At 36.9% G+C, this 72089-nt stretch overlaps 1 protein-coding gene and 1 long non-coding RNA gene across 3 annotated transcripts; one reads left to right on the forward strand and one right to left on the reverse strand.

The window, feature by feature from the left end:
* Nucleotides 1-2671: 2671 nt before the first annotated feature.
* On the reverse strand, nucleotides 2672-52340 carry MINPP1 (multiple inositol-polyphosphate phosphatase 1). 2 transcript variants are annotated; one of them, XM_008518433.2, is made up of 5 exons: nucleotides 51237-52340; nucleotides 47897-48094; nucleotides 43590-43687; nucleotides 36027-36160; nucleotides 2672-4064 (listed from the first exon to the last, which is right to left on the reverse strand). In XM_008518433.2, the coding sequence occupies exons 1-5, from the start codon at nucleotides 51874-51876 to the stop codon at nucleotides 3668-3670; spliced, it is 1467 nt and encodes a 488-aa protein (XP_008516655.2). In that variant the 5' UTR covers nucleotides 51877-52340; the 3' UTR covers nucleotides 2672-3667. The 2 variants fall into 2 exon arrangements, with proteins under 2 accessions (XP_008516655.2, XP_008516656.2); XM_008518434.2 differs by lacking the exons at nucleotides 36027-36160; nucleotides 43590-43687 and having other exon boundaries at nucleotides 51237-51940.
* LOC139082019 (uncharacterized) lies at nucleotides 51950-58233 on the forward strand. Its single transcript, XR_011537663.1, has 4 exons — nucleotides 51950-55013; nucleotides 55469-55593; nucleotides 55694-55911; nucleotides 58055-58233. It is a non-coding gene; the product is annotated as an uncharacterized lncRNA (long non-coding RNA).
* Nucleotides 58234-72089: the final 13856 nt, after the last annotated feature.

The following is a 72089-nucleotide window of genomic DNA, read 5'->3' on the forward strand; positions in this document are numbered from 1 at the left end:
GAAAAGCACTAACTCATCTCACCAAGACTAGTCTCCTCACTCTCTCAGGAAGGCACGGAAAGAGAAAAAAACTGTAAGGAAAAGAAACTAACGGTCTCTCAAAGGAAGAGCAACTATGGCTAGAGCAAAATTAGTGTTCTTCTTATCTCCAGTTAAGAACACTTCTTATCAATTAAATGGAATTTTCTCATCTGTAGGTATCCAAAGATATACTTCACCAGTATATATTTATATAATTTACATTAAAACTGGATTTTTTTTCCAGAATGACAATATTTGTTGAAAACCTTTCCGAAAGCACCCAAATTGTTAAAGTTCTGTCAAAAAGTAATCAGAACCAAGGTTGGTAGGATGGACTCTAATGAAAAAAGCAGACAGAATCTACAGATTTTCATCCCAACTTAATTTTGCATATTAGCTATTTCAGAAATAATGTAAAATAAATATTCTAATGAAACTTTCTCATTATACTAGGAGGATTACTCAGTTTGGAGAGCTATCATTAAAAGAACAAATATTTGTTCTTCCAGTACAACAAACAAAAGTGTGAACATGAACCGCTTGGGTCTAAATAATGGTTTAAAATCTAGGAATAGTACATGGAAGACGTTGAATTATTTCTGAAGTTGCAGAAATAATAAAATTAAGAAATCTTCTATCTTAAAATGTATTACTTCAGTAATGATAACGTAGTTAAAGTTTTAAAAGTTAACCTCCCAAGTTGCCAGGTATAAAGCTCAAACTACGTATCTTTTTACTGGAAGAACACAACATCTTTCCTCTTGCTGTAGAATTTTCTCAAAAATACTACTACACACACACGTCACTAAAAAAATAGCTCAATAGATGGGTGTGAAGGTGCTCAAGAGTGGATTGAGCTGCAGGTGAGTGGAAGCAAATGCCTGAGAGCAAAAGAATGGTTAGGATAGAACTGAGTGATCTGTGAAATGAGTTCAGGAGAAGAGCTAGATACAGGCAAAGTATATGGTAATGCAAATATTTATTTTCAGCTTACATTTGGTAGAAGACAGTCCGAATTCCAAGGATCATTAATGAACTACACGGAATAGCATCTTGGAGAATATTCCAAAAATTTACACTTATCTATTCTGGTTTGGTTGTGTGTAACTCAAATACTTAAGCATGCATCAGTTCTGCAGTTTACAAAAGGAAAGCACTCAAGTAAAGATATCATAAAAGTTGACTATGCCTAGAAAAAATGAAGCTCCTTTTTCTTTACAGGTTGAGTTTTGCTTTCAGTGTTAAAATTAAGATAAAAATTATACACAAAAACAGTATCAAATGAATGATTAAGTGTTTGAGAGCAGAAACTTCAAAATGATAACATGACTATAAAAAACAGTACAATGCACTGCACACATCAAGTTGCAGATTAGACAGAAAAATGGCTAATGTTCATAGGCTATTTATTAATCAACCAAAATGTTAGAAGCAATAGTGATTAAATTTTGGCTTAACTGAGTAATCTGGTCACCTACTATGAATGAACTCTTGTTAGCCAAAGATTATTTTTTGATGTTCAACTTTTTATATATTCTATTCCTATAAAGACCTTTAGTTTTTCATCATGAGATTCTTCAATTTTTGGCATTTCCTAAATAAGAATAATAGCACCAAAATAATATCACAACCTCTGTAACATTAACAAAAATGGACCACACTTGTCTTCCAGCCTGAAATATTTTACATACCAAAGACTACAAAGATGACTATATCGTTCTATTTAACAATGAAATTAAAGAATTCCTATAAAACTTTCATAGTCTATTAAAAGCTTATGAATCAAAAATTATTTAATGTGTCATACACCAAGTAAATTTGTTTCAAGGTCTTTTAAGATAACTTCTTGAAAGAAATAGGTTCATTCAAATTTATATGCTCATAGACTGAGTCTAGTGTTTGTACATAAAAAGTACTCAATAGGTATTAATGAATTCACGGTAGTAATTTGAGACAAATGATCAGGACCAGAAAAAGTCTTGAAAAACAAATGCAGCCGTTAAAATAAATCATTCAAAAATGATATGCACAGTATAAGTCTTTTTATAGAAAATTTTAAAATTCCCACAACACTACTACAAGTTTCCAGAGTCAAGCATGCAATGGAATGGAGAATACTGAATTTTATGCTGGTGGTTACCTCTAGGCAGGGAGTGAGGGCAATAGCATCAGGGAGGCATACGAAAGTCCCCAACTGTTCTTATTTGGATCCAAACTCAATGTTACAATGTTAATTTTGATAAAACAGAATGATGGGCATGAATGCTCATTATATTATTCTCTTCTTGTCTGCTTATTTACAAATTAAAAAAAGATAATACCAGACCTTGGCAGGAACAATCAGCAGTGTATTGATGCATCAGCAGTATTTACCAGCTCATCATCTATTTTATAAACATCATTCATTTGAAGATCAATGATCTATGCATCTTCTTTTATAATTTCACTATATAAATTATGATCCTTCTTATTTAGATTTTTAATAAAACAGATTTCCATTTTTCTTTACGAAGAGAAAATTTATTTGAGGAAATGTCTATTAGAAGAAAATTGCCTTATATTGACTGATTTAGTCAAAGCTGCTTGAAATTCAAACTTTTTACCGTCAATTAATGATTGCCTATTAACACAGAAAGCAGAAAAGACCTGGTAAAGTCACAAGAATTCTGTTTATTATTATAGCAAATACTTTCACGGCATTTGACAGAACTCAGAACTATTTCTTCGAAATGGGTTCATATCTGTGAAACTAAGCCAGCCAGGATGAAGACTTTATTTTTTTTTTTTTTAAAAAAAGAGAAAAGAAATTAAACAACCAAAAGATACATTTCACAAAAGCAAAATATAAAAATAAAAGCAAAGTGAGACAATGGAAAAAATTGCTCAGCAATGGATTTAAGAAACTTTAATTCTATCCATCTGACTTGTTGCTAATGGTCCTCTGTCTTCCATAAAACAGGTATGATAATAACTAAAGAATGGCCTTGCAAGACTCACTAGGAGGTTAAAAGGAATTATTGAAAAAGTGTTCAAATACTTTATAAATACTATTAACAAAAATATTTATTTTATTAGACTTTTTGTCTTCCTTCAGTGAAGGTGTCCTTTTAAATCAGACTGTTTCTTAACATTGTTTCCAATTCTCAACTAGAGAGATGTTAGCTTTCTTCCAAAGTGATACTCCTAGTCCATCACAACATTTCTGATTAAAAAAGACAAAACTAGAACCGTGCTACCTGAGGAGAACAGAACTGCCGCACACCTGGTCTTCCTAGACTCAGTTCCGTCAGGTATGGATCGGCCAACTCACATGCTATTTTGTTACTCTAGCATTTTCAAGTATCATTTTGAAATCATATTCTATCTCAGTGTGAGATTTCTTAGATAAATAGGGGGAATACAATTTCTGTAAACATTTGCAGTGCCAGCTATTTCTTTGAAAAGATTTTTTTCCCCTCAAGCGAGCTGCTCCAGTGAAGAATCTTTTTTTATACATCCATGTCCAGACTCAAAAAGAAAGAACATTTTTCTGTGAAAAGACAGAAATACCCAAATAATGTGATAACGAGGGACTGCCCACCTATTCCAAGCATAGGAATAATCACTCCCTATAGATTCTAGATGAATTAAAAATGTTCTCCAGTTATTACAGCTCATCAGATGTGTTGTTCACCTTTGGTAATTCACATTCTTTACTGGTATGACAATTCTGAAGGATGTCCTTATAGTGGTTCTTCAGATCCTCATACAAAGAAACAGTTTCTTGTGAGTGAGCCAATGGTAACACCTTTTCATTCAATAACATCTGCACTTGGAATTCTTCTTTAGGATTCTTAGCATTTTTACAATGGTAAAGCACAAATATTAGGTTCGAGGCATAGGGTACAATGTGACCGCTTCGGAACTTCCGATGCATTTGTTCCTTATAATTGTAAGCTGTTAGGGGCTCCTTGTCTTTGAAGTAGCCCATGAGAGAAAGCAGTGGAAGAAGTGTCTCTGCATGACCAAACTGAAGGATGACTGGGGAGGAAACTGGCTGAGACCTTAAAAGAGAAATGGAGAAAAGATATGTATATATACTCATATCATAGCACACAATATCCACACTTAGAAGTAGAATACAACTTTCTAATCTTTTTTTAACTTTACATACATAACTCAACAACACGGTTGAAATTCTGTGTGGCAGAGAACTGAACTTTTTATACTAAAAGTTAAGTTCCAAACATCAAGATCACTGTAGAATTGCAAATCCTTCTAAAACAATGTCCATACACATTATTCTTTAAGTTTAAAAAGAGAGTAGAGTCTTTACTTGCAGATTAAGGAACTTGAAGCAGATATGTATTTCAAAACTGTACTGCTTTTCTATGAATGAAACTGAGCAAACTGGCTCCTAGTAAATATTGATTACTCCATGGAGCTCTTCTGATTGAACTTCCAATGTTATTTTACCTATATCTAGGGAATAAGGACAAGCGATATTCAGTAAATTTCTTGGTTAAAACCAAGTCTGAACAATGAATGCTAATTCATGTAATCCTTCAATGTTTTAGAAGACCTGATTTGGGCACCAAATTCGGAATAGAACCACAAAAGGGGAGAGATGCAAACTGTTCTGGCTGATACACTGTGTCTGTGGTTGGGAGTGGAGTTTATACACTGCCAGAAACACAACAGCTTTCAACACCAAGAGCTAAGTCTCCTCCTCCTTTTTTTTTTTTCTTTCAAGTTTTCTATGATTGTTTTTCCGGTAAAGACTTTTTTTTTAATATAAGCAGCAGCAAATGAATGCTTGGCCTTTTCCCAACTTTTATAGAAGGAATATGCCTATTGTTCTTAAATATAATTTGTAAACCTATTCAAACACAATTAACCATCTGACTTCTTGCTGCCACCCACACATTAGGTTACAAAGTTGGAGCATCTGGATTTTCTGGGAGGACAGGAGCATTTGCAGGAGTTTTTGAACCTTCCTTATTCCCCACGTAAAAGCAGATGAAGAAAACAGACGGCAGATCCAAAACTCAAGTGAAAAATTTACAACATAACTATGTGGAAAAGCATTCTTCATGAATCACCAATAGCCTCAAGACCTGCATATTATCAGTATCAGTATGGAAGAAAACATAAGGAAGCCACAAAGCACGTGAGAAATTTGGAAAAAGGAGAATCCCAAGCAGCCATCAGGTATTCACTGGAAAGTGCTGTGGGCCAATTTGAGATAGCAGCTGAAAGTGGAAAAGGCTTAGCCCATTCTAATATTTGGTGAGTGCCATGAAGGACTTCTACTAGGCTTCTCCTGGGGCTGGAGAAATCTAGCCCCTGTGAACTCTCCAAACAGCCTCTCCAAGGCTCCATTCCTCGACAAATGCCACACTAGGAAGAAACTGCTGGGAGTGGTGTCAAGATTGAGCAGGAAAGGGACAGCAGAGACAAAGGAAAGAGTAGGTCCAGATAAAAGCAGGGGGAAGGGACCTGAGCTAGAAAATCTCAGAAAGCAACCCACCATATCTCTGAACAGTACACACACACACACACACACACACACACACACAAACCAGAAAAGGGAGTTTTATGAGGTTAGAAAAGCAATCTGACATGAGCTTTCTCCTAAATCTTCAGGGAAAATAAATTCACATTAAAATGAGCAACAGAAAAGTAAATAAGAGAATAAAGAGCAGAAAAAATCACTATAGAAAACAAAAGTATACTAGAAATACATATTCAAAAAATACACAGAAACTGTAACATACCATTTCACAATTATCCACTATATTCTCTAAAAGGTGTGAAATTTTAAAACTATTCATCCAGAGGTGATTGTAAGCCTCTCTTCTTAACAGGTATACTTTAAGAATGTCATCTAAAGTACCTTAAGTCAAAGTTACAAAGCAGTACCATTCAGACCAAAGCTAAAGTTGATTTGACCTGCATAAATATTTTTAAATTTTGCATTATTTGTCAGTATTTAAAAATTGGGAGGTTTCAGATCCTTAAAAATCCAGATTTTTGGCTCCTCTTAAAAACCTAAAAGATCTGGCAACATATATTCCCATAAAGCAATAATCAACTGAACAGGAATAAGGGTTACCTTACCATCCAGAGAGAACATACACCTGTTGCACAGGACATATATCACTCCATATTGTCTAACATAGGATGGATTCATTCATTTGTTAGTTGCCTGGCCCCTTTATGCATCTGAGTATATGCAAGTCAAAGCTAATCCCACTGCCATAATGTAAATATAACAGAATTTAAAAGTGATACAAGTTAAAAAAAAGCAAGTAATGCAAAAATACTGGTTTACATTTTAAGCCCTCTAGCCAGTAACTTCAAAGCCAGGAACAACCCAAGACTCAATGCTCCCGAAGTGAGAAAGGATAGCAGCAATACCCTCATTGTCTCAAGGAAAGACTTTACCTGTCAGTAACTTCTCCTCCCCACTGAAGAACTCCAATAAACTGGGCACAAGATATAATACAAAATATTCTAGTTGCAACATGCAATTAACATAAACATTATTAATGAACAATTTTACATTCTTTTCTTCTACCAAGTCTTCAAAATGCGGTGTGTACTGTACATTTATAGCACGTGTCAATTCAGACAAGCCTCATTTTCAAGTGCTGAATAACCAACCACATGCGGCTGGTGGCTATTGTGTCAGACAGCATAGGATAGACAGTAGTGTGGACAGCCTTACATACTTGGATTCAAAAAGTGAATCAAATAAAGAGAAAATACAAGAAAAGATACAAGACAAATAACAAACACACATATGAAAAAAATGTGTGCTGGAGGAAGGAAAGAGATCAACAGGGCTATGTACAAATGATAAGAGTTCAAAGTCCTATTGATTAGAACCAAGCTACAGAAGAGATTAAATCTAGCTTGTGATTCAAATTTAAGTTTTAAACATAAAGGTTCCTTAGGTTTATATAAAAAGCAATAAACTCCATTTTCTCTTTTGACTGCCTTACTGTCAGCCACATGTTAAAATCAGCTTTTTTTGAAAAGAAAGTTGAGGAAAATTGTGCTTTAAAAAAGCTTTTGGGAGTTTTATTGAAAATCAAATAAGTTTATACATTAGATTCACAAAGGAAGCCATATCAACAAAAATAAATGACTGTCTTCCGCCATTTGATGTATCTAAATTAAAAGTAAATTATTTTAGAATCCCAGGCAATTCTCAATAGGAAAGAAAAATGCAATTTTTAAATAAATGCCTTGAGGATTATCTTTTTATAGAGACCAATCTCTATTACAGAAGCTCACAACACACAAAAAACAATATTTTTAAAGGTCTGATTAAATGCACCAATATAATAATAATAACTTAAGACAAGGATAACTACAGATCATAGGGTCAAAACTAAGTAGCTTGCAACTTCAGAAGCAGCAGCTAGCTGATACTGCTTGTACTCATACAAAACAGACCCTAGACAAAATGGCTGAGCCCAATTTTCCAAAACGTAATAAAGAAGAGACTTTCCAAAGATCCGTTTGTTTATTTTGTTCAGATGTAAGATCCTAGCATGCCTGCCAAGTGCCAAGTACCACATTAGTTTCTTTTCTAAGAAGGGGAGGAAAGACGAGAAAGAGGGAGAAGAAAGGCAGTAAGATTAAAGAACAAAAATACAAATAAAACATGTGTCTAGCTCTTGTAGATGAGCATTTGCCTAAGAGTTAGGGGAACCTGGAGAAGGAGAGCAAATCCTTTTGGCTAGGAAAGAACTGGATGTGCTTTGCCGAGGAGGTGGTGTTTGAGCTGCCTCATGGATACCTTCTTAGTAAGTCTTATAATAGAAATGCTGCCTGGTGTGGCCTTAGTAAAGTGTAGCAGCTGGTTTACCCTATGACGTAGATAGTATCATCTTACGATCTCTTTTTTACAGATGAAGAAACTGAGGTTAACTTACTTGCCTAAGCTATCTTTGAAACACCAATTAAAATGCCATCCATTAAATTCATGGAAGTAGTTTAAAGTAAAAGATTAACCTAAATCCTTTCAAAAAAATATTAACCACCCTCACCCTGATTTATAAGTTTGATTTTTCAAAATTGTTTTCTTAAAGCAGGGCACACCTGAAATTATTCAAAAATAACTTTATAGCTTGAACTTAAATTCAGGCCTAACATAAATCAAGTTTCATGAATACAATCTACACACAAAAAAATACACTTGGAAAAATCTTAATACTTTCTTGCATAGGAAAACATTCGTATATTTGGACTGGAGCAAATAATTTAAGTCACCTAAGTTTTAATTTAGTCACCTAAGTTTACTTTCAAACCACTGCTGATTTAAAATCATTTCAAATCAAATTAGTTTTTATTTGGGGGAAGAAACATGGCATTTCAACATCCTAGCTGAGGAAAACTACATGGTTAGTGTGTGGTAACAAGGCTCCTGGCATACTAATTTGAATTGACCAATGTAAAAATACTCTTTAGCAACGTGCACTTTCATGAAAGCACATGTTAAATCCTACACGGTAAGAAAATGGATGGTCTCTTAAACAAGGCATCAATTCTCCAAGAATGTATAAAAGGCAAAGACCACATTTCCCAGGTTTTTAATTTGAAATAAATATGCAATAGAGGATGAACAAAGACAGAGAGACAAGAAATCTTGCTTTAGGGACATACTCCATGACTGCTTCCTAAAATTAGAGACACCATGTCTCTATGTAATTATGGAGACCATGTTTTCCCAGTAACTCTAAGGGACTAGTTGCATTATACTTTCCACATTGAATTCAGTTTGTGAGTCATACAGAGTGTATGCACTTACATTTTATTGTAGCATGGAAGAAAGGGAAGTCAACAAATGACAATTTTTAGTTTCACAGAATAGTATCTAGGCCAAAAGGGTTTCAACTCCAATCAGTAAGTAGTAGCTATCTGGAACACTTTATTGAAAAGGATTCTGAGGTTGTATCCAGACATAATGTCATCTACTTCATACTTCCTACCGCTTTCTTCTCCATACATGAACATCTTCTCTTTGCCAAGCAATCTCCCCATCTTTTTTTATGATTTTTTTTGTGTGTGTCTGAGGAAGATGGGCCCTGAGCTAACATCTGTTGCCAATCTTCTTCTTTTTGCTTAAGGCAGATTGTTGCTGAGCTAACATCTGTGCCAATCTACCTCTATTTTATGTGGGATGCTGCCAGAGCATGGCCTGAAGAGTGGTGCTAGGTCCGGGCCCAGGATCTGAATCTGTGAACCCCAGGCTGCTAAAGCAGAGCGTGCAAACTTAACCACTACGCCACCAGGCCAGCCTCCCCAACCAATCTCCCCATCTTTATCTCTCATTTCCCAGATTGAACTAAAATCACATTGCCCATTTCTGAGGCATCTGATTAAAAAACACAGGAATAGAAGATGCTTCAAGTTTGTATTATGATGGTGCATGATTTTTTGCTTTCTGACAGTGATATCACTACTGGTCAAGTGTATTATAAAACAACACAAATATATACATAACATATAATCACCTGAAACAAATGATCACTTTAAGGACCATGGGTAAATCATTCCTAAATGTATGTGCACAAATCATTACTGGGCATAGAAGAAGATACTTAATTGCTTTGGTTTCTGTCTTTTAAAAAACGTCAAGAAAGCAGACTATTAAGAATTTGGCTTAGGGAAATTTTATCTCACAGGGTAAGAGCTTATAAAATAGAAAAGAATGTCTCATAAAATTTTATAAAATATGCTATCAACATGAACCTAAAATTAAACCCTTTTAAAGTGGCCTAAAAATTCTTTTTAAGCCACTTCCACGTTTTATACGACATTTAAAACCTTTCTTTTTGTTTTTGCATTTCAAAAGAAAGATTAGAGCTCACTAAATGTTTAGGTTGGGTTTTAAGGGTAAGAAGCAGAATTTAGCACACTCAAATAAGTTACAAGATCTAAGAAAGTGTTAAGTATTTTTTGCATTAACTCAAAAGTATTTCATTAAACAATAGCTCAGAAAACAATCACTTGTCTCAAACATAACTGTTTTTCTTCACTATTAGGAATTCAACTTAGTAATCATTAATGGTTCACGTCTTAAAACTAGAATAAATATAATACAGCAATGTCCTTCAAGTCTTCCTAAGAAAGTAGAAGTAAAAAATCTGACTCATAATTGAGGCATAAAATTCAAAAGAACTTAGTCAATAATTTTTCAGCCATTTCAAACTATATAGTTCAAATCAGGTGTCCGCTTACAGCTAAGAATGTCAGAATGCTTTTCTTATAAACAATGACTAAGCAATATGTAAACTGATTTCTACTTTACTGTTTGAAATTCAACTGCCAAATGTCCAACTCTGAGTGTAGAAGAACAACTAGAACTTCTAGCTTCCAGTCTGTAAGGAGCTTAGAGGTCACCACCCTAGCAACAAAGAGCTGAAGGAACTGAAAACTCAACAACTCTTCTTAGATGCGTCAGAGGAGTGAGGTCACAGGGCAAACTGCTGCCCCCCAAACTGCAGAGACAGAAAGGTGGACACAAAGAACCACAATTTATAGAAGCAGAAACCTCCATGAGAACCAGTATCAGGGAAGGATAACCTAAACTGTAATCGACAAATTGACAGAGGCTCAGTGTGGACAAGTTTGAGAGTTAAAAACTTCAGGGGGACCCAGTTGCAAGGAGGCACCCACACTGTGAGTTTTACCTCCAGAAACCATTTGGAAACACAGCAGAGCTTTCCTGTTCTTCTTAACAAGGACTACCCTCAGGAGAAATTATTTTACCAGAGCCTAACTTGCTGGGGTTTTATCACAGCCTAACCTACCTGGGAGAAGGGAAATACCCAACTCTAGCCCCTCTAACCATCCTGTGCCAGGTAAGGAGGGGAAAAAACCTAAGAGGCAAAGCTGAAGTTCACAGCCTGGGACACTGTCTCATCAAAAGGCTGAGACCTAACACAGCACTATAGAATGCTTCCCCTCCCCCACACCTTACCACTACATTACTAAAGGCCTATTTACCATAGTTCCTTTTACCCAGGACATTATATCTACCTTCAACAAAAAAATTACAAGGCATACTATAAGGCAAAAAAAAACACTGTTTAAGGAGACTGAATAAGCATCAGAACCAGAGTCAGATATGGCAAATCTCTTGGAATTATCAGGCCAGAAATTTTTTAAAACTATGATTAACATGCTAAGGGCTTTAATGGAAAAAAAAGCAGGTAACATGCAAGATAGATGGATAATGTAAGTAAAGAGAGAAATTTTAAGAAAAAATCAAAAAGAAATACTAGAAATCAAAAACATGGTACAGAAATAAGTAATGTCTTTGTAAAACTAGCCATGGCTGAGGAACGAATCTCTGAGCTTGGTCGTATAATAGAAACTTCTAAAACTGAAAAGCACAGATAAAAAAGACTGAAAAAAGTATAAAAGAATATCCAAGAACTGTGGGACAATGACAAAAGATTTACATTAACATATCTGCAATGAGAATACCATAGGAGAAGAAAAACAGGAACAGATGCAATATTTAAAGCAATAACAACTGAGAATTTCCCCAAATTAATGTTAGGTCCCAAACCAGAGACCCAAGAAGCTCAGAGAATGCTGAGCAGCATAAATTTCAAAAATATCATGTTCAAACTTCAAAAAATGAAAGACAAAAAAAAAAATTCTTGAAAGAAGCCAGAGGAAAAAAGCACCTTACCTATAGAGGTACAAAGATAAGAATGAAATCTGACTTCTCCTCAGAAGCTATGCAAGCAAGAAGATAGTGGAGTGAAATATTTATGTGTTGAGAGAAAAAATCCACCCACCTATAATTTTGTACCCTCCAAAATTATTCTTCAGAAGTGACAGAGAAATAAAGTCTTTCTCACACAAAAACTGAAAGAGCTTGTTGCCAGTGGACGTGCCTTGCAAGAAATGTCAAAAGTTCTTCAGAGAGAAGGAAAATGATACGGGTCAAAAACTCAGATCTACATAAAGAAAGGAAGAACACCAGAAATAAACAAGTGAAGGTAAAATAAAAACATTTATATTTTTTCATTCTTAATTGATCTAATAGATAAGAGTTCATTAAAAATAATAAGAGCAATAATGTATTTGATTAGTATGCTTAGATATATATTTTATATATATACACACACACTTATGTGTGCTTACGTATAAGTAAAATGAACGACAGCAATGATACAAAGGATAGGAAGGAGGAATTAAGAATATTTTGTTATTATAAGGTATTTGCACTACCCATGAAGTGGATAGTGTTATTTGAAAGTGGACTTGGACTTGCAAACTCTGGGGCAACCACTAAAAGAAAAAAAGAAAAGAAAAGAAGCACAACTGATATGCTAAGAAAGGAGAGGAAATGGAATCATATAAAATGCTCAATTAAAACCTCAAAAGGTGTAGAAAGTATCAAAGATAAAAACAGAAACAAAGAACAAGGGCAACAAATAGATCAGAATGACGAATATGGTACATATTAACCCAGCTATATGAATAATCACTCTCAATGTCAATGGTCAAAATATACCAATTAAAAGAGAGACTGTCAGAGTGGATCAAAAAACAAGACCCTACTACATGTTGTCTACAAGAAATCCACTTTAAATATAGACATATACAGATTAAAAGTAAAGTAACGGAGAAAGATACAACATGCTAATTAACACTAAGCAAAAGAAAGTGGGAGTAGCTGTATAAACGTCAGACAGAGCCAAGTCCAGAGCAAGGAAAGTTATCAGGGATAAAGACATACTGATAAAAAGGTCAATATTCCAAGAAGATATAACATTCCTTAATGTGCATGTGCCTAACAACAGAGTGCAAAATGCATGAGGCAAAAACTGACAGAACTACAAGGAGAAACAGATAAACCTATTATTATAGTTGAAGACTTTAATACTCCTCTACCAGAAATGGAAAGATCCAGGAGGCAGAAAATCTTTAAGGACACAGTTAAACTCAACAATGCCATCAATCAACTGGATATAAGTGACATCTATAAACTACATCTAACAACACCAGATTACACATTCTTCTCAAGCTCACAAGGAATACTCACCAATACCACATTCTGTGAAATAAACACATCTTAAAAAATTTAAAAGAATAGAAATCATACTATGTCTGCTCAAGAGAACTAAACTAGGCCATAATGGAATTAGACTAGAAATCAATAACAAAAAGAACTGGAAAATCCCAAAATATGTAGAGAATAAACAACACATATCTAAATAATACACTGGTCAAAAAAGAAATCTCAAGAGAAATTTTAAAATATTTTGAACTGAATGAAAATGAAAACACAATTTATCAAAAATTTGTGGGATGCAGAGAAAGCAAAGCTTATAGGAAAACTTATAACATTTAATGTATATATTAGATAAGGAGAAAGATCCGTAATCAATCATCTAAGCTTCCATTTTAGGAAAGCAGAAAAAAAGAAGAGCATATCAAATCCAAAGTAAGCAGAAGAAAATGATAAAAATTAGAGCAGAAATCAATGAAATTTAAAACAGGAAAACAATAGAGAAAATCAACAAAATCAAAAGCTGGTTCTCCGAAAAGATTGATAAAATCAATAACCCTCTAGCCAGGCTAACTAAGAAAAAAAGAGAGAAGGCACAAATTACTAACATCAGAAATGAAACAAGAGACGTAACTACAGAGCCCATGGGCATTAAAACTCTACACCCACAAATTTGATAACCTAGATGAAATGGACTAACTCCTTGAAAGACACAATCTGTCAAAACTCATACAAGAAGAAATAAATGATATGAATAGGCCTTTATCTATTAAAGAAGTTGAGTCAAATATTTAATAACCTTCCAAAATAGAAACCACCAGGCCCAGTTGGGTTCACTGGTGAATTCTACCACACATTTAAGGAAAAAGTTCTACCAATTTCTACAAACTCTTTGAGAAAATAGAAGCAAAGGGACTCCTCCTAATTCTATGAGACCAGCTTTACAATGACAACACCAAATACCGACAACAAGAATTTTCATTCATTGCTGGTGAGAATGCAAAATGATACAGCCACTGTGGAAGTCAGTTTGGCAGTTTCTTACAAAACTAAACATACTCTTACATATGATCGAGCAATTGCGCTCCTTGGTATTTACTCAAATGAATTAAAAACTTATGTCCACACAAAAACCTGAATGCAAATGTTTGTAATGGTTTTATTCATAATTGTCAAAACTTGGAAGCAATCAAGATATCCTCTAGTAGGTGAATGGGTTAATAAACTATGGTATATCCAGATGACAGAATATTATTCAGTGCTAAAAAGAAATGAGCTATCAAGCCATGAAAAGACAGGGAGGAAATTTAAACGCCTATTACAAAGTAAAAGAAGCTAATCTGAAAAGGCTACATATCGTATGATTCCAACTATATGACATTCTGGAAAAGGCAAAACAATGGAGACAGTAAAAAGATCAGTGGTTGCCAAGGGTTAGAGGGGAGCAGGGATGAACAAGCAAAGCACAGAGGATTTTTAGGGCAGTGAAACTGTTCTGAATGATACTACAATAGTGGATACACATCATTATACATTTGCCCAAACCCCGAGGATGTACAATACCAAGAGTGAATGCTAATGTACACTATGGACATTGGTGATAATGATGTGTCAATGTAGGGTCATCAATTATAACAAATGTACCACCATGGTGTGGGATGTCAACAGTAAGGGAGGTTGTGGGGGTAGGGGAGTGCCAGGGAATTTATGGGAACTCTCCGTACTTTTTGCTCAATTTTGCTGTGAACCTAAAACTGCTCTAAAAAATTAAGTTTATTAACTTAAAACAACACAACAAACTACTGCCTTGGGAATATCTGTGACCAAAAGGAGCATATTTTCCTTCAAAGAGTTAACATAATCCCTCTTAAACAGCTGCTCATGCTTATAATTGTTTGCCTTTTTATAAGATTTACTCACATTTCAATTTTCTTTCACAAAGGTAAGTGACATAAGTGTCAAATGGAAAAACATATTACGTTTCTACTCTAAATTATATCCAAACACCAAAAACGGGGACTTTGATACCTTGAATTAGTGAAGGCTAAAAAGTGGTGGAGTTCCTGTGTGTGCACACATACAATAGGGTGTTTTGGTTTGTTTTTATAACTCTAAAGACATCAAAGCAAACACACAAGACTATTTATTTACGGTCCAATTTTCATTAGAAGCCATTAAAGGCATGTGCCAGGTTTCTGAAAGTAAATCAGTCATTTCTGTGAAGTGAGTTGGTTCTATTTCAGGACATGCTACTCTTTGCTCTGTCTCATAATAGAGAGTACATCTTAGAAGTGTTCTAAACCATCTGCTAGGAAGTGATTTAGTACAGGCCCTTTCAAAGCTATTTGAAAGAATCAAATCCCCACTTCTCCTTAAATACACAGCCAAGTCCCAAGGCTGGCATGAGAACTTTTCTGGGTTTCATTCCCAAGCTTCTTCAAAGCAAAGATGATCTATCTTTAAGCCCAAAATACTAGCAACAGCAAAAGGGTAGGAGTGCATGTATATGTCTGAATGAGAAAGTAAAAGAGTATGTGTGTATGTGGTGGAAGGAGAACAAGAGAGAACATAATGTATGGGAGGACAAAAGGGGAAAGAATGTGAAAAAAATCACTTCTCTCTTTACTCAATTCCTAATATGAGGCCACTGCACAGAATTTTGTCAGAAGATTGCTGAGAACATAAAGATTGCTACGTTCCATTCCATCTATAGTCCCGTATAGCTTTGTCAGGACCATTCAATAAACAGAGTTGTGAAGTTCAGGACACCATAAAAGAAAGGATCAAGTTTTTATCTTTAACAAAAGAAAGCAGTCTTTTGGCAGGAAGACGTAAATATTTTTTAAAGGAGGAACTGCCAAGGCAACCAGTAATAAGGCATATTCAATACCCACTGCATCTGTAGTTTTTACATTTTGGGAACATAAAACCATTTGAGGATCTGACTAAAGGAATAAGGACTTCATCCCAGAGAAAAGCATATACCCATAAAAACTTGAATACGAATTTGAGAGTTCAGACTGTCTACATCCCCAAAATCTGTGCTATATATTATATTACAATCTGACATCCTGAGGAATGGTACACCTACAATTCTCTCCCTCATTGGTTTATATCACCTACAATACATGTATTCCAGAGAAGTCTAAAATTTTATCCTAATGAGTCCTATATTTAAAGTGTCTAAGTAGACTAATTAAATTTACATAACATCAAATTAAGAATAATTCAGATGTTCTATAATTTGCTTTGAACTTTCCTATTTTTCTAGAACCTTTGTGTTTTCTGTATTCTGATTGCATATTATGATCCCTCAATAAACAGAGACTTCTATTAGTCACATTTCTCAAATTAGCTTATATCCTCCACTTGTAACAACTATTCTTTCCCTAGAACTCTTAGCAGAATAGTCTCCCAAAGACCAAGGAATACAAAGGCATGGAATAGGACACATTTAACTCTGCTCACTCTCTCTAATAAAAATGCACCAAACCTGGGATATCACATTTTCTGAGAAGTGACAAAATCACTTTAAAAGTGGTATATATTAGGGGCTGGCCCCATGGCCGAGTGGTTAAGTCTACATGCTCCACTGTGACAGCCCAGCGTTTTGCTGGTTTGGACCGTGGGTATGGACATGGCACTGCTTGTCAGGCCACGTTGAGGTGGTGTCCCACATGACACAACTAGAAGGACGTGCAACTAAGACATACAACTATGTACCAGGGGGGTCTGGGGAGATAAAGCAGAAAAAGAAAAAAAGTGGTATATTTTAGCTTTAAAAAATAAAAAAGAGGAGTCACATCAGCAACACGGCAGAGTGAGCTGTTCCCTTTGTCTCTCCCCCTCTCATTACAATTAAAGGACATTCACTGACCAACAGAGGATACCCACACAGCACAACAGGATGCCTGAGACCCACTCAGCTATACATCTGAAGGTGGATGGACTAGATCCCTGGGAAGCAGTGGAGATAGCTGAGTGCACCATCTCTGTCCCTGGCAGCAGCAAGCCAGGTCACGGGTCTCCACAAAGCAGCCGGCGTGACTCTAAGAGGAGGAGGGGATAGCCCAGCCTGCATGCAAACACTATCCCAGCCTGTGGGAATGTCCACTGTGCCACGGCAGCCCTGCCAGTGGCAATACTCCCCACCAAGTAACCGCAGCTTGGCCCACACAAAGGAGTCCACTCACCAAGCACAGTGGCCGTCATGACTGTAACAGGAGGCAGTGGCAGCCCTGCACACATACAAATGCTATCCTGGCCTACAGGAATGCCCACCATGGTGAGGCAGCCCCACCAAGTGGCCCTGGCTCATTCTCTGCAAAGGAGCCCCACTCAAAAAGCACAGTGGACAACGAAACCATAGGAGAAGGCAGTGGCAGTCCAGCATGCGTGTGAATGCTATCCCAGGCCTGTGGTAGCACCCGCAGTGCTGCAGCAACCCCGCCAGTGGGAAGGCCCTCCATTGAGTGGCCACGGCTCAGCCCCTGTGAAGATGCCCCACCCACCAAGCACAGTGGCACAGTGCCAATCTGCACTTGAGCAAGCCATCTGCTGAGCACAGAGGCCCCGCTCCCATGAGAGTGACCCGCCGAGCATCTGTAGCCACCTCAGGCAAATGCAGAGCAGCTGTACACACACAACATCCAGCAGATGGGGTGGGATCAGAAAACACACCTCCTGTGCCAGCCCCTCAGTGGTGAGCAGGTGGAATCTGTGACCTGATACTACCACAGATGCACTGGCAAAGGATCAGTTCATCAAACATCATGAGAAACTACAGTAACACTTCAGAGCAGAAGGAAAATGACAAGTCTCCAGAAACCAATCCTGAAGTCACAGAAATTTACAATGTAAATGACAGAGAATTCAAAATAGTTGTCATAAAAAAACTCAACGTTTATAAGAAAACTCAAAAAGATAGTTCATTGAACTCAGGAATAAAATTAATGAGCAGAAAGAACACTTCACCAAAGAGATTGAAATGCTTAAAAAAACCTAAACAGAAATTCTGGATATGAAGAACACAAGTAATGAGATAAAAAATCATCTAGAATCTTTAAAAAGTAGAGCTGACATTATGAAGGACAAATTAGTGATTTAGAGGATACAAATAGAGAAATGCTTCAGGAAGAGAAGGAAAAAAAAAATTAAGATTTTTTTTTTAAATGACATAACACTTATGAATATATATGCACCTAACAAAGGAGCACCAAAGTATATAAAGCAACTATTAACAGACTTAAAATGGAGAAACTGACAGAAACACAACAACAGCAAAGGACCTCAACACTCCACTTACATCACTGAATAGATCAGACAGAAAGTCAACAAGGAAATGGTGGCCTTAAATGAAACACTAGACCAGATGGACTTTTGGATATATAGAGAACACTCCATCCAAAAGCAGTAGCACACACATTCTTCTTAAGTGCACATGGAACATTCTCAAAGATACATCATATGTTGGGAAACAAGGCAAGCCTCAATAAATTTAAGATTTAAATCCTATCAAGCATCTTTTGTGACCACAATGCTATCAAACTAGAAATTAACTACAAGAAAAAGGCTGGGAAACTCACAAATATATGGAGACATGCTGCCAAACAAACATGCTACTGAACAACCACTGGATCAGGGGAAGAAATCAAAGGAGAAAGTAAAAAATATCTAGAGACAAATTAAAATGAAAACACAACATACCAATTCTTATGGGATGCAGCAAAAGTAGCATTAAGAGGGAAATTCATAGCAATACAGGCCTACCTCAACAAACAAGAAAAATCTCAAATAAGCAATCTTAAACTACACCTAATAGAACTAGAAACAGAAGAACAAAGCCCCAAATCAGTAAAGGGAAGGAAATAATGAAAATTAGAGCAGAAATAAATGAAAGTGAAACAAAAAAATCAGTAGAAAGGATCAATGAAACTAAGAGTTGGTTAACTTAAAATAAAACTGAGAAAGCCTTAGTTAGACTCAGTAAGAAGAAAGAGAGAAGGCTCAAATAAATAAAATTAAAAATGAAAAGAGGAGAAATTACAACAGATACCACAAAAATACAAAGGATTATAAGAGAATAATGTGAAAAAGTATATGCCAACAAATTGGACAACCTGGAAGAAATGGATACATTCTTAGGCTCACAATAAATGGATAAATTCTTAGACTCAACCTCCCAAAACTGAATCAAGGAGAAATGGAGAATCTGAATAGACCAATCACAAGTAAAGAGATTGAAACAGTAATCAAAAACCTCCCAAAAAACAAAAGTCAAGGACTAGATGGCTTCTCTGGAGAATTCTACCAAACATTCAAAGAAGACTTACTACCCATCCTTCTCAAACTATTCTAAAAAATTGAAGAAGATGGAATGCTTCCTAACTCATTCAATGAGGCCAACACAACCCTGACACCAGAGCCAGACAAGGGCAACACAAAGAAGGAAAATCACAGGCCAATATCACTGATGAACACAGATGCAAAAATGCTCAACAAAATATTGGCAAATTGAATACAGCAATACATTAAAAGGATCATACACCATGATTGGGTAGGATTTATACCAGGGATACAAGGATGCTTCAACACCCACAAATCAATCAACATGATACACCACAATAACAAAATGAGGAAAAATGACATGAACATCTCAATAGATGAAGAGAAAGCAACTGACAAGATTCAACATCTATTTATGATAAAAACTCTCAATCAAATGGGTTAGAAGGAAAGTACCTCAAAATAATAAAGGTCATATATGACAAACCCACAGCCAACATCATACTCAGTGGGGAAAAACTGAAAGCCACCTCTCTGAGAATGGGAACAAAGGTGCCCCAATGCCCATTCTTGCCAGAGTACTGAAGGTTCTGGCCAGAACAATTAAGCAAGAAAAAGAAATAAAAGCTATCCAAATTGGAAAGGAAGAAGTAAAACTCTGTTTGTGGACGACATTATTCTATACGTAGAAAGCCCTAAAGAATCTACCAGAAAACTATTAGAAATAACAAGTACAGCGAAGTTGTATGGTACAAAATCAACTTACAAAAATCGCTTACACTTCTATACACTAACAACGAACTAGCAGAAAGAGAAGTCAAGAATACAATTCCATTTACAATCACAGCAAAAAGAATAAAATATCTTGGAATAAACTTAACTAAACAAGTGAAAGACCTATAAACTGAAAACTATATGACATTATTGAAAGAAATTGAAGACCTAAAGAAATGGAAAGATATTCCATGCTCATGGATTGGAAGAATAAACATAGTTAAAATGTACATATTACCTAAAGCAATCTAGATTCAATGCAATCTCAATCAGAATCTCAATAACATTCTTCACAAAAATAGAACAAAGAATCCTCAAATTTATACGGAACAACAAAAAACCCCAAATAGCCAAACCAATCTTGAGAAAAGAGAACAAAGCTCGAGGCATCACAATCCCCAACTTCAAAATATACTACAAAGCTACAGTAATCAAAACAGCATGGTACTAGCACAGGAACAAACACACAGATCAATGGAACAGAATTGAAAGCCCAGAAGTAAAACTGCACATCTATGGAGAGCTAATCTTTGACAAAGGAGCCAAGAACAGACAATGGAGAAAGGAAAGTCTCTTCAATAAATGGTATTGGGAAAACTGGACAGCCACATGCAAACAACTGAAAGTAGACCATTATCTTACCCCATACACAAAAACGAAATTAAAATAGATTGAAGATTTGAATGCAAGACCTGGAACTATAAAACTCCTAGAAGAAAATATAGGGAGTACCCTCTTCGACACTGGTCTTAGTAGCATCTTTCTGAATACCATGTCTACTCAGGCAAGGAAAACAAAAGAAAAAATAAACAAATGGGACTACATTAGACTAAAAAGCTTCTGCACAGCAAAGGAAATCATGAAGAAAACAAAAAGACAACCCAACTGGGAGAAAACATTTGCATATCACATATCTGACATGGGTTAATTTCAAAAATAGATAAAGAACTCATACAACTCAACAACAAAAAAAACAAACAACCCAATCAAAAAATAGGCAGAGGATATGATCAGACATTTTTCCAAAGAAGATATACAGATTGCCAAGAGGCACATGAAAAGATGTTCAACTTCACTAATTATTAGGGAAATACAAATCAAAATTACAATGAGATACCACCTTACACCTGTCAGAACGGCAATAATTAACAAGACAAAAAGTAACAAATGTTGGAGAGGATATGGAGAAAAGGGAATCCTCAGAAACTGATGGTGGGAATGCAAACTGGTGCAGCCACTATGGAAAACAGTATGGAGATTTTGCCAAAAATTCAAAATAGAAATACCATATGAGCCAGCTATCTCACTACTGAGTATTTATCCAAAGAATTTGAATTCAACAATTCAAAGAGATCTATGCACCCCTATGTTCACTGCGGCATTATTTCCAACAGCAAAGACGTGGAAGCAACCCATGTGCCCATCAACTGATGAATGGATAACTAAGATGTGGTATATATACACAATGGAATACTATTCAGGAATAAAAAAGACAAAATCGTCCCATTTGCAACAACATGGATGGACCCTGATGGTATGATCTAAGTTAAGCAAAATAAGCCAGACAGAGAAAGACAAACATCACATGATTTCACTCATATGTGGAAGATAAACAAATACTTGGATAAAGAGAACAGATTAGTGGTTACCAGAACGGAACGCGGTTTGGGGGTTGGCAAAAGGGGTACAGATGTATGGTGACGGATAAAAGTTAGACTATTGGTGGTCTATACAGAAAGTGATAAATAATAATGTACACCTGAAATTACACAACTTTATAAATAATTTAAAAAATTAAAAAGCACCTAGAAAATGTAAATTATTAATACCAATATAAGAAAACAAATGAATAATCTATACAAATAAATATATATGTATATATACACACAGCTGGAATCACGTTTTAGGTTTAGATCTGGTCAAGTCCTCTCATTTTAGAAATCAGGAAAAGACAAGTAGCAAGATAAGAATGCAGCTCTCCAAATTTCAGCCGTCTTTTACTTACGTAAGGTGATAAGGCGACTTTATTAAATGTTCAACTAAAATTAAAATTTAATTTCAAGTCTAAAATTATGTTGTAAAATGAGTATTCATGAATATGTGTGTTCAAACTAAGTAAAACACCCCAAAAAAGTACTTAAAGTCTTTCAAAAAGCTCAACCAGAAAAACAACTAATAATTGCATGTTTTTCCCCTAAAGGTACTCATCTTAGATCTTTCTAAGCTCTTCATGTTTCACACTCAACTAAAGTTACACAACGTGTGTTTTTAAACATGATCCAGGAATATCAAATAGAGCTTTAGACAACTCATATAATTCTCATACTTACGTAAGTGCACACATAAGCAACATGAACTGCCAGAGATATGAGCTGCTTTGGGGAAAAATTACCAGGCAAAAAACAAAAAACCTTTTAAAGTCTTCTCATACATCAACCCCAGTGAGGCATTTGGAGAAGCATCAGTTGAACACAGCTTAACACAAATGTAGAACTAAAATGACTCAAGCATAAAGTGCTTTTTCAATCAAAAGTATATAAAAAACTTCTGCTTCCAGCCAAGATGGAGTAAGAGGGACTGGATTTACCTTCCTGCCTTAAAGCCAGACAAAATATATGAAGCAGCAGTTTTCAGACATCTGACAAGAGACTAAGAGTTAAGGGGAAGCATATGAGGCGAACCCCAACAACTGTCTCAGCTTACTGCCTACAGTTTCCAGGCTGCAGCACAGGGAAGGGGAGCCCAAACAGAGCAAGGCAATGTTCCTAAATAGACGAGAGAGAACTGAGAATTTAGGGAGACCACACTGGCGGAATTCACAGCACAGACGACCAGAGAAGAGAGATCTGCAGGGACTCCTTGCAAGTTTTCAGATAGTACTAATCAGCACATGCATGTGAGAAAACGATCCAAATCCAGGGAAAAAAAATTGGAAAGGAACAGGTGAAAGAATTCCCAAAGCTAACACAGGGCCAGGAATAGTTTGTGTTCCCATAGCCAGACTAGGAAAACCTCAAAATATATAGGGTACCAAATAGATGATCCAGAGGAATTGCCTCAACAGTGGGGCAAAATCAGCCCATAAAACATACTATTATAGAAACAAAAAGGCAAACCACAAACTAGGAGAATATATTTGTAAAGCATAAATCTGAGAAAAGGACTTGTACCTAGAATAAATATATAAAGAACTCATAACAACAATAATAATAAATGATAAACCCAGTTTAAAAAATGGCAAAAGATTTGAACAGACACTTCACCAAAGTAAACATATGGATGGTAAATAAGTACATGAAAAGATGCTCAATATCACTAGTCTTTAGGGAAATGCAAACTAAAACCACAATGAGCTACTACTACACATCCATTAGAATGGCTACTATTAAAAAGACCTACGATGCCAAGCATTGGCCAGGACATAGAATAACTGGAACTCTCACTCACTGACAGGAAGAGTTTGGCAATTTCTTAAAAAGTTAAACATATACCTACACACGACTCAGCTATTTCATCTCCAGGTATTACCAAAGAGAAATAAAAGCATATGTCCATACAAAGAGCACAAATGTTCACAACAGCTTTATTTGTAATAGCCTCAAACTGGAAACAACCCAAATGTCCATCATAAGGAGAATGGATAAACAAATTGTGGTGTTATCTGTATAATGGACTACTACTCAGCCTTAAAAAGGAATGTACTACTAATACGTGCAACAACATGGATGAATCTCATAACCACCATGCTGAGTGAAAGAAGCCAAGCCAAAAAATGTATAAAAAATGGAATGTATGGTTCCATTATATAAAATTCTAGAAAATACAAATTAATGTAGGGCAGAAAGAAGATCAGTGGTTGGCCTGGGAATGGAGGGTGGGAAATGGATTAGAAATAGTCACAAAGAAATTTTTGCATATGATAACTGTTTCATTATCTTGAGTGTAGTGATGGTTTCATGGGTGTATATATGTGTAAAAAGCTATCAAATTGTACACTTTAAATATGCTCCATTTACTTTACATTACACCTGAATTTAAACCTCAGTTTTAAAAAATCAAAACAAGTCTTAAGGGCTGACGGGCTGAGGTTAGTGAAAGAAGTCTTCAGAGACCAACCTCAAAGACTCTTCCTCCCATCATGCCCTACCAAACTCACAAGTCAAATTACTTCTCCTTCAGCACTTTTCTACCTGTTTTAGTGCTGTTATATAAATATCCTCCAAATTAGGACATGAGACAATAATATAAATGTATTCATCTTTGTATACTCTTTATTGTTGGCGCAATGTGTATTGGAGTGGAGTGAGAGTAACACTGAAACCATGGAAGCACTTAGAAGGCAGTTGCTAAAATCTAAAGAGAAGACATTAGCCTGAGTTGAGGTGGTAGCAGTGGGGGTGAACAAACGTGGAAGGAATTGACATAAAACTGAAAGCAAAAAAAAAAAAAAAAAACACCATACGATACAGTGAGTAGATGCAGAAGGTGAGGGAGACAGTCAAGAATGACGCATAGGTTTGTGGCTTGGATGCCTGGGAGGATGATGGTGGCACTGACTAAAATAGAGACTACAAGGGAAAAAGGACTCTAGATATTCCTTCAATGCATACTGAGTACCAACGGCATCCCAGGCTTGTTTTAGGCACTGAGGAGAGAGCAGTGAAATAAAGTTCCAGATGTCACCGACCTACAGTCTACTGAGACATCACAGTCTAGCGAAAGTCAAAAAGTGTCTTTCTAGCGGCAGCTGGACATTTGGCTCTGAATTCAGAGCATACTCAGAATAGTTATACAAACTTTTACCTTATTTAGCAAGTATCTTTCAACAACTAGCAGTAAAAGAGATTCCCAGTACACCCAGTTAAACTCTATGGAACCCTGACTTCAGAAAGTTAGCAAAAAGAAAAGAACAGGTTCTGAGGACTTAAAATCTGTTAATACATTTCTAAGAACTTTAAAAGATGAAGCTGTCCCATTAGAGTGGGCTAAATAATTGACCAAAATAGCTACTTAAAACTAGTTGGTGCCACTACACATTTATTTCAATGCTGCCATCTCATGTTAAAATAAGGAACTACACAACCTTAAAAAGCCATACCCTTATTCAACAGCGAAATCTGAAAATATCAAGTATTTGAGAGCTAATGAAAAGGTAGAAAAAAGGTTAATGAGAGTTATTTTATGATAGTAACAAATATTTACAGCAATTAATTCTGGTGTCTGAGAGTATCCACAACAAAAGGGAAGGGCTCATGAGGCAAGCAATTATAGAGCAGAATATAAACCTTACTTTCAAAAAGGAAATGACTTCTTGAATTTTCCCAATCTAAAAGATAAAAATACATTAACAGAGAGAATAAGGAAGGAAGGCAAAAGCAGAATAAAATCCAGAGACAGCTCATTTCTTCAATAAATTCAATCTGCTTTTCTAATTGCAGCTGCTTAAACAGCAAGCATGCTTTAAATTTGCTTAAATAGTGAATTTACTAGCTTTAACTTTAATCCTATCACTGTAGTGATGGTTTAAGAAGGCAAATAAAAGTCAAGATCCTAATAAGAGTCAAGGACCCTGAATTTGGAAGGCTGGTTACATTTAACTGAAATGTTGACACTTGTCAATTAACATTATTTGCAACCTTCAATTTTCTGTAAAATAAAATCATGCTATTAAAATTATGTTGAAAAATATTCAGAAACATTGAAGAATATCTCTGATTTAATGTTAACACAAAAAGACAATCTGTGCACACAGTACCACCTCAATGTGGGGTGGAGGAGGAACGGAGAAAACAAAACATAGCCTGCCAACTCTAGAATTAAGTGAAAGACATTTCTTCAGACAACATTAACGACAAAATATTGCTGATATATCTCCATATATAAATATACTCACTTACAAACTCCAAATCCAAATACAAAAAAGACTTTAAGAAACAGGAAGAAAAAAAGTGAATGTTTTGATAAATAAGAAAAAATACAGGGGCCAGCCCCATGGCCGAGTGGTTAAGATCACGCGTGGCTGCGGCGGCCCAGGGTTTCAGCGGTTCAGATCCTAGGCGCGGACATAGCACCGCTTGTCAGGCCATGCTGAGGTGGTGTCCCACATGCCACAACTAGAAGGACCTGCAACTAAGATATACAACTATGTACCAGGGGAGATAAAGCAGAAAAAAAAAAAAAAGAAAAAAAGATTGGCAACAGTTGTTAGCTCAGGTGCCAATCTTTAAGAAAAATAATAATAATAATAAAATACAAAGATACACTATTCTATTAAAATCTTATTATTCTACCACATTGCTGTGTGATGTTAATGGTGGAAGAGGCTGTGTATGTGGAGGAGGGGGTGGTACATGGGAACTCTGTAACTTCCCCCTAATTTTGTGAACCTAAAACTGCTCTAAAAAATGAAGTCTATTAATTTAAAAAACCCTATTATTCTCTCTCTGATGAGCATATGTTCATTTTTTCAGAAGTACTCAATTTTGGCACTGCTCATAAAATTGGTCATTTTGGTTTTTGGAAAGAAATCTGACAGAAGTCTCTAAATACACTTTTCTTACCTTTACCCATTTAATAAGATTTAATCTTGATTCAGCCAAGTAAATACTTTTTAAAATCCTAATCAGTCTTTTAGTATAGCGATAACCAGTTCCTGGAAAGTACCTGCCAGTTTCTCCACAATCACCGCTGACTCTTCTTCCTCAATTGGAAAAGGAGGCAGTGGCCAAAACGAGTTCCTGCTTTACAAGGTCAAACTCTCCTTCCTTCAACTCTTCATACTGTTTCACAATCTTACATAAACAGTGACACGATGACCCATGGCTATTACGTTTATTTCTATTTTCTCTAGATTGTAAGAGTCACAAGTGCAATGACTTTGTCTTATTCATCACTGTATCCAGCTCCTAAAACACTGCCTGCCACGCATTGTTGAATCAATCTTCTTTTCAATTCACAAATAAAGGAGTAAGCATCCAAAAGAAGTAGGGATTTTCTTCATCTTGCCAATGAAAAGGAAATTAGTTTAATAAATGAGCTCAAAGCTATGAAAATTTGAAGAGAATAAGTCTTACAAAGTACTTGTTTCTATTATTTGAATAATTATGGGGAGGGAGAAGTGTGTGAATGTCTGACAAGACATTAAGGACATGTTTTGACCAGAGAACTCTCATATACAATAACAATGCCATATTTGTATATCTCATTATACTAAGTGCTTTAATAGACATTATCTCATTTGATTGTCACAACAACCCCATGAGTCAGGAGAGATATTCCCCTTTTCAGAAGTGAGGAATCTGCAGCATCAATAAAGCAGAACCAGGACTCAAACCACATCCATGCATCTGCCTACCACATCACATTGCCTTTATATTACTAGATCTGATTCCACAAGCCATGCAAGAAAATTCACCTCATTGGCTTCTAAAATATAAAAGCACAATCAGCTGCTACTTAACATAATGGAGTACTCAATTAGTTGCATTTTCCTCTCTGAACTTCACTTGTGGGAGAGAGAAGCAAATTATAAGGAAATAAGCTAAAAAATTGGAATTTCATTTTAAGATAAAATCAAAACAAATAAAATGTCCCATTGTTTCCCCTGCCTGGTGAGACATGGTATTTGAAAAGATGCTGCTAAGACCAATGTTGAAGAGCATACTGCCTATGTTTTCTTCTAGAAGTTTTATGGTTTCAGGTCTTAGATTCAAGTATTTAATTCATTTTGAGTTAATTTTTGTGTATGGTGCAGATAACGGTCTACTTTCATTCTTTTGTCTGTCCAGTTTTCCCAACACCATTTATTAAAGAGACTTTCCTTTCTCTATTGTACTAAAAAGCTTCTGCACAGCAAAAGAAAACATCTACAACATGGAAAGACAACCTAACAACTGGGAGAAGATATCTGCAAACCATATACTTGATAAGGGGTTAATATCCCAAAATATATAAAGAACTCACATATCTCAACATAAGAAAGGCCAGCCCGATAGCATAGTGGGTTAAGTTCACACACTCCACTGTGGCGGCCCAGGGTTTGCGAGTTTGAATCCTGAGCATGGATCTACACACTGCTCACTGAGCCATGCCGTGGTGGCGTCCCACATGCAAGGTGGAGGAGGATTGGCACAGATGTTAGTTTGGTGACAATCTTCCTCAAGCAAAAAAGAGGAAGACTGACAACAGATGTTAGCTCAGGGCCAATCTTCTTCACCCCAAAAAAAGAAAAAATCAACATCAGAGAAACAACCAACCAATTAAAAAATGGGCAAAAGATCTGAACAGACATTTTTCCAAAGAAGATATACAGATGGCCAAGAGGCACATGAAAAGATGTTCAACTTCACTAATTATTAGGGAAATACAAATCAAAATTACAATGAGATACCACCTTACACCTGTCAGAATGGCTATAATTAACAAGACAAAAAATAACAAATGTTGGAGAGGATATGGAGAAAAGGGAATCCTCAGAAACTGATGGTGGGAATGCAAATTGGTGCAGCCACTATGGAAAACAGTATGGAGATTTTGCCAAAAATTAAAAATAGAAATACCATACGAGCCAGCTATCCCATTACTAGGTATTTATTCAAAGAACATGAAATCAACAACACAAAGAGATCTATGCACTCCTATGTTCACTGCAGCATTATTCACTATAGTCAAGATGTGGAAGCAACCCAAGTGCCCACCAACTGATAAATGGATAAATAAGATGTGGTATATATACACAATGGAACGCTACTCAGCCATAAAAAAAGACAAAATCGTCCAATTTGCAACAACATGGATGGACCTTGATGGGATGACGTTAAGTGAAATAAGCCAGACAGAGAAAGACAAACACTGCATGATTTCACTCATATATGGAAGATAAACAAACACATGGATATAAAGAGAATAGATTAACGGTTCCAGAGGAGAAGGAGGTTGGCGGGTGGGCAAAAGGGGTAAAGGGGCACGCATGTACGGTGACAGATAAAAATTAGACTACTGGTGGTGAGTATGATGCAGTCTATACAGAAGCTGATATATAATAATGTAAACTTGAAATTACACAATGTTATAAACCAATATGACCTCAATAAAACAATTTTAAAAAAATGCACGTCAAACTAAAGAAATACGTACAGCCGTTGTGAGGTTAAAAAGTGTTTTTAATTGTCCATTAAGTATATTGATTTAATAAACTTGGACCTTGTCCATTTCCTTAAGTAACAGGGAGACTACAGTCCATTAAAGTTGAAATATTGAGAAGTGACACTAAAATTGAACAGAAGGCAGTGAAGCAATATCTGTAAGATGCAAGCTCTGCATTTCAACAGCTGTTAAGCATATAACCAATATATTGTTCCAGATAACATTTAATATTTCAAATGACACACCTCCTATAATCAAGTTACATTTCATCTCCTATCTGTTCCCCTGAACCCAGAGATAAATATAAATACACACACTCATATATATAATGCCTATGTACAGACTGAAATCCATTAAAAACTAATGATAAAAGCAAATCCTACGTACCCCTCCCTAGTCAGAGTAAAAGGCGGATTACCAGTAATCTTGAATTCTCCTGAATGTTCCTCCACAAGTTTCCATTTCTTTCATCCCAGAGGCTAACTAACCACTTATAAATTTCATACTAGTAACTGGTTTGCACATTAAATGTTGTGCTACATTAGAATTTATCCTTAAGTGCTAGTATTAATTTTATCTGCTTTTGATCTTTATCTAAAGAGAAACATACTTTGTGTATTTCTCTATGATTCGACCTCTTTTCTGCTCAAAGTCATACATTTGTCATTCAACACTGTTGATGCATGTAGCTCTAGTTCATTTATTTTATTTTTCCCTCTATGATTTTTCCATTGTACTGCTAATGAAAAGACGAACTGTTTCCTGTGTTCTTTATTTTTCCTATTATAAAAATACTGCTTAGAGCAGTTTTATCCGTGCTTTTGGAATTGCTCGTTTTTCGGGTATATGCATCTTCATATTTATGAAGTAATGCCAACAATTTTCCAAGGTGGTTGTACTTATATACACACTAAGATGGTCATTAAAATAAAAATTTAGATAGAGAGTTAAGCATCAGATAACAATGAAATGAAAAATAAATTAGTAAACTGTAAAATAGATTTGAGGTAAAAAACAAATTCAGTTCAAAGGTTAAAGAAATGGAAAAATATTAATGAGAAGGTTTGACATGCCTATGATTAAAAACTGTAGAAGGACAAATTAGAAAGAATGAAGAAAAGGTAATATTCAAATAGATGATGTTTGAGAATTTTCACAAATTAGTGAAAGACAGAAATCCTCAGATTCAATAGGAAAGAAAATCCTCAAGTCCTTATAATAAGTAAAAAATAATATTCCACCAAGACACAATATGGGGAATTTGCAGAACATCAAAGACAAAGTAATATCTACAGCATAATCCAAAAAAAGAAAGATAATCTACTAGGAGGAAACAATTAGGGATTATTAGATACCAAAGACACTGGAAGAATGTTTTATAAGTGCTGAGGAAAAGTAACATTTCACCTGGCATCCTGTACTGATCCAAGTCATCATTCCTTTATAAGGATAAAATAAAAACATTTTGAAAAAATAAACAAAAAGGAAAAGACAGAGAAACTTTACTACTCCCTAAATCTTGCTAAATAAACTAGTAGGGAACTTTTTCATTAAGAAAGAAATAAGTAGAGCCAGCTCTGGTGGCCTACTGGTTAAAGTTCAGCATGCTTCACTTTGGCGGCCCAGGTTCAGTTCCCGGGTGTGGAACCACACCACTCACCTGTCAGTAGCCATGCCATGGTAGCGGCTCACACAGAAGAATCAGAAGAACTAAAAACTATACACAACTGTGTACCGGGGCTTTGCAGGGGAAAAAGAAGAAAAAAGGAGGAAGATTGGCAACAGACGTTAGCTTAGGGCAAATCTTACCCTCCAAAAAAAAAGAAAGAAGTAAAAATAAACAGTGGAGGTGAAATCAGTAACATATGGATATCTCCATAGAAGTCATGATTTCTCTAAAAAATGATAAAGAACAAGCGTGAGTAATTTAGAAATAAGGTAGAATAAAATGGTAGACAATACAAAAGCACAATCAACGAAAGAAAAACAAGTAGGACAATTTGAATTTTTAAAAACTTCTGCTCTGTGAAAGATACTGTTAAGAGAATGAAAAGACAAGCCAAAGACTGGCAGAAAATATTATTCAAACATATATCTGATAAAGAACTTGTATCCAAAATATACAAAGAACTTTTAAAACTCAACAATAAGAAAACAACTCAATTTAAAAATGGGCAAAAAGTACGAACAGACATCTAACCAAAGAAGATACACGGATGACAAATAAGCATACGAAAAGATGCTCAACATCACTTGTCATTAGAAAATTGAAAATTAAAACAATGAAGTACCATTACACATCTATTAGAACGGCTAAAATGCAAAAAATCTGACAATATCAATTGCTAATGAGGTTGTACAGCAAGAGGAACTCTCATTCATTGCTGGTAGGAACGTAAACTGGTACAACCACTTTGAAGACATTTTGGCAGTTTCTTCCAAAGCTGAACAAAGTTAGACCACGTGATCTAACAATTGATCTTCTAGGTATATACCCATTTGATTTGAAAATTTATGTTCACACAAAAACCTGAATGCAGATGTTTATAAGAGTTTTATTCATAATCACCAAAACCTAGAAGCAACCAAGATCTTCTTCAGAAGCGGAATGAATAAACAAAATGTGGTACATCCACACAAGGAAACACTATTCTGTGATTTTAAAAAATAAGCTATGCAGCCACAAAGAAATAGATGAATCTTAAATTCGCACTATTTCTAACTGAAAGAAGCCAGTTCAAGAAGACTACACACTGTATGGTAATAATCATATGACATTCTGGAAAAGGCAAAACTATAGACACACAAGAGAGATCAGCGGTTTCCAGTGGTTTAGGGGGCAGGGAGGAGAGGGATGACTGAATAAGTGAAGCCACAAGATTCTCAGGGTGGTTTAACTATTCCGTACGATACCGTAACCACTGATACATGACATTATGCATTTATCAAAAATCCAGTGAACTTTATGCACAAGGGAGACAAAATTAGTGTATTCAAACTTAAAAAATCATTTATAAGGCTGGGGGAATCCCAGAACTGAATGTAGAATGTGACAAAACAATCTAAATGTACTACAAATATATGAAACAACCTCACTGAAGGGGTAGGGGGAAAAGTTACTGACCTAAGCAACTTTGGATAGGACTGGAGTCTGTAAAACCAAAGACAACAAACTGCACATAAGCAATGTAGTGCAGTTGCTAAATTCGCATCCCGTAGGGTAAAGGTTAGTAATTCTCATACTATTAGACGTGTATAAGGGACTGAACAATTAAGTGAAAGTGTGGTGGATGGTGGCAGCCAGATTTCTTATTGTTGGCATGAGAATTTATGGATAAGCAGGAGGAGGAGCCCAGAACAATCTTCGTAGTAATGGATTACAGTTGGAGATATCAGCATGAACTCAGTCATCTATTTTCCTAAATATTTATATATAAAAATGTGTATTACATATATTCTTAAAAATATTTTCACTTAATTAAAATACTTCATTTAATATCAAGGAGACAGAATTTGGAGCTGTCACTTTATGTGATATCAAAAAGCCAGCAAGGGGGGGGGGGTCATGTGATGAAATATACATTGATCATGGAAAGTAAATGAAAAATGATACTTCCTTGATTTCTGACAACTATTGATATTTCTAAGTTTCCGTTTTGGTCTTTTTTTGGAAAGTGACGTTATGAAAGCTTTGTATTGGCTAAAGAATGTAAACTATTATTACACTGGCAGTAAATATTTGAAAACAAGAGGACAAACTGTGGTAGAATATTCACTTCTCCCCAAATAATAGAGGATCCACACCCTTTTCCACATGACTTGTCTTTTGCACTAAAGAGATGGACTATCTTTCCTAATCCTTGACTTCAGGTTCATTTATGTAACTTACATTGGACAACAGACTAAGGTGAAGACTAAAGTGGCAGTTCTTTTTTTTTTTTTTTAAATATATCTTTTTTTTATTTTTCCATTTTTCTCCCCAAAGCTCCCCAGTACATAGTTGTGTATTGTTAGTTGTGGGTCCTTCTAGTTGTGGCATATGGGATGCCGCCTCAGCATGGCCTAATAAGCGGTGCCATGTCCGCACCCAGGATCCAAACCGGTGAAACCCTGGGCTGCCAAAGCGGAGCACATGAACTTAACCACTCAGCCACGGGGCTGAGTCCTAAAAGCCCCTAAAGCAGCAGTTCTGAACACAGCCTTAAGAGAACCTGAGTATTCCTTACTCTCTCTTGCACCTCAGCCATCAATGTGAGGGAAAAAAAGCCTTGGGCTAGTCTGCTCTTCCCAGGAGAAGCACACAGAGCAGAATTAAGCAGCTACAGCCAAGTCACAAAAAGCCAGCTCCAAGTGTATTAGCAGATGCAGACATGTGAGCTAAAGAAATGCTTATTGTATGCTGCTAATTTTTTTGCGGTTGTTTGTTATACAGCATTATTGTAGTTATAATTAACACATAAGGTCACTCACATCGACGATAAGTTAGAAAATGAAATGGCATAAACTAGTTTATTTATATCATTACACATAAATATGGCCAGCCCTGGTGTTCTAATGGTTAAGATTCAGGTACTCTCACTGCCTGGCCTGGGTTCATTTCCCAGTCAGGGAACCACACTATCTGTCTGTCATTTGTCATACTGTGGCACCGCGTGTTGCTGAAAGCTATGCCACTAGTATTTCAAATACCAGCAGAATCACCCATGGTGGACAGGTTTCAGCAGATAAGACAGACTAACGCAGACTAGGAAGAAGGACCTGGCCACTCACTTTTGAAAAAACTGACGATAAAAACCCAGTGAATAGCAGTGGCGCATTGTCTGAGACAGCACCAGAAGGTAAGAGGACGGTGCAAAAAGGCCAGGGCAGGGTTCCGCTCTGCTGTACACATGGTCACTAGGAGTCGGAATCGACTTGATGGTAGTAATAACAACAGTTTTAAAATAAGTTTGAAGTAAGGTATTTATAAGTCCTTTTGTTCTTCTGTTTCAAAATTGTTTCAGTTCTTCTAGGTCCTTTGCATTTCTGTATACATTTCAGAATAAGCTTCTCAATTTCTACAAGACCTCCTGGGACTGTGATAGCAATTGCACTCAGTCTACAGATGATCAATCTGAATCTTCCAATCCATAAAGACAGTGTATCTCTGCATTTATTTGTGTCATCTTTAATTTCTCTCTGTAATGTTTTGTAGTTTTCAGTGTACATAAATACTCACTTATTTTAAAGCACCAATGATAAACTTCTTACTTAAGCTTTAAATCTATCAAATTGTAATAGCAAATCTTACAAAAGTTATCTAAGAATCTTTCGGACACCGTTTTAGGTTTGCACACCTCCCATTCAACAATGGGACAAACAGTGAACAAATAACAAAGCTCTGTTATCTCATAAAGTCTAAGGGTTGTAGACCATTCATAAAACCAAGGAGGAAAGAAGTTAATGCCTGTCTCAAAGACAGAACTTGCCTTGGCTTTGTGCCCCACAAAAGCGTTTGGTCGCAGTAACTAAATACTCAGTCTGGTTTTCTTCCCTAACTCCCATCTAACCCAAGAAAATTCCACAAACTAGTCTTATCCACACACACACAAAATTTCTCTCTCTCTCTACATATATATATACACACACACATACATACATACACATATAAAAATACTGCAAACACAATCAAATACGCCATCTTCAGTCTTCTTGTCTCAATCTTTACAGCACATTTTCATCTCCAGTTGTGAATGTATAAGTATTCAGGGAAGCATATTTGTCAAATAAAATAGGGGTTAGGCTCTTATCAAAGGTTCAAATTATAAAAAGTTTTTTAAAAAAATCTTGAAAAGTATTGAATGTTAACAAAGGCTTTTCAATGAGACATTCTCATTTAAAATAAAAACATTTCATAATTCATATGAGGAGCCATGTACAATTATACTGTTTATAATAGCAATAATAGAAACTACCCAAATGCCCACTGACAACAGAAGATGGTATAAATTGCCATATTTATTCACTGAATATCACACATTATTGATATTGCACTACAGTAAAAATGAATGAACTATAGTATATGCAACACAACATGATGAATATCATAAACATAATGTTGAGGGGGAAAAAAAAACAAGTCCTAGAAGACAATAAGCATAAGAGTCTAAGCAAAACTAAACATATTGTTTGGGGCACACATGCATTCATAATAAAAACTTAAACCAAATTCAGAATAGTAATGACAGGGGATAGGGAATCGAGGGGGCAAGGAGAGGGAGGAAAATGGAACTACTGAGGAACACATAAATAAACAAATGTAAATTATTAGTAATGTTCTAGTTCTTGGGTTGAATGGAGAATTTATAGGCTTTATAACTTACATATGTCATCTAATTCTTTTGTAAGTGCAATTATTATACTAAAATATTTCTTAAAAACACAAGCAAGGGGCCGGCACAGTGGTGCAGTGGTTAAGTTGGCATGTTCCGCTTCAGCGGCTCAGGGTTGACCAGTTTGGATTCCAGGTGCAGACCTATGCAACACTTGTCAAGCCATGCTGTGGCAGGCGTCCCACATAAAACAGAGGAAGATGGTCACAGATGTTAGCTCAGGACCAGTCTTCCTCAGCAAAAAGAGGAAGATTGTGGCAGATGTTAGCTCAGGGCTAATCTTCCTCAAAAAAAAAAAAAAAACCCAAGCAAAATCTATTTTTTTAAATCCTCTATTATGAAACATTTTCTAGAAGCTTAATTGGGCACTCAGAATATACATTGAAAATTTTTTTTAAAGTTTTTACCTTTGTTTCTGTTCAACTGCTTTGTCCAAGTGCTGAAAGATATCCTGAAACAGGGTGCAGCTGGATCGACTATTAATAGTATACCCATATCCTCTTTTCCAATATTGCTTCAGATCATTTAAATATTCTAATACCTAAAAATAAAAATTTCAGAAGTCATTACTAGTACATCTTATTAATGTAACAGATTCCCTGATTTAATAATGATTCTCTCAGAAAAGGTTCATTACCATTCTGCACAAAGTGCAGCAGAATTCTAGCATTCACAGAGTTTGTATTTGCCATTTCTAGCATTTAATAGTTGGCCCCAGAGGTCCATAACACATAAAGATTGAATTGTGGGAATGTAGAGGCTGCCAAGCAAGAGTAGGTTAGTAGTACTCATAGCCGATAATCCAGCATCCATGACAGTTCAGGATAGTGCGTTAATAACATTTGTTCCCTTCCCCTGTCTTCTAAGTCACATTAAGATGATAGCAAAGATATATATGGAAAAAAGAAAAACAATGTATATAAAATAATATTCACTACAGCACAGAAAGATGCCAACAGTGGGTAGGAATTTTTAAGAATTTTAGGAAGGTAGAAACCAGATAGAGAATGAGTTACTTTGATTCATGTATTAGTTTGTCAAAAATAGTAATAAAACTAGACCAAAGATATCAAAAATTGGTATTGCTGGAAGAAATGTATACTGGTACAGACGTTCTAAGGGGCAAACTGGCAAAACCCATAAAAAAATACATCTCTATGGCCCATTTAATTCCATTTCTTATAAAGTAATATCTACAGAGGGGAAGAAAGAATGTCTTACAGCTGCAGTGCTTATAGGAGTACAAAAAAAATTCCTGGAAATACCTAAATTTCATTAATAAGTAGATGTTTACATAAACTATGGTATACACATACCATGGAATACTATGCAGTTACTAAAAATTCTATATTGTGGATTTACATGTATTGACATGGAAAGATCTGCAAGACATACTGCTGAGAGAGAAGAGAAGGTTAAGAATAACAAATACAGTATAATACCATTTATTACCAAAATACACATATACACACATAGACATTATGCTGTTTACATTTCTAAGAATGATATAGATTATAAATAGCAGCATAGAAAAGGGTCGAAAGGCACATATCAAACTGACAGCAGTGATTAATCTTGAGAGGTGGAGAGGTCTTGAACTGGAGACAGTGATTAAGTTAGCGATTTTCTGAACATTAAGCTCTGTACTCATGTATCATTTGATCAGATAAACACTAATACTAGAGGGCTAAATTTGCAATCCAAAAGAGGTACAAGAGACAACTATTCAGTAGTTATGAGCCATTCTTCCCCCAAAGAACCCCTAGAGAAACTAAGTGCAAGCCATAAGTTTAAGAGCAAGAGCAAGCATAGGCCAGTGCCATATACCAAAAATAAAGCCAAACATATATCAAAGAGGCAATTAAATCAAGAAGTTATCAAAAGGGACAAAGTAAACATTAAAAAAAGTAAAAAAGGAATTAAAATAAAGAGAATTCAATAAAGTTCTGCCAAATCTATTGGAAGAAATAAAAATAGTTTGAGAAATGAAAAAAGATATAACTGCAGATTTTTTTAAAAAATCATACATGCACACTGTTAAAACTTTATATCAAAAAGACTTGAAAATGTAAATGAAATACGTGGTTTTTCTAGGAAAATATAAGTTACCCAAACTGACTCAGGAAAATCTGACTATACAAAATAACTACAAGTCAAAGGCCTACCTAAAAGATACTAGGAATAGTTGGTTTTAAGCATGAGTTCCACCAAAACTTCAAGGAGTAGTTCCTAATATTTAGGGTTCAGAAAAAGATGGAAAGCTTCTCAACTCATTTTAGAAAGCTTATAGAAGCCAGTTACCAAAACTGGACAAAAAAGCACAAAGAAAAGAGGTGAGGGGAGAAAATTCAGACCACTGCATTACAAGACATTGTATCCTGTGCTCTCATCCACTAAATGCCATCTGTGACTCCCAGTCGTTGCTACAAACAAAAGTCCCTCTTACATTTCTAATCTTCCCAAAGGGAGAGGAGTAGAGCCAGGCCAGTAGTACTACTCACAAATGAGCGCCACCGCCATAAACCAACCTCACTATAAACATGATTTAATGAATCTGAAATAAACCATTACCAAATAAAATTCAGCAGTATATTAAAAGGATGTATCATCTGCCATGATGGAATAACTGATACCAGTCATGCCCTCTTGACACAGAAAACTAGAAAATGAGACAAAATATATAAAATAGATATTTTCAGGCATTGAGTAATAAGCACTGAACTGTGATGACCAAGAGGAACAAAGTAAACTCAACAGCTGCCCCAGCTTTCTGCCTGGAGGCACTTTAAACTGTGGCACAGGGAAAGGAAATGCAGCAGTCTTGCTGAGTTGAGGAATCAGAACTCCGTTTACTAAGTCTGAAGCGGCTGGAATTAGCATGGTAGAGTATCAGTGAGGAGGAAGCTACACAGAAAAAGAGCTCCAGAAATCTGGAGAGTCCCCTTGATTCTGTTGCTGAATGTTGTGGGAGTTGTAAGCTGAACAATCGCAGACATGTCACAAGGCTAGGAGATATTCAAGTTCCATGCAGCCTAAGCAGAGAGAGCTTCAAAAGACACCCAGGTATCCAGGACTTCAAAATAGACCACAGGAGGGTCATTCTTTAATAGTATAAAGCACGGGTATAAGTGCAGGTCGAGAGTCTAAAACTCAGAAAGAAGGCTCAAAAAGGTCAAGCTGACCCACAAGTAACTTAACTGCAAAATAAAACAAATTTCAACACTCTTTAAAGGAAGACAACAAAATCCAGGCATTCAACAACATAACATTCACAACGTCCAGTATCTAATAAAAAATTACTAAAAATACATGAAGAAACAAGAAATGCAACCTAAAATTAGGAGAAAAATCCATCAATAAAAGAATTTATCTAAAGAAAGAAGAAATGCAAGGATGATTCAATTTTAGAAAATACACTAAATAATTCAATGTTAGAAGATTAAAGAAGAAAAAAATACCATCATCCTCCTAGATGCCAAAAATTCAGCACACATTCCTGATTTTAAGAACAATAAGCAGGGGCCGGCTCTGTGGCGGAGTGGTTAAGTTCGCGCGCTCCACCTGGGCGGCCCAGGGTTCGCATCCTGGGCGCGGACATGGCACTGCTCATCAGGCCACGTTGAGGTGGCATCCCACATCCCACAACTAGAAGGACCTGCAACGAAGATATACAACTACGTACCGGGGGGGGGTGGGGGGGTGGGGGGGGTTGGGAAATAAAGCAGGAAAAAAAAAAAAGTTGGCAACAGTTGTTAGCCTAGGTGCCAATGTTTAAAAAAAAAAAAAAAAAACAATAAGCAAAAGAAGGTTTTAGTAAGGAAAAAACAGAAATTTCCTTAACTTGGTAAGGATAACTACAAGAGATTACACCAAACATCACAGTTTATGATGAAACATTAGAAGTGTTAATTAGAAAATATAAACAAAACTTCGAGGGTTTTTGGGGGGGTTTGTTGTTTTTGCTGAGGAAGATTGTCCCTGAGCGAATACCTATGCCAATCTTCCTCTATTTCGTATGTGGGCTGCCATCACAGTATGGCTGATGAATGGTGTAGGTCCACACCTGGGACCCAGATCCATGAACCCAAGCCGCTGACGAGGAGTGCATGGAACTTAACTACTACACCACAGGACCAGCCCCAAAGCTGAGTTTTAAGATGGTAAAATTGACATACACCTGCTCTCTTCTCTCAGAAATCACCCTATAAATAAAAGAATAAAAAAATAGAAATGTAAATGCCTTCTTCAAAGAGATTAGGAGACCTCTGTACCCTGAAGCACCATAAATGAGGAAGGACCGCCAAATGCAGTGAAAATCAAACAAAGTACCTCAGATAAAACAAGCAGAGGACAGATCTTCAAAGCACATGGTACACTTGGAGGAGCAAAACCAACAATCCTTTGCTTGAAACAATGAGAATGAAGTCTGAGCAGAGCGCCTCACAGGATACCATATACCACCACCACAAGGAAACACACATTCCATCTTTACAGGAAGCATGCTGCAAAGGATCTCAGAGGAGAACAACTCTAAATTGGAAGGAACACTACTCATCTCTGCTCATTCCTGCTGGCTGGTTGGGGAGAAGTAAAGCTAAACTCACAGCACAGATGAGTAATAATTAAAAAGGAGGCTAGCATGGCATCTATAAAAACGTAAAAAAAAAGAAGACTGCTATACAGATAAAGTAGCCAGGAAAAAAAAACCTCTCAACGAAGAAATTCTGCCATAAAGCAAATGAAAATTGTGATTAAATAAACATAGTATCGTGAATTCCAAAGACTTAATAAAATAATCATTTAAAAAAAGAAAGAGAGTCAAAAGTAACGGGAAAAAAATGAAAAAAAGCATAAAGACAGAAATACAAGCTGGAACAGCTCCAAAAATAGTATGGTGTTATCTAGTAAATTTCAGGTTTTGCATATCCTCTGATGCAGCAATTCTAGCATACGTCGACCTTCAGAAATATATGTGTATTTGCCCCAGACATATACAAGAATGTTCATAATAGCACCAAAGTGAAAATAACCAAAAGTATAATGAACTTGTCTACCAACAAGATAATGGATTAAAAAAATGTGATAACTCACATAATGGAATATTATACAGAATGAAAACAAGTGAACTATAGTTACATGCAGCAACATAGATAAACCTTAAAAACATAATGGACAAAAACTAGAAACCAAAAAAACTACATAATGACTGATTCCATTATATAAAGTTCAAAAATATATAAAGTTAAACTGTTTCTTGGGAAAAAAATAATACATGAGTAAACACGAAACTAATGTAGTGAAGAAAACTGTGAAAGTACAAACACTCACATGAGTAATAACAGGGAAATAATCTCAGATACAGAGGGAAAACATTTTTTTTAAATCATGAGATAAATCTGCCAAACTCTACAAATAAATCTGAAAACCTGGATGACATGAGTGACTTTTGTAAGAAAACATTAAATACCAAAATTGACTCCAAAAGAGATAGAAAATCTAGATGGACCCATTATAGAAGACATATACAAAGTTACAAAAACACTATCCTACAGAAAAGTACCTTCATGTGCCATTTCTTTTGTAAAGATTTACCTGACTGCCAATAAATCAACTTTCTCCCTGTGTTATCACTATACCTTATATATACTTCTATTATAGCCATCCCATTGACTTACAATGGTTTATTTGTGTCTTTCACTCCTTGTGGCATTCTTTGAGGACAATGCTTATCGTATGTTGGTATCTTTAGTTCCAACCAAATGCCTGGCACAGAGCAGGCACTCAAACAATATCTGAGGAATGAACGCACACAATGGTCCAGCATTTCACAAGGTTTTGGATAACTAACAATCTCCATAATCCTCAGAACTTCATAAATGTCCGTTCATTTCTAATTTTTTAACACTTTAATGGAGAATTTAAAATATATAAAAAATAGAGAATAGCATAATGAACCCCTGTGTACCCATCATCCAATTTCAACAATAATCAACATTTGGCAATCCTGTTTCAGTTATGTCCCTACCAACACCACTGGATTATTTTGAAGCAAATCCCAGATAACATTTTATTTCATCTTTAAATGCTTCACATTTAAAACTATTTCACAGTGAAAAGTCCTAAGCAGAGGGAGATTATTTTGTCTCAAATAAGTGAGAAAGAAAATAATCACAGTAAATATACCAAGGGAATTTCTTTTGGGAGGGGGGCGGTGAGGAAGATTGGCCCTGAGCTAACATTTGTTGCCAATCTTCCTCCTTTTGCTTGAGGAAAATTGCCACTGAGCTAACATCTATGCCAATCTTCCTCTATTTTATGTGGGATGCCACCAAAGCATGGCTTGACACATGATGCTGGGTCTGCACCTGGGATCCAAACCTATGAACCCGACCACAGAAGCAGAGTGCACAAACCCAACCACTACATCACCGGGCTGGCTCCAAATCTGCGTTGTTTTAAACCACTAAGTCTGTGGTAGTATTTCAACAACTATAATAACTTGGGAAAACAAGCTGTTCCTTTGTTAAAAGGTAAATTTCCCTTTTGCCAACACCCATCAGTCATTTACACAATACTTAAAAATCACTTCAGTTATGTTTACTGGTCTTCCCTAGAGCAATCTGGGTAGGGAGAAAAGGAAGATGAAGTATTTTGACACGAATGGTGACCGTAGTCTCAGGTTATACCTATACCGGCATAATTATCAATGATGCCTCTTTCACTTTAAAAGTATTCCAACTTAGAAGACGAATTTTATGGTCATCCTAAGCACAGGGCATTTCAAAAGAGGACAGGCCAGCTAGCTTCTGAAGTGATGAGGTATGGACAGTTAGAGGAGATGAGTAGGGAATCTGGTAGTTGGGACAGAGAAAAAGTAGGTCATCAGGAAGCAATTCAGGAGCACAGAGAGGAAATACAATACACCTATTACTATTGGTGCTCAGCATCCTAGAGCACCCATCCATCAGGGGCCCTTCTCCCCTTCCTGCAGCTCATCCGCTAAACCCTACTCCTGCACTGGCACAACACTATGTAAAATCACCTTTAATCTGGTTGCTGGTCACTTAAATCTTTGAGTAACAAAATGAAGCACTTGTTTACCTTTAAATGTACATTAGCTCTAGCTTAAAAGCCTCCTTCTATCTGGCAAATAGTATACTTTTTTTCAAAATGTGAGGTTAAATTCTGAAGTTAATAATGAATACTGGATAATGAATACTGGATTATGAATAAGGAATACTGAAGGTTTCATACGTAGGCAAGGGATGACTAAATTTTCAAAAGTCCACATTCCTGAATGATCCATACATACAGACACATCCTACTCTCAACCACCAGAATTCTACCCAATGCCACTGTCCTCAATGCTTAAGAAGACACTAAACACTCTCCTATCCTGCCTCTGGCTCCCAGCATCCCAGAATTGACCAGAATTTGCCTGCACTTATCTTCCTTGAGTCTAAAAGTCTACAAACAAGCCATACAAATGAAGGAGGAAAAACAGGGAATATGAAGCAGGCAGACGGAAATTGTAGATGAATTATTCCCATCACCAGGTGGAACGCAGAACTCAATTTATCATGAAAACTGTTATAAAAGAAATAGTTAGGTTTTCGGAAAAGCATTCATCCTCTCTGAACTTTGGCTTCCTACAAAAAGACGACTTTGGATTATATTAGCTCTATAATTCTTTCCAGCAGTAAAATTTGATGACGGATTACATAGGTTTTTAACTGGGTGAACCTAGAAATCAAATCACCATGGAAAGATGTTTTCCAGAGTTTTATGAACCCAAACTATTTACAAGTAGGTAGGCCCTATCTGAACAATTAATCCCATTTTATGTAAGGAAAATTTCGAGTTAAGGAAAGACAGTTAATGTTCCCTACTCTGCTTATTTTTTGAAAAGCTGCTTCAAGTAACAACAACAAAAAAAAATCACACACAAAACCTGCAAAAGTAACACTTACCTTTGCATCATCTATGTCAAAAACATCACACCAAGGAGATTTAACACCTTTAATTGCCAGGTCAAATGAACAGGTAAAAAAAGCTACCTGAATTAAATCTGAAAAAAAAAGAAAGGTAAATTTGTGGGTTACTATTTTCTGCAATTTTCCAAAGGCTAAATTTCTACAGAATGCCATGTGCAGCACAGCTGAATAAACTGGATATGTTTAATTTGGAGAAGAGACGATTCAGTTTCTTCCTGGCTATCAAAGAATTGAGTTACTCACTACAATCCAAAGGGGAGGAACTGTCCAGAAGAAACCATGAGGAAGTATAAATTTCACTCCAATGAAACTAAGAAACTTTTTCTCTGTAAAACTGTAACTTTCTCTGTTTTTAAAAGTAATATGTTTGTTAAGAGCATTTTTATCCACCAAATCCAACAAAAAGTTTAACCCAAGGACTTACTACCTGAAACATAATTTTATTTTAATTTTAGAGGGTTGGAGGAAGAGAAATAAAGTTATAAAAGGTTTTAGTCCCCAACTTGAAAATTAGGAATAACAAAGCACATTTATTGAAGAGTTCTTTTAACTACACAACAATTCATATTATAACTATTAAGAAGAAGGAAGTATGGAGAGAAAGATATAAAAGGGAAGAGAAGACTGCAGAAGGCAGAGAGGGAAGAAAGGGCAGAGTAAGTGAGGGTCAGAAGGAAGGTAAAACAAAGAGTGAAGACGGAGAGAAACAAAGAGAAAAATCACACTGAGGAGGGAGAGAGGTTGATAGCAGCAGGTTTTCAAATTTAGCTGCTCCGTCAGGCAGTGGATTTCAGAGTAAGTTACACTGCTAATTAGGTGATTGCATTATGTTTAGATACATATGAGTTTTGAAGAGAAGGGATAAGGGAATGAGTACTTGGGCTATAAAAGGTAGCCTTTGTCAGGACCAAATAAAAACACTGCACTCTAGGCAAGGGAAGTGGGTGATCTTTGACGCTACAGAGAGAGAAGTCAACTGCAGGAGTCGCCTCCATTGCTTCGATTTTTCTTTAACTTCACTGCGTTTCCTCTTTCCTAAGGAAAACAGGACCAAAAAATAATTGATCTTACATGCTTTTTGCAGTAGTTTTGAGTAAAAAGAACTTCCCTGAGGCAGTATATAGTACAAAAAGAATATTTAATTGGGAATATATGTAAAAGCCATTTAAAAACTTTGCCTATATAAATGAAAGGGTTTATAATCCTAATACTTAACATAATATAGTAGCTTTTAAGTACGATATATGTTTGATGAAAGGACCTGGCTCATTAACACTTGAAGTTCTACTTCTGAAACTATGAGTGAGTCCAAATGGTCTGTTCTTTAACCAGAGGGGAGTTGACTGAAAAAATATTCACCAAAAAACTTTGAAGTACTGGTACAGGGAGAAAAAGCGTAAGATAACGACTGAGGTTATGAGACCTGACTGCCGCTAATTATCCTGGGCAAGTCACTCTAGGCTCTCTGGGTCTCAATTTTTCCACCTGCCTAATAGGGAGGTTAGACAAGCTTTCATGACAAGTAATGGCTCTCATCCACCTACTAAGACCATTCCGACTTTTTGGTCAATCTTTTGGAACCTCAAAACTATTTCAGATGGATTAAAGATTTAAACATTAAAAAACAAATTAAAATTAAAATAATAAAATATAATAATCTTGGGGTAAGAGAATATTCCTATGCAAAATACAACACCCAGAAGCCATAATGAAAAGACAAATATGACTACATAAAAGATGTAAACCTGTGTACAAAGGCATCAAAAACAGACTTAAAAGATGACCAACAAAATTAAGAGAAAATGTTAGCAACATACAATAGGCAAAAAATGTATCCTTTGTCAAGGAAAATGAAAGGATATATAATTAATATATCCATAACACATAAAGGGTACTTATGATCAACATAAAACAATAATAAGAAAAAACAAAAATAATTCAACAGAAAATGGACAACATTAAGAGGCAATTATAAAGAGAAATGCAAATATCTAATAAACATATGAAAAGATGTTCACCTTCACAAGTAACCAAAGAAATGCACATTAAAGCTAGATTCCATTTTTTATTAATCAAATTGGCAAAAATCAAAATGACCAGTAATAGCCATTGTTGGATGAGATAGGAGAAAATGAGCATTCTCATATATTATTGATATAAATTTTTCTATACTTTCAGAGAACAATTTGGAAGCATATGTCAAGATGTAAAATATTCATGCTCTTTAACTCAAATTCCACCTAGTTATCTTATAGATCCACTCTCAAGTACAAAAACCAGACTATAAGAATGTTCACTGTAGCATCATTTGAAACAGTTAAAAACTAAGGAAAACCTCAGTAGGAAAATGATTTCCTATAAAAAGAACTTGGATTGTTTTAGCTCCAGTCTCTCCCACCAGTAAAATCTGATGATCATTAAATAAGTTTTAAACTAGCAGTGACCAAGAAATTGAATCACATATCCTACGAAATAACATAAAATGTAAAAGAATGAGAGAGCTATAGGAGACAGACATATTGCTAAACGAAAATACATACAGCATCACATCTCTACATAAAAAAAAAAATTTAAATAGCTAAAATATTTTGAGCAGTTACTCTGTGCCAGGTACTGTGCTAATGCTTTGCATGAATTAATCTCATAAAATCTTTGCAATAATTCTATGAGGCAGGTACAATTCCTATACCCATTTTACAGGAAAAGAAACTATGGCATAGAGATATTAAGGAACTGGCTGAAGATGACAGTTACAATAGCATAACAGAGGCAAAATTCAAACAAACAGTCCAATTCCAGAACCCACAATTTTAACCACTATGCTTTAATTGCCTCCAAAAAGTTGTTCTCAGTCGCCCCATCAGTCAAACACAAATAATCCTGTCCATTCAGAGACTAAAAATAGTTTTTAAAAAATCTTCTTCAACAATCTAAATGCTCACTAACAAAATAATGGCTAGATACTGGTATAGTTATATAGTGGAATTCTGGACAAAAGTTTAAAATATAGGACTAAACTACACACCTTAAAAATAAAAGGAATTAAAATCAAATTTTGGACTGCTATCATACAGTTTGATACTATTCTTAAAAGTTTAAAAATTTGCAAAACAATATCCCATTTATATATAGAAACATAAATATAAATATAAAAACTGGCCTGAGATGATTTAAATGCTCAATTCATGACAATGGTTATCACCGGAGTAAAGAAGAGGAATGAGGTCCTGGAGAGGGACCAAGAGACTTCAGTTTATTTAAAGCATAATGATAAAATTTGATAAAATTAGGTTTGTGGGTATAACTTTTATTATCTATATGCTTGAATTACTTCCCAATAAAATAATTTTTAAAGCTCTGCTGATGATCCCAATGTACAGCCAGTTTAACAAAGAGAAAACATTCAATTTTAAATGCTGGTCTAGGCATTTTCACTTTTCTGATCCTTATAAAGTACTTAGGCTCCATGATTGACAGATTCTAGTTTACTTTATTTTTTCCCCCAACATCTGTTACTTCTAGTCTTTTGGAAATTTATTCATGATATAATGAAATCCATAATCTTTGTATATTTGTCAACATCTGCTCTTTAGATTATAAATTCCTAGAAAACAGGAAAATCTTAATTTTTTCTTAATTTCCTATTGCTAGGCGATCATGTGCCCTGGTTTTCCATTTGCTTTCCCAGTGTAATTATTAATAGTGTCTTCCTTTCACCCTCAAGAGTCCCAGGTTGCATGGTAATTTGCACAGTCAGCCCATCCACTGCAGTACTGTATGACAAACACGACTGCTCATTTTCTCAGCATCTCTAGGTTGAAGAGCCTCAAAAAAAAAAAAAAAAATCATACTACTCCGCCTTTCACTATCTAAAACTTATCCCTCTCAAAACACTAGCCTGTACTTTTGAGCTGCTTCAAAGAACTTACATGATTTTTCCATCTGTATCACTTTATGAGGAGATAATTCAGAAAGTTTCTGTTTTACAAATAGTGTTTAGCATTGAAACTTTATATACCTCTGCCCTCAAAAAAAAAAAAGATTCCAGGATATAGCAAGAATCTTGTACATTACTTCACATAAAACTCAAAGAAGAATATGAATCTAAAAATAGTAAGCATGAGGAGTACAATTTTCTTGATCTACAACATATTTTCTTAATGTAACATAAACTGTGGGTCTTTAAAAGGAATAACTTTATGCTTCCATAGTTTTTCATTTTCAGAGTTCAAAAATCATTTAAACTATTTCAGAGTTCAAATGAAAAATAACAGGCACATTACCTGCACTTAAATTGCTGACTGGTACTTGCAAAGTAGCTGCAACTTTTTTTACAATGTTCTGCATTTCTGGTCCAGTTTTGAAGGCTTCTACATGATAAAGAGCAGTAGCATTCCTTTCCACTTCAGTTAAAAGCTTCTCACAATGATCAAAGAACCTCATTAGTTTATCATTAATTCTTGGAGTCCCACACTCCATGTCTGAAAGGGGAAAAAAATTATATATATGCACACACACATATATAAATCACTGACATAAAAGACAATTTCAAATTATTGAAAATCTTGTTTCAAGTGTGAAAAAGAACACTAAAAACCTATTTACTCGTCAGCATGTCTGAAATAAGCCCACACGGATTAAGAAAGAACAAAACCATTCCCCATTTGTCATGATTGTAATTCATGAGAGCATAAGCTAGAAAAGACTAAAGAAACAGAGAGTATCAAACACAAAACAAAATGTGTTATAGCAATACTACACAATGAATTAAAGGTAAGTGAAATTTTTCTTAAAACAAAAATAATTAGACACGAAACTCATAAAAAGAGCAAAACTGTGTTATATAAGTACTGTTTCTGTCAGGCACAGAAACCTGAGAGAGCAAACTAAAAATCAGCAAAGTTTCTAATTACAAAGTGAGAGATAATTCAACAGAATGAATCTGTTTTTCTACTCTAAGCCAAAGTCTAAATAGAACATTTTATTTTCTCAATGAACTTTCCCAACCCTGTGTTGCTTTACAAAAGACTCTGCTTTGGACAAAAACTACTGACAACAGCACAAATTACATTAACGCTTCTGTATTTCATTGTGCTGGGTGCTTCTGATTTGGTCTATTTTCTAACTGAAGCTCCCAGATAACTTTCCACTTAGAATTCAATGTTGTGTTATTTCCCCAATTTGGCAACAAATATGTATCGGAAAAGCATTCATGAGCATGCTTCAACTACTGGGGTGCCTTTTAAGTTTTTTCAGAGTCATATTCAAAGCACACAGATTTCAATCATCTTTTCTCTCAAAATTTACCATGAAAAGAACACCAAGTATACTATTTCTGTATATGAAATGAGAAAATTAAATCTAGTTACACTGTTTTGCTTTGGATCTGTGTGTGTGAAAATATACATATATACGTTGGATCTGTGTGTGTGAAAACATACATATATATGTATGTGTATGTATCCATTTCAGGAGATCCTGAAACGGATAATTCTGCCCACTTTAGTTGCCAATTGGATTGTAGTTCTTTTTTTTTTAAAGATTTTATTTTTCCTTTTTCTCCCAAAGCCCCCCCGGGGTACATAGTTGTGTATTTTCAGTTGTGGGTCCTTCTAGTTGTGGCATGTGGGATGCTGCCTCAGCATGGCTTGATGAGCAGTGCGATGTCCGTGCCCAGGATTCGAACTGGCCAAACCCTGGGCCGCCCAAACAGAGTGCGTGAACTTGGCCACGGGGCCAGCCCCTGGATTGTAGTTCTTAAGAAAACATCTTGACTGTGAAAATAAGTTATCATTGTCATCTTTTTCTATGGCCTCAAAATGAGACTTCCCAAGTGGATCTAGATATTTCATCCTTGCTACTATCTAATTACTGCTGATCTTTAAACAGAAACAATCATGTTCTGTAAGAATACAAAATGTAATTCAGTGACCTCCCTCAAAAGCCCGGATGTACACAACAGGCAAAACAATTGTTTACAGATAATAATGAAGCAGCTAAGCAAAGAGTTTAATCTATGAGACTGAAAATGGTGAGAGGCGGGCTTATCCTGAACTATTCTGATTCCTGGCTTCATACTTTGAGGCAAATGCCAATCCTCACAATGCCAGCTGAGGGCAAAAGCTCATTCACAGCAGGAGGTCCAGTAGCCTCCCTTTTTGGTATACACTATATATACTGTGCCCTATTGAAGTATGTTCTGCTTTCAACATTCACTTAATTTAACAGATTTGTGGGGAATTTTCACTCATATAAATGGAAAAAGTTTAGCTATAACTAAAAAGCACAGTTCACAAGGGACTAAACACAAGTCAGCCAACTGAGTTACTCACAGAGCAGTAACAAGACACATAATGGAAGAAAGCCTTGGAGATGGCTGAACTACTTCAGAGAGGATACTACTGGAGAAATGACAAACCAGTATACTTCTAATTTATTTTTCACTTGGGCCGAAGCTAAGTGATGTCTCATCTCAACTCTAACTTTAAAAATTGATCAAGAAAGTATTTAACACTTGTTCATCTCTCTGGCACAAAAGTGTTATATGCTTTTACACTTATCCTTAACTTACAGGACAAATGGAAGCTGTATAATGTAACGGTTAAGAGACCAAGCTATAAATCAGATTTCCTGGGTCCATATCTAGCTATACGAAATTAAGCAAATTATTTAATGTTTCTGTGTCTCAATTTCCTCATCTGATAGGGGGAAATAATATGAACCTGAGAGAGCTGTTGTAAAGATTCAGTGACATAAATGTGAGGCATGCCTGGCACACGGGAGGCATTAAGTCTCTGCTACTATTATTACCTGTGACTATGGAAACATTTTCTGAGGGGGAAAAAAAGCACAATTAGGGTGAAAACAAAAGACCTGGATTCTGAGCCTGACTCTAGTCCTCAAACTAACAAGGGACAATCATCAAGGCATATTCTTGGGCTCAGCTTCTTCACCTGTGAAATTCAAAGGCCCCACTACATGATCTCCCAAATTTTGCAAAAGTTTAAGTAATGGAATAAATTAGTAAAGTATTGTGTGTGACCAATGTCCACAACAAAGAGTGTAACTCTATAGTTAGAGTTACATACAAGAACATACCAGAACAAAACAGAGAGAAAAGAAAAGTAGTAAAGAAAGTTTGAGAGTAGCTTCCGACAATAGGATGTTGGTCTGGAAGCAACAAGCGAAAAAGTCGATAAGCAAAAAAAACCCAAATAGTATCCGAAGCCAAAGCCTGAGGAAGAAAGTTCCAGACTGTATTTAAAAAGTGCACCCAACAGTAAAACCAGCTGCCAGGGAGGGAGGAAGGGAACGGCTGGTGCTCAAAGGGCCAATTTGGGATGGGAGATTAAGAACTGCCCTCGTCTGTCTCCTCTCCTGTTGGATCCCCCCAATGTCTCCTGCAGCGTCCGGCACGTAGAACGTGCCAAATTCATACCTGATGAACGAATAAACGAACGTACGTATGAGGAGAAGGGAGACGACCAAGTCCTGAACATTCTATGGGATGGGGGCCAGAAGGAGGGAAATGAGAAGAGGCTGGGGAAGTCCGGGATCTGGGGAGGACTTAGGACAAGGGGGAGAACGGAGGCAGGGCACTGGCCCGGCGGCCCGGGCGGTTACCTGCGATGTCCGGCGGCGGCAACCCAGGGTGGTAGTGCTGCCACAGCCCCTGCAGGAAGGCGGCGCCGCTGTCCACGCAGCGATGCTTGGAGCTGGTGATGAGCTGCAGGCGGCAGTAGTTCTCGAAACTGAAGAGGGCCGGGAAAAGGGAAGCGAGGCGCAGCGCCAGCTGTCGCATGTCCTGCCACCCCTTCTCCACCAGCTGCCCGTCCATCCATTCCGCGTACCCCAGCGGCCAGGCGGCCAGCGCGGCCCTCAGGTCGTGACTGCCGGCAGCGCAGGTCTTGTCATCCCCGGGCCCGCGGGCCTGCAGCAAGCCGTGCAGCTGTCGCAGCTTGCGGATCTGTTTGGCCGTAGGGTAGCGGGTGCCATGGCGGATGAGGGCGACCAGCTGCACCGGCGTGCAGGTCTCCTCCAACAGCTCCGGGTCCCGCCGCGGCGCCTCGGGGTCCAGCAGCAGCCCGGGGTTGACATCCTCGTAGCGAGTCTTGGTGCCGAAGTAGGGGCTGAGCGCCGAGATCACGCAGTCCTCCGGCTCCAGGAGGGAGCAGCGCGAGAGCGACGACAGCACGGCCACAGCTAGGGCCGCCGCGGGGGCCACAGACACCCTGAGAAGGCGGCGGGGGTCGCGGAGCATCATGCGCTGCGGCCCGCGGAGGGCGACGTACCGACGAAGCTAGAACTTCCGGCCCCGGAGGGCAGGAGGCGGGGCCGAGGCGCTTCCGGCCTGTGCTCCGGGATTTACCGCGGCTGGGCGGCGCTTCTGCTGAGAGAAGGCGGGAGCGGCTGGAGAGGGTTGCGGGTGCCAGAGTGAAGCTCCGAAGAGCCCTGTAGCTCCGTGGCTTAGGTGAAGCCGGCAGAAAACCCCGAGGAGCTTCGGAGGCCTGCGACTTAGGGGGAGCCGGCGTCGCCTGGTCCCGAGCGTGGGCGAGTTTCGGCGCAGCAGGCGTCTCAGTCAATGACTCAAAGACACCCCGACTTCCCTAATTCTCTAGGGTGTAAATAAGCGCAGACTAAGCCTTGGCCTGCAAAGCTGCCGAGACAGGACACCTCTAACAGCAGACTCTTGTATCACCATCCTTACCTCGTTCTACTCTGTTGTTCAAAATGTAGTCTCTCAACCATCCCCATCAAGTTCACCTGAGGCGGTTGTTGAAGCTGAGATCCCTGGGCCCTACCCCTGTAGGCCTCCTAAAGCCCAAGGTTTTTAGCCTCTAACGGTATACAACAAGGCAGAGAAGAACCTGGAGAAAGGCTCAGTTCTCCAGGAAATTTAATTCCTGAGACTTTAGTAGTATCTTGACTTGGACTAGTAAAGCTGACAGCAGCCAGACAGCATCCGACAATTACTATGCTTCTTGATACCGAAGGCCGAGAGATTAGAGACACAGCAATCGTGATCGCTTGGGCGCACTGAGTCACGGCCCAACAGATTTACTCCATTATTAAGTATGAGCAAATCAGCAGCTAGGTTTTTCATAGGCTGTTGCTCAGAATCTTTGACCCCAAAAAATCGTGAATCTGAGCAATATCTCCGTTTCTCCACCTGAACCTGTTTATAGGCCAGCTGGGAAAGGAGTAAGTATTAAAGTCATATGATGATCGACATTCAAGGAAGTTTGGACCACGTTTTTGTAAGCGTAGCTTTTCCTTTAAAGACGCTATTAAATTGCTCCTGGTAAAGCCCTTCTCCGTTTTTACTCTTTATCTTCTTGAGTGCCTCTCCTCCAGAGAAGTGTACCTCTAAGTGTTAACCAATAAAGAAAGTGATGTAAAATCAAGACTAGACTTCAACTTGAATGCTGCAGACTTTAAGACGTTCATCTCATCTTTGAGAGGATAGGTATTCTTTTTTGATACACCATTCTGTGGAATGTCACTTCATGAATGTTCATGGTCAGTGATATTTTCACAAAACTGCTCAAATTAATATATAGTGAACATTCACCCTTTCTTTATGGACTTCCTAACCTTACATTTTGTAATCTGAGGTGCCTGATAGTATTTCTAAGTTTACAGAGCAAGCATTTGTACCAGGTGCATCTCACTATATTTCACTTAATATATGCGCTTAATAATGATCACCTGTCATGCCCAGTCTTTTGAGTCCTCAGGAGCTAGCAAGTCTTCCTAAAGGTGTCACTGCTTCCTAATGAAGCAATCTTTAGAGACCCTGACTACTTAAAAAACTTATGACACAGATTCTTATACACTAAATCTGTCCCTAGCTTGATTTTCTTTTCCTTCCTGTAATTACTCATTTGTTAATTTTATGCTGTTTATGCACTTACATAAACTAACTCCCATCATTTTGATGTCAAGCCAAGATGACAAACAATAAAATAAAACTAACCAAAGCCTTCATGTGTTTGGCTAGGGGAAAGCAAGATACAGTATAAAGAGGACAAATAGTACATAACCTTTGGATCCAGACTTCAAGCTCAGCCACACATTAACTCTGTGACCTTGGAAAGTGACCCAAGTTCTCCGAGCCTTAGTTTCCTTATCCGAAAATTAGGAATATTAGAACCTACACCTCAGGATTATTGTGAGAATCAGAGATGATGTGTTTAAAACCCATATAATAGGCTCCTATGAGTGGTATTTTTATCATTAATGATGTCCAATTTATTGTTATTCCTATACTAAGATGCTTAGTTCTCTAGCAACTATACAGTAGAAACTTACTTCCACGTTAAAGTGAATGATTTTCACAGGCAGGACATGCGTCAAAGATTATTTCATAACTTTTCTAATAAAAATCTATTCATCTCACTTAAAATGAGTCTCTCATTTAAAGCAGTGAGCACCTTTGGAAAGTGTTAAGAAGGTGACAGGCCCTGCTCATTTTTTCATACCAGGCCATGTCTTAATTCTCTCGCCAGCCTGTAAATTGATTGCCTTTTGAAATAGGTGCCCACCTTGTTCAATCAGTACACAGAAATTTGCTTGGTACAAAACATGGCTGCCTCTTTGCAAAGACCATGGATGAATTGCCTTCCCTCGTAAGAGGTTGTGGGCCTGGCAGCAATGTATCTGACAAATCTACCACAACACAATAGATAGAATGGGAAATTAATGGTTCAAAATCCTCGAAGAAATGGGAAAGAATAGACCCAAGAGCACAAAGAAATGGATTTGGACCAGAAAGACAGGAGACCTTATCCTCTGAGGGAAGATTAGAAGCATGGATTCACTTGTGGATAAATTTGTTGGTCTAACAGGAAAAAATTTATGAATTCCAAGCGCGTTGGCCTCAGTTTCCTCACTGATGTAGGAGGCAAGATTGTCTGAAGAGACTGGGAATTAAGTCTTATGGAATGTGGAAATGGCTTGGATTTGCAACGAAGAAAAATGGGACAGTAATGGAAAAGGATTTGCAACTGAGAGAAATAGGAAACAAGCTCTGAGGATTCAGCAGAGAATGGAAGACTTGAATTGCTAAGGGTTGTGCAATTTTATCCAGAAGTGAATATTATCCATTGCGTCTTTCAGAATGGAAAAGAAAAAGGTTGAACTCTAGTGTTCTACATTATTCTAATTTGTCTTAAGTAGACCTTCTTTTCTAATCAAACCACTACATTAAAGAATAGGGTGGATTATTTTTGGCAGATTATTCATAGGACTTCTAAAACAGTCATTCCACTCTTAGAATTTCATGATGGCATACATCGAATTTTGTTACAGCCATCTACTACGCTATTAAGGATGGCTTCCTGGTGAGGAAATAATAAAGGAAAAAGCTAAATTCTATAAAGGAAAGGGTAGCCTCTCTATGTAAGTATAGTAAAATACTGATTAAGAACATGGTTTCTGAAATAAGACTTTCTGAATTCCAACTTCATCACTTAGTATCTGTAAAATCTTGAGCAAATTAAACTCTTTTGCCTCAATTTGTTTTCTTCTGTAAAGTGAGGATAATACCTGCATCATGGGATTGTTGAGAAAATTGCATGAGACAGTTTACATAAAGACCTTATATAGTTCTGGCCCTGAATAAATGTTACTTTTATTAAGAAGAATTAAAATGTTTTTTACTATTACTTCTCCTTTAATCAAGTAAACTGACAAATTGCCAGTTTTTCATGGATATCTATTATCCCACAACTAGAGTAAGCAACTAACTTTGTGCCTATGCCAAGAAACTTTTAACTATAGTACCTTACTACCCTGCTGTTTCATCTTTCCTTTGCCTGGTTGTTGATTTAGTGCTTATTTGTTTTTTATTGCAGTAGAAGAAGCCAGCAGAAGTCCATGTGTATGAACAGGGCTGGAGTGATCCATGCTTCAACAGCAGTCCCTTCAACTTTGCTTGAATGTGGAGGCTGCGTACATCACAAGCTCTGCAGACTACAAGGTATCTTTGCTCAAGAGGAACCACACCATCACTGATGCTAACCACTACATTGTTCCGCAGCATATCAAAACTAAGCTGAATTATTTAACTTGTGTTTCAGTTGATGAATAGAACTTAACTCAACCACACAACAATGGAGGTGACCTACTGTTTTACATCCTCTCTTATAAACTGCTAAGGGAGTTATTTTGCAGTGACAAAGCTTCTCTTCTAGTATCCTGACACATCCTAGGACTTTGATGTTGGAAATCCTTCCTTCCAATCAAATTCTGGTTCTAAAACCACAGAACTATTTGAGAAACCAGACACAAACTTATGGTAAGTTTAAATTACCAATATTCTTTCTGTGCTTTGCTACTTCCATTTAATAGGGAGAAACTGCAGCTATTTACTTCCTAGTCCTGTTTTACACTGATTTTTCTGCACAAGCCAGCATTGTTGCTCAGAAACATCATTTTCTCCAGACGTCCCCTCCATCCAAAATATATTGTTATCCCATCACAAAGACGAATAATGGATTCAAGATCCTAATAAAACCCTTTCTTCTCCCCTGTGTTTTTCAAAAACAAACATAGACAATAGCAATTGTGTTTTAACTTCTTTTTTTTTTCTGAAATGTTAGTTTTCCAAAATTTAAAAATCTCTTTGAACTATTGGAGAACTTTCAGAATAAAAGTTCTTTCTTTATTAGTTCTTCATCAGGAAGGCTACTTTTTACTCAGTCCATTAATGTTAATTTCATGTTGTCTCACTAGCCCACACAGGAACCAATATTCTTTCAGTTTTTGTTTATAGTTTTGTTGCAGCATAAACCCATCTTATTGCTTTACCTGTATCAGTAAATATTAAAACCCAACAATATCTAGGCTAAAAAAGCAATGTAGGCACCTGTGAACTCACACACTTGGTTGCAGCCACTTTAGTAAACAGGACAGTTCACAGTCCAATTGAAGCAACAATTATGGTTCCACAAACAACATCCTTCACTACCCCACTTTACCTTTCTTGTCTTACATCCTACTCTGCCTTGTCTGGTTCTGCTCCAAGAGACAAAAGAGTTGCTGCTAAGTCATTCATTGGTTAATATCTTAGATGCAGGGGCTATGGGGAAAACTTTTTTGACTCCAAAATGTTTATCCCATATCTTATATTAAGTAGATTATTAGCAGTTATTTGTTGAAAGGGTGTATGAATGAATGAATAAATGAAAATAGAACAAACAGACAGTGTAGGAAGCTAAAATGTGGAAATAATATTGCTTTGCATTTATGCAGTATAGTTATCTTCTGAGCTATCCCATGATATCTGAAGAACAATATTTATATTATACTGTGGATGTAGAAATCGAGACAAAGAGGGGTTAGATGCCTTAACCTAAAGTCATCCAACAACTATTTAGTAGAGCCAGTTCTAGAATGTGATCAATGGAAACAGGGCTAGCTTTGTGTTTCTTTTCCTGATACCTACCCTGTTCCTGACAAATGAACAGTGACGTCAAAAAGTGTCACTTTTAACTTGGGCTAAAAGGGTAGACTTTATACATAATACTATAGAAGTTACTATTAGTTAACCGTCCAACATTTATTCTCCCTTCTTCCTTGGAATTGATGTATAGGTATTCACCTCTCAGGAAGATCACTCTATCCCCACCTCAGGAAAAAATCTTGATTGGTTTAAACCAGTTCTGGTAACTCTTATTTTTCTTACCAGTTTGTTTTAGGAAAAAGCATGTAACTCAATTCTAGCCACTGAGATGTGAGGGGGAGTGTACTGAGAAGTTCCTGGGAAAGTTTTATTTGATTCTAGGAAAGAGATAAATGATGGGGTGATGAACAGTCAACACATAGAGTTAATGGATTAGACATGCTATTGATTGCAATATTGCAGTGGGCACAGTAAAAATATTCTGGAAAGAAAGGAGATGGTATTCAGTGACTGACATGCTTAAAATGAATATTTTCAGGGTAGTGCAATACCTATTATTGATTAAATGAGACAGTTTGGAATTTGATATTAAGGAAGTTCAGCCAAGGCAAATGATAGAATACAAATCTTTTAGAAGTAAGGAGGTAAAAAAAGCTGAGAGGCCAAGAAGTCCTGGGTCAAAATTTTTGCTCTTAGCTCCAGACTTCCATTCCCATGGGACTTAAGCCCTATTAGCTTTTGGCCTTCCACTAGTCTATACACCCCTCCCCCAGCTCAGTCTTAAAAATCCCCAGCTCACTCAGCAACTATTCCATGAATTTTATTAAAATAAATTATTTTACAGAGACGTTTTGTTTTTAATATATGCTATTGATAACTTGGAAAGATGAAAGAGATTGAGAGCACAGAGATGCCAATAATTTAAAACACAATCTTAAAAAACTTTGTTCTTAAAATGAGGAAGAGTCACACACGAGGAAGAGGTAACTGCCCTGGACATTAGTATGTCCAAATGTGATGACTAAATCTCCTTTAGCCATGTTGCAACCAGAGAGGAAGAAGCTTGAAAACAAAGCCAACGCAATGAGACAACACAGCAGAAAGCGGAAAGAACCTGAGTCTTTGGTGATGCTATTGAGCTGATGAATTAGACCTGGAGGACACCTGCTATGGGCTTCCTGTCATCTAAGGTAATAAATGTCTTTACTGTTTAAACCAGTGTTTCATTATTTTCTGTAGAAAGCCTCCTAATTAGGGTAAGTACCTATTAACCTCACTTAACTCCTTACAATGTCCTTTTTCTTGATCTTGCTGAAGTCATCTATTGAGAATAACAGAAAATCACAGATGGTGATTCTGATCCCATCTCCTTAGATGTGACCTTAGGTCTCTCACTCAGAATGACTATGGTTTATGAAACATCGGAAATACTGGGAAGAGTAGGAAGGAGGTGGGTAGGATGAGGTATCTGGTGATGGAGGTGATCTGTGTCTGGTAAGGTGAAGTGTGAAAACTAAGCAAAAGATGCAAATGGAAATCAGAGAGAAAGCAGCTCTTCTGAGCAGACCCTTAGAAATACAGTCTTAGGGACACGTGAGCCACATCTTTGGGGAGAGTTGTGGAATCTACATTATAGGAGTGGCATCACTTAGATCTATGTTCTTCTCTCAGGGGGAGAAATCAGTGTTCATAGGATATCAGAGGGTTCTTGTCATGCCTGTTTTCTTCAGAAACAGACCAAATTCTGACATGTCTCATGATGACATGATGATCTAAAAGTGAGAGGCTTGATTTCAATTTTTCCTATAAGCTCCCAAAAGACCCATGGTATTGCTGCTCTCTTTCAGCCTGGCATAAGTCTCACAAACTAGAAGGCAGACTTAACATTCAATCTAGGGTAGTTCTCCCCAGTGACCTCTTGCTTTTTCTAAACATCTTCATAAAGACATAGTAATATTCTACTGTGAATTATATGAGAGCTGTTCATGTGGATTTAAACAGTAAATCTAACAAATAGGCTGCTCTTTGCCTGATGACTCAGAGATATTTATGTATTCTTACATTTCAGGCATTTGAGGAAAAAAATAATTCCTGAATATATTGTATTCAATTGAGTTTGAAAGAGGAAAAGAATAGAAAAACAATAGAGAGAATCAATGAAGTCAAAAATTGGTCCTTTGAAAAGATCAACAAATTGACAAATCTTTAGCTGGCTTAACCAGAAAAAAAAAGAGAATACTCAAATTACTAAAAGAAGAAATTAAAGAGGGGACATTACTACTGACTTTACAGGAATAAAAAGCATTATAAGAGAATACTATGAACAGCTGTATATTAACAGTTTGGATAACCTGGATGAAATGGACAAATTCCTAGAAACATACAACTACCAAAACTGACTCAAGAAGAAATAGCAAATCTGAATAAAACTATAACACCTAGGGAGTTTGGATCAGCAATCAAAAACCTCCCAACAGGGGGCCACCCAGTGGCATAGTGGTTAAATTTGTGTGCTCCACTTTGGCAGCCCGGGGTTCACAGGTTCAGATCCCGGGTGCAGACTTAGCACCGCTTGTCAAGCCACAGTGTGGAGGCATCCCGCATAAAATGGAGGAAGATTGGCACAGATGTTAGCTCAGGGACAATCTTCCTCAAGCACAAAGAGGAAGATTGGCAACAAATGTTACCTCAGGGCTAATCTTCCTCACACACACAAAAAACTCCCAACAAACAAAAGTCCAGGATCAGATGACTTCACTGGTGAATTCTACACACAATTAAAGAAGAATTAACATGAATACTTCACAAACTCTTCCAATAAATATAAGAGAGAATATTTCTTAACTCATTTTATGTGGCCAGCATTACCCTGATACAAAAGCCAGACAAAGACACTGCAGACCAATATCCCTTATGAATGTAGATATGAAACTCCTCAACAAAATGCTAGCAAATAGAATTCAGCAGCAGATTAAGAGGATTATACACCATGAACAAGGGGGATTATCCCAGAAATGCAACAGTGGGTCAGCATACAAAATCAACCAATGTAACACACAACATTAATAGAATGAAGGGGAGAAACCACATGACCACCTCAAGTGATGCTGAAAAAACATTTGACAAAATCCAATATCCCGTCATCATAAAAACACTCAATAAACTAGGAATATCAAGGGACTTTCTCAACATGATAAAGGCTATATGTAACAAAAAAAAAAAACAACTTAGGGAATGACTGAAAGCTTTTCCACCAAAATCAGGAACGAGACAAGGATGCCTGCTTTTGCCACTTCTATTCAACATAGTGTTGACAGTTCTAGCTGGAGTAATTTGGCAAGAAAAAGAAAGAAAATGCATCCAAATTGGGAAGGAAGAAGTAAAACTGTCTCTATTCACAGATTACATGAATGTAGAAAAACCCTAAAGAATACACACATACAAACACACACACTCGCAAACCTCTTAAAGCTAATTAATGAATTGAGCAAAATTGCAGGATACAAAATCAACACACAAAAATCAGTTGAATTTCTATACACTAGCAGTAAACATCTGAAAAGGAAATTAAGAAAATTTCATTTATAATGACATCTAAGAGAATAAAATACTTAGGAATAAGTTTAACCAATGGGGCATAAGACTTGTACACCGAAAACTATAAAACATTGCTGAAAGAAATTAAAGAAGACCTAAATAAATGGAAAGACATCCCATGTTCATGGATTGGAAGACTTAATATTGTTAAGATGACAATATTACCCAAAGTGATAAGCAGATTCAATGCTATCACTATCAGAATCCCAACAGTGCTTTTTGAAGAAATGGAAAAACCCATCCTAAACTTGAGACGGAATTTCAAGAGATCCAGGGTAGCCAAAACAATCTGAAAAGAAGAACTAAGTTGTAGAACTCACACTTCCTGATATCAAAACTTACTACAGGGGCCAGCTTGGTGGCATAGTGGTTTAGTTCACACACTCCACTTTGGCAGCCAGGGTTCATGGGTTCAGCTTCCTGGAACAGATCCACACACTACTCATCAAGCCAAGCTGTGGCAGCATATCACATACAAAATAGAGGAATATTGGCACAGGCGTTAGCTTAGCAACAATCTTCCTCAAGCACAAAGAGGAAGATTGGCAACAGATGTTAGCTCAGGGCCAATCTTCCTCACCAAAAAAAATTTTTTTAAATAAAACTGACTATAAAGCTACAGTAATCAAAAGAGTGTGGTACTGACATAAGGATAGGCATATAGACCAATGGAATACAATTGAAAGCCCCAAATAACTCTCACATCTATGGTCAATTGATTTTTGGCAAGGTTGCCAAGACCTTTCAGTGAGGAAAGGACAGTCTTCAACAAATAGTGCTGGGATATCCACAATCAAAAGCATGAAGTTAGATCCTTACCTTACACCATATACAAATTTAACTAAAATGAATCAAAGGCCTAAATTTAAAAGCTATAAAACTCAAAAACTAAATGCTAAAAAAAAATTAGAAGACGACGTAAGGAAAAATCTTCATGAACTTGGGTTTGGCAATGGTTTCTTAAATGTGACATCAAAAGCACAAGTGGGAAAAGAAATAGTAGATAAGTTAAACTTCATCAACATTAAAAATTTGTGCATCAAAGGACACTATCAAGAGAGTGAAAAGACAACCCATGGAATGGGAGGAAATATTTGCAAATCATATATTTGATCAGGGACAGATATCCAAAATATATAAAACTCCTACAACTCAACAACAAAAAGACAACCTAATTTTAAAAATGGGCAAGGACTTGAACAAATACTTCTTCAAAAAAGATATACAAATGATCAATAAGCTCATGGAAAGATGAATATCAAAACCACAATGAAATATCACTTCACACCTACTAGGATGGCTAAAAAATCTTTTAAAAAATAAAAATAACCAGTATTGGTGAAAACGTGGAGAAAGTGGAACACTAGTACCTTGCTGATGGGAATGTAAAATGGCAGAGCTGCTGTGGAAACAAGTTTGGCAATTCCTCAAAAAGTTAAACATAGAATTACCTTATCATCCAGCAATTCCACTCCTAGGTGTATACCCAAAAGAATTGAAAACAAGGGCTCAAACTGATATTTGTACACCAATGTTTATAGAAGCATTATTCACAATAGCCAAAAGGTGGAAACAACCCAAGAGTCCATCAACAGATAGATAGATAAAATGTTGTATTATATGTACGATGGAATATTATTCACCCGTAAAGAAGAACAAACTTATACATGATGCAACATGGTCGAACTTTCAAAACGTTATGGTAAGTGAAATAAGCCAGAAACAAAAAGATGAATATCATAATGTACCACTTAAATGAACTATATAAAACAGACAAATTCATAGAAATGGAAATTAGGTTAGAGGTTACCAAGGGCTAGGAGGAGGGGGGCAATAGGAGTTATTGCTTAATGGATGCAGAGTTTCTGTTTTGGGGGGTGAGAGGGTTTTGTAAATAGATAGTAGTGATGGTTGCACAGCATTGTGAATATGGTTAATGCCACTAAATCATACACTTAAAAATGAATAAAATAGCAAATTTTACATTATACATATTCTATAATAATAAAAAAATTAAAAGCTTGTGTTGCAAATAGGTGAGAATGTTGTTTGGTACTGTGAAATAATTTACCCAGAGGATCAATGTTATAGTCATCTCTTCTCAATTTAGCCTGGTTAACCCAGAATACACATTTGCCATGAAACTGTAGTAAATAACTCTATCAAAACATTCATAATTAACCAAAACAGAGAAGGAATATACTGAATCAAAAATGGTGTTATTTTTATCAACTAATGATGCCTGAAGAAAAGCGGATTTCATTATTGGGAAATGAGAAAATAGAAAGTTTTCTATAGATTCTGGGGAAATTTCAGGACAGTTTCTAGAAGGTTAAATAGCCTGATTCTTTTTAATGACTGTGGTAGGCTAAATAATGGCCCCAATTATGTTTATATCCAAATTCCTGGAACTTGTGAATATAACCTTATGTAGTAAAAAGGACTTTGCACATGTGATTAAAGATCTTGAGATGGGAATATTATCCTGGATTATCTGATGGACCCAAGGTAATCATAAGGGTCCTAATAAGGGGAGGCGAGAGGGTCAGAGTGAAAAAAGGCAATGACTAAAGAGAGGGAGAGATGACAATATGATGACAGAAGCAAAGATCAGAGTGATGCAGAGGCCACCAGCCAAGGAATATGGGCAGCCTCCAGAAGCTGGAACAGGCAAGGAAATGGATTCTCCCTGTAGAGCCTCCAGAAGGAAAGTAACCCTGCCAACCTATTTCAAACTTCTGTTCTCTAGACCTGTAAGATAATAAATTTCTGTAATTTTAAGCCACTGAGTTTGTCATAATTTGTTACAGCAGCAAAACAAAACTAATGCAATGACTAATTTTACTTCCAAATTCTTTGTTTCTTTTCCTTAAAACAGTTTTATCACAAGCACTATTTTTATATTACTCAGTTAAGACTATGGGTTTGGGAAAGGTTGTTTACCTTGATGAAGATAATAATGTAGATAATATTACCATTACAATGCATTTCCCAAATACAAAGCATTGTGCTAAAAGCTTTACATACTTTAGTTCAAAAATCCTTACAACCTTTGCAGGTAGGTGTCATTATCCACTTTTACAGATGAGAAAACAAACTCTATGAGGATAAATAATTTTTTAATGCCATACAGTGGTGGTATAAATATGAACGTGCTCAAGAGGATAGGCAAGTCAAGAGTTAAGTTATTTTTATATTTCTTGTGATAGATTAAGAGTAGTTGTTATCAGTAAGAGAATGAAAGTCAGAGAGAAAAAAAGAAAGAAGGTAGAAAGAAATGTTGGGTTGGGCAATTCTGTATATTCAGGATAGCTTATTCAGGATAGCTTGGCTGTAGTTCAGATGGGGAATTTGGGAAAGCAATAGGCAACCAGCCATTTCTCTGTTGGGTATTTGAAAGTCAAATGTTGATAAACTTTAGATGTTCTTAAAAGAAGAATCCATTTTCTTAAAATTTCTGGAAAAAAGAATATTCTTCTCTGTATTAAAACTTCTTGGGGCCAGCCCCATGGCCCAGTGGTTAAGTTCTCGTGCTCCACTTTGGCAGCCCAAAGTTCCAATCCTGGGTGTGGACATGGCACTGCTCATTAGGCCATGCTGAGGTGGCGTCCCACATGCCACAACTAGAAGAACCCACAACTAAAATATACAACTATGTACTGGGGTGATTTGGGGAGAAAAAAAAGAAGATTGGCAACAGTCATTAGCTCAGGTACCAATCTTTAAAAAAAGAAAACTTCTTCCGGAGCTGGCCTGGTGGTGTAGTGGTTAAGTTCATGGATTCCACTTCAGAGGCCCAGGGTTCATGGGTTCAGATCCTGGGCATGGACCTACAAACCACTCATCAAGCCATGCTGTGGGGGCATCCTGAATATGAAATAGAGGAAGATTGGCACAGGTGTTAGCTCAGGGACAATCTTCCTCAGGCAAAAAGAGGGAGATTGACAACATATGTTAGCTCAGGGCCAATCTTCCTCACAAAAAACAAAAAACAAAAAAACTTTCTTCATAATGATCATTGTTATGTTATATATTAGGCATAAATATTGAAGTTTTTTGTAATTGTTATTCATATAACTAGAATATTCAATGTATATTTCATATATACGTTTTGCAAACAATAGCAAATCTAGAAGACCTTTTAAGTAAAAAGCAGTGGTGCTTAATACTGGGCTACTTTTATTTATCTTCTCTGTTTTACATATGAATACAATAAAATGTTTTTCAAGAAAGTCAAAATTTTTAAGGAGACTGGATAAAATATTTGATGATTTGAGATATAGATGAGGGATGGCTGATATTTAAAAAAAGAAAAAAGAAAAAAAGGCCTTTCTTGACTCATGATGTTAGGACTGATCACTGCAGTGGAGTTTCTGCCTTTGCATCAAATCCCAGTCAGAAGGTATCTGTCGTTGACATGAGCAATAACTAAAGTACTTAGGACTAAACAAAATATTCAACGTCACAGGATAGAGGAGGTGAGGAATGTGTGGAGTGATAAGGTGCTAGTTGGCCCAGAGTGGTTTGTTTCAGATAGTGTGATACAGCAGCAGAGAAACTTGGCAGAAAGGAAGGGTGCCAGGCAGGAGATAAATATGCTCCCACATTATCCGATATGAAGAGCTGAAAACGCTATTTTGAATTTTTATCCTGAAGATCGAAATAACATCTTTATGAGAAATTGAACATTAAATAGCATGTATTAAATCAATTTTGCCCACTGACACATCTGTTCATTCATTTATTTGACAGACAGTTACTCAGTGGCTAACTCAGTAGTGTTTGGTAACTTTTAAGCCTCAGAATTAACCCAAGGCAAAATTGTGAAGTAGGAAGTTTCATTTTAGTCGTTTTACCTCTTTGTACTGTACTCTTTCTTGAGCTTTCAGCCTTCTCTCTCTTCCCTCAGGCTTCGAAGCTTGGAAACTAATAACATTAAGGCTCCAGTAACAGGAGAGACAGGGCTGTTTAGGATAAAAGATGGTTGTGTTCAGAGGAAGAGAAAGCGTGTGCTTAGGAAAGAACCAGCACCAAGGTGCTAAGTTCTCTTACCTGTGGAGAGGTGGAATCATGGTGTCTTTTAGGTTCTTCTTGCTTTTCTGTTGTAATGCTATTCCTTGCTTTCATAATAAGAAAAAAACCCAATAAAGTGCTTATAAGAAAAGAAACAAAGAGAATGTGTTAAAAAATGTTTCTTCTGGGGGCTGGCCCCGTGGCCGAGTGGTTAAGTTTGCGCGCTCCGCTGCAGGCGGCCCAGTGTTTCGTTGGTTCGAATCCTGGGCGCGGACATGGCACTGCTCATCAGACCACGCTGAGGCAGCGTCCCACATGCCACAACTAGAAGGACCCACAACGAAATATAAACTATGTACCGGGGGGCTTTGGGGAGAAAAATAAAATCTTAAAAAAAAAAAAATGTTTCTTCTGTTTCAGTTTTTTTCTTTCTAATCCATTTCCAGTCCGTCAGGTCTGCTTTGCATGTTTGGCAATGTTCTTTAAATTGTTTAAAAACTTTTGCAAGTTGGTCAAAACTTAATGTTTCCAATTACTACAGACTTCCATAACGTCTATGCATCATGCAAACATCATGAGGTGTGGTACGAGGCAGTGACATTTTAAGTTGCTTTAAACTTTAAGTATTGGACATTTGGTGTGTTCTCAACTTTACGCAATTACCAATGGAGTAGAACAAATATAACTAGTTAATATTTTTAACCAAATATTTTGACTAAATAATTGTATTGCTTTGGGGTCTTGAAGGATATAATATACTATGAAGGAAGAGCAGAAAGTGCTTATCATAGAGTGGGTTAGGAGCACCTGTTTTGTCTTGGGAACATGAGAGAAGGCCTCTTTGAAGAAGTGTCATTTGTCCTAGTCCAATCAGCCTACAGGCCCAAGGGACCAACTACAGTCTGACAAATTCAGGTTTGTTGACTCATTGCAATGAGGGAGATCACACACAGAAGAACTTTGAGGCACCTGACCAAACAAGGAAAAAATAAAGTTATAGAATTTTGGGTAAGAGTGGGGTTTGGGTGACATATAAATGAAGCAGTGTTTGGATAGACTGGAGCAAATCAGAAGTCAACCTCAGGTCTGGGAAGGATCCAGGGTCCTGTTTTCTTGAAAACTACAAAGCTGAGACAGAAGTAGAATGTTGTGTCCAGAAGCCCCTTAAGCTTTGTACCTGGTTGGAAATTGAGGCTGATTCTGTGTGTCAAAGTGTCTTAGAATCTCCAGACAAGAGTAGGATGTTTTCTTTTTAATAATATGGTTTCAAACAGCAAAGCTTTGGATAGTCTATTTATGGTTTTGGAGAACAAAGTTTCTCAGCAAGTAAGAAGACAGTAATCACTAAAAGAAGGGAGTTGTTATGACACTTTATAGCACATCCTTGGGAGAAACAGTGTCCTATAAACTTTGCAGCTGGCTTTATCCATGTTTATTATTCCAGCCTGATGAGTGATGGAGCAGATTTTTATTTTCTAAGTCCCAGCTAAGGCTTAGCCTAAAAGAGATAATCAGCTGAGAGAGTGGAAAAGAACTTCCCAGGCAGAAAAAAGCAAGTGTGAAGGTTGTGAACTGAAAAAGATCTTGACACATTCAAGAACCTAAAAGCCAATAGAACAGTAACACAACAGCAAGTGAAATGGAATGAGATGGGAGAGATAGGCAGGGGTCAGATCTTGCAGAAAGCTGTTAGACTTATTAAGGATTTTGCACTTTATCAAAGAGCAAAGAGAAGCCACTAAGTGATTCAAATGAGAGGAATTCCCCAATCTTGTTGTTCTAAGATGGAGAATGCATTGTTGGGGCAATAGTGGAAGCTGGACTGTTGCAAGAGAAGATGGTGGTTGTAGGGCCTGGGCTTTGCTTGTTCAGCAGAAAACCCCAGCCCCATTGCAACCATGTGTCCTTCTGGCTGCCTTCTGGGCAGGCAGCCCAGCTACCAGGATTTGTAATGATCTGGGCCTGGCTAGACTGGATCCTCCCTTATCCCACGAGAAGAACATCGTATCTTACAAGGACACAGAGCCCCTCCATGTGAGCTACTGTTCCTGGGAACCCTGGTTGTTCCAGGAACAGCCCATTGGCAAGCATGCAGCCTTTGTTCCTCTACCTACTTAAGCAAGCTTTTCTTAGGGGGCGGTTGTGGGTGTATGCATACTTCCTTCCTTCCATCCAGCCAGCCGCCACTGGACACTCTCCTGTAAGTAGGGCCCAATAAATCTGCATGTCTCATTTGCAGTCTCCGGGTCATTTATTCAGGCTCTCGGCACGATATCCCACCGTCCTAGCCCAGCTGGGCTTGTGGCAGAACAGTGGTTTTTATTAGGGTGACAGCAAAAAAGGACAGAAATGGAGAGATTCAAGATTTTGGGTAGAATCAAAAGACCTTGGTGAGAGTATGAATGTATAGGGTGAGGAAAAGGAAGAGTTAGGAATAGTTTCCAGGTTCTGGCTTGAACATCAGAGTAGAGGGTAGTGTCATTAACTAAGATGAAGACTGGACGCAAGGCAGAATTTGTGGGAAAGGACAAGAGTACAGCTTTATCCATCTTAAATTTGTGTGACATTCCAGTCAAGATGGCATGAAAGCAATTAGATACAAGGATGTGGGGTTCAGAAGAGAGGTTTGATTTGTTGATAAATATAGAGTCATAAGTGTATATTTGAGGCCATGGAAAAAGAAAGTAACATAATTTAAAAAAAAAAAGGATTGAGTACAAAGCCCAGAAGAACTAGTGTACCTAGAGGTACACAGAAGGAGAAGAGCCAGCAAGGAAGATCAGGCACCATGAAAATGGCCTTATTTATTTATCAAAAGCTTGGTTTGATGCTTGGTGTTACCTCGATTGTACCTGTCCTCAATTTCTTAGGTGAATAAAGAGTTGAAATATGTGACGTTATCGCAGCACCAAAGAGATGTTTTAAATTTTGTTTTAATCCTACGCTCCGACTACATCATTTACCTGTGAGTCCCCAGACACAATACGTTCTTTCATGCTTCTGAGCCTGTGCTCATGCTGTTCCTTCTGGTGAGAGTGCCCTATCTTTCTCCTTCTCTGCCTAACCAAGTCCTACTCTTAAAACACAGCTCCAGTCGCATGTTCTTCTCTGAGCCTTTTGCTGTTCTGATAAGCAGAGCTAATCATTCCTCCTCTTTATCCCCACAGTCTTCAGTTTATTCTATTAGTAGAGATCTTGTCATATTTCACTTTAATAAGATATACACAGATATAGACATATTTGTCTCTACCACTAGACTGTGAGGTTCTTAAAGGAAGCTACCATGTGTTACTCAACTTCACATCCCTGATACTGAGGACAAAGCTCGCTGAATTTAATTGCACATAATTGGAGGTGATGTGGCAAAAGATAATGTGGATATACCTTTTTCAAGTTCAGATAAATGCAATGATATATATTAAAAAAATTTTCAGCTCATTGTTTAACTTTACGTCCTATTTTGGCTTGTATGGAATCTAAGTTACGTACATACACAAACACTTCTCCAGGCCTTTGAACATGCTGCTTTCTGCCTAGCATGTGCCTGTCCCACAATTCCACCCACCTCTCAATTTTAGTTTCAACTAAACTTTGGCAAAGAAACTTTCAACTACCTCCTGCCTCCACCCCCAGATAGCTTGCTCATTTGCAAAGTCTGATGTCACCCTGCATTCTCATTTTGTAACACACATCATCTTTTAGTTACTCAGTGAGTGTTGCTTTCTCTCCAAGACTGAAAACTCCAGGCAGGCAGGTACAAAATCTGAACATATTCTTTTTCACTGGGGAGAGAGGGCTGATTTTTAAATTTTTTGAAAATAGATGAAAGAAACAGAATAAAATAATAAACCCTCATGTACCATCACCTAGCCCAGTAACCATGAACCCATGGCCAGTCCTGCCCCTACTGCGCCCATACCTATTCCCCACACCTTCGTATTATTTTGAAGGAAATCCCAGGCATAATATCAGTTTTTTGGTAAATGTTTCAGTACGCATTTCTAAAAGGACTCCTTTTTTATTAACGTAACTATAACGCCATGATCACACCTAAAAATGAGTAATACCTCTTTAATGTCATCAAATATCCAGGGAGAATTGAAATGTATAATTATCTCATCACTTTTTAAATGTGTTTTCTTGAATCCGGGTATAAACAGTGTCCACACTTTGAAATTAGTTGCTACTCTTTTAAGTCTCTTTTTATCTACAGACTCAACCCATTTTGTTTCTTTTTGTTCCATCCATTTATAATTGTAAACGCTGCTAATTTTTACAAATATATCCCCAATTCTTAGTCCAGTCCTGGTCATAGTACTTGTTTTGATGAATGAATGAATGAACAAGTAAACTGATAAAAATGAGACGCATAAATGAGAAATACCAGAGAGAAGAAATCAAAAGAAATAAAACTTAATAGCAACCTTAATTTCTCTGATCTCATATTTCTTTAGTCTTCTCTGAATAAATTTATTTGATACACAATAAATGCATGACTCTGAGGTAAGTAATATTATTTTTTGAAAATCTCTAAAAATGTAATTCATCCTGGAATCATTATAATTAGTTCACTTTACTTCTGCTGGATAAAAATGGCCATTCGAGCAGCAAAATGAAGGCAGCCTGAAAAAGGTTTCTGTTGTTTAATAAAACTTATTTTTACGTTTCAAGAAATTGCCATTAGTAGGCCATGCGACCTCCATTTCACTATTGTCAGAGTAGCAACTGACAACATGCAGGACATGATGAGAACACTGTGCAACCTTCAATCCAGTCAAATTCATTGATAAGGGAACTTATCTTACCGCATACTGACACTATAGATAGGGGAAATGAAGCCCAGCAAAGACTAAGTGCAGAGAATGGTATCACTGAAAACAGAGCAAGTGCTGGGAGAAAGAATTCCCAGTCAACAACAGAGAAAAACTGAAAGAAAAGTTAGACTTAGGGCCAGCCCTGTGGCTGAATGGTCCGCTTCGGCAGCCCAGGGTTTCACTGGTTCAGATCCTGGGCGCAGACATGGCACTGCTCATCAGGCCACACTGAGGCAGCGTCCCACATGACACAAACAAAAGGACCCACAACTAAAAAACACACAACTATGTACTGGGGAGATTTGGGGAGAAAAAGCAGAAAAAAAGAGATTGACAACAGTCGCTAGCTCAGGTGCCAATCTCTAAAAAAAAAAAAAAGTTAAACTTAATGCTTAGTCCACATTAACTAATGAGCACAGAAATAAAACTATTTTTCTTGGGTAATATTAAGAGTATTTTTTAAAGTTTATTATTATTATAAAAGATTATAAAGTGAGGAATAAAAATCTTCCTCTCTCTAGCCTCCCGTATTCAAATTTCCAGAGGTAAAACTATTGTTTCTTATATATCCAGGCATTTGCTATTAGAATGCAAACATATGTATATCTATCTATATCCATATGAATATATGTATATATGTACACACACCCACAAGATGTGTGAGCAAGATTGGCCCTGAGCTAACATGTTACCAATCTTTCTCTTTTTGCTTAAAGAAGACTGTTGCTGAGCTAACATCTGTGTCAATCTTACTCTATTTTATGTGGGATGCTGGGACAGCGTGGCTTAACAAGCAGTGCCAAGTCTGTGCCCAGGATCCAAACCTGTGAACCCCAGGCTGCCAAAGCGGAGCGTGAGAACTTAATAGCTATGCCATGGGGCTGGCCCCTAAACTAATTTTTCTTTAGCTTACTTTTTTCACCCAAAAATGTATCTTAGGTATTTTTCCACCGAGCACATATAGCCTCGGTCTTTTAAATGGTTCCATAGCATTTCTTTGTACGGTTGTACCATAGTAATTTATTTAACCAGTCCACTCATAATAACATTTAAATGGTTTCCTGTTATACATCACCTCAGGCAATGCGGCAGGAATCATACATACTTGTATACAAGTTTATGTGTAAGATAAATTCATAAAAGTGGAATTTCTAGGCCAAAGGATATTTCACTGTCAACAGATGTTACCAAGTTGTTCTCTAAAAGTATTATTCCAGTTTACACTGCCACCAATAGTTTATAAGAATGTCGTGTTTCCCTTCCCTCTGGCCAGCAGTGAGCATCATCAATCTTTCTAATCTTTGCCACTGTGAGAGATGAAAAATGATATCCCATTGCTGGCTTTTATTTTGTTTTATTTTGTTTACAAGTGTCAATGTGGGGAAAGTCTGAGCGATTGATGAAACCATACACCAATAAGTAGAGTACGACGACAGAATGTGTTAAATTGGAACTACCAATGTGAACCATAAAAAGAAATCTTAACTGTGGTAGTCCAGAGCAACAAAAGAAGCAGCCCTTTTGCTCACCACCAGTGCTTACATATATACCTCTGGAGCCCATATTTTGATCTGTACTATCATTCTCTACTAAAGGAAACTGAGACTCCTAAGGAGAGTTAATTTCATGTCCTGGGGCAGGAAAAAA

Source organism: Equus przewalskii, chromosome 1, assembly GCF_037783145.1.
Source record: "Equus przewalskii isolate Varuska chromosome 1, EquPr2, whole genome shotgun sequence".
NCBI lineage: Eukaryota > Metazoa > Chordata > Mammalia > Perissodactyla > Equidae > Equus > Equus przewalskii.

What these genes read in the sequence shown, in the direction of transcription:
- MINPP1 (XM_008518433.2), bottom strand. Translation starts at nt 51,876, where the DNA reads ATGATGCTCCGCGACCCCCGCCGCCTTCTCAGGGTGTCTGTGGCCCCC. An exon ending in AGTCAGCAATTTAAGTGCAG is followed by an intron (nt 43,688 to 47,896) that starts GTAATGTGCCTG and finishes TTTTTTTTTCAG; the next exon opens with ATTTAATTCAGGTAGCTTTT. An exon ending in TTGACATAGATGATGCAAAG is followed by an intron (nt 36,161 to 43,589) that starts GTAAGTGTTACT and finishes TTTTATTTTTAG; the next exon opens with GTATTAGAATATTTAAATGA.